This window comes from Mercenaria mercenaria, chromosome 12 (genome assembly GCF_021730395.1).
Source record: "Mercenaria mercenaria strain notata chromosome 12, MADL_Memer_1, whole genome shotgun sequence".
Classification (NCBI taxonomy): Eukaryota; Metazoa; Mollusca; class Bivalvia; order Venerida; family Veneridae; genus Mercenaria; species Mercenaria mercenaria.
The window spans coordinates 26,501,742-26,573,830 of record NC_069372.1 but is presented as its reverse complement, the minus strand read 5'-3'; the positions used below and the strand labels follow the sequence as shown (position 1 = coordinate 26,573,830).

The 72,089-nt window shown below is 34.6% G+C and overlaps 4 protein-coding genes across 5 annotated transcripts in view; all 4 read left to right on the top strand.

The window, feature by feature from the left end:
- LOC123541479 (uncharacterized) overlaps positions 1-988 on the top strand; it is a 1,262-nt gene extending 274 nt beyond the window's left edge. Inside the window, exons 1-2 of the mRNA XM_045327010.2 lie at positions 1-44; positions 631-988. The exon at positions 1-44 is cut by the window's left edge and continues 274 nt beyond it. Of these exons, the coding sequence (XP_045182945.1) occupies positions 1-44; positions 631-988 (402 nt within the window). The remainder of the gene's footprint in view (positions 45-630) is intronic.
- Positions 1-12,337, top strand: part of LOC128547284 (G-protein coupled receptor GRL101-like) — a 20,074-nt gene extending 7,737 nt beyond the window's left edge. Inside the window, exons 3-10 of one of the 2 annotated variants that reach the window (XM_053519509.1) lie at positions 1,694-1,810; positions 2,630-3,193; positions 3,976-5,023; positions 5,367-5,896; positions 7,461-7,588; positions 8,187-8,235; positions 11,048-11,283; positions 11,513-12,337. In XM_053519509.1, coding sequence (XP_053375484.1) covers positions 1,753-1,810; positions 2,630-3,193; positions 3,976-5,023; positions 5,367-5,896; positions 7,461-7,588; positions 8,187-8,235; positions 11,048-11,283; positions 11,513-11,665 — 2,766 coding nt within the window. In that variant the 5' untranslated portion in view covers positions 1,694-1,752 and the 3' untranslated portion in view covers positions 11,666-12,337. Of the gene's footprint in view, positions 1-1,244; positions 1,811-2,629; positions 3,194-3,975; positions 5,024-5,366; positions 5,897-7,460; positions 7,589-8,186; positions 8,236-11,047; positions 11,284-11,512 lie in introns of those variants that run through there. The other variant, XM_053519510.1, reaches the window with a different exon arrangement.
- An 11,890-nt stretch (positions 12,338-24,227) lies between these two features.
- On the top strand, positions 24,228-42,415 carry LOC128547522 (uncharacterized). The gene is made up of 14 exons (XM_053520491.1): positions 24,228-24,329; positions 25,856-26,002; positions 28,588-28,664; positions 28,971-29,077; positions 30,894-30,983; positions 32,407-32,547; positions 34,196-34,311; positions 34,608-34,708; positions 36,696-36,784; positions 37,466-37,581; positions 39,416-39,540; positions 39,982-40,074; positions 40,544-40,693; positions 42,297-42,415. The coding sequence occupies exons 2-14, from the start codon at positions 25,890-25,892 to the stop codon at positions 42,413-42,415; spliced, it is 1,437 nt and encodes a 478-aa protein (XP_053376466.1). The 5' UTR covers positions 24,228-24,329; positions 25,856-25,889.
- Positions 42,416-43,775: 1,360 nt separating this feature from the next.
- LOC128547521 (uncharacterized) lies at positions 43,776-60,309 on the top strand. The gene is made up of 13 exons (XM_053520490.1): positions 43,776-43,884; positions 44,354-44,526; positions 45,147-45,242; positions 48,008-48,136; positions 49,266-49,397; positions 49,929-50,013; positions 50,229-50,347; positions 52,312-52,471; positions 55,141-55,269; positions 57,119-57,307; positions 58,425-58,649; positions 59,254-59,367; positions 60,101-60,309. The coding sequence occupies exons 1-13, from the start codon at positions 43,776-43,778 to the stop codon at positions 60,250-60,252; spliced, it is 1,812 nt and encodes a 603-aa protein (XP_053376465.1). The 3' UTR covers positions 60,253-60,309.
- Positions 60,310-72,089: the final 11,780 nt, after the last annotated feature.

The following is a 72,089-nucleotide window of genomic DNA, read 5'->3' as shown; positions in this document are numbered from 1 at the left end:
AAACTGATGGCTACGAGGGGAGTGATAGAAGATGAAGATATTAGGTATTAACTTTTACTTGAAAAATATTTGTTCTTTTACGATATCTTTTTAAGTTTTCAAATCTAGTTATAGAATATAGCTGTAAATTTAACAGTAAAAAAGATGTAGACATAAAAATTCATATCATTTTTTTTTGTTCACTGGTGCGGAAATAAATGTTGTTTCACTCTCTGAATTATTTTCGATCTTATACTGAATGTAACAAATATCTGTCAGATCTTTTTGCATTTTCGTAGTTGTTTTCTTATCATATTTTGAAAAAAAGTGTCTGAAAAATCCATAATCATTAACCAATAAAGTGTCATATATATTAGGACATGTGAAAAATTCTTTTGAATCAGACTAACATTGACACAGTTCTAGGTCATATGTTGACTTTCTAGCTTTCAATATTAAAGGAACACCTAAACCCCTTACCCCTAGTTTCGAACCAACACATTCAGAGCCAACTGAATGAAACGAGTTTACCACTCTGCCACGGAGCCATCATGAAAATTATAAAGCGCAGAAATAGCCCCTTAAACTCAATAATATGTTTTGTATGAATAAAACGCTCGAATATTTCGAAATTCAATATCAACATTTCAGGCGTGAAGTTAACCTGATTCGAGAGAACGAACGAAGAAACGTTAGAAATGTGCCTGCAGTACCTGCAGGGGAACAGGTAAATGAACAGCCAGATGATGTGTCTGACAATGAGCAACCTGACCAGGTCAACCAGCAAAACAACCACCAACCTGGAGCTGCAGATCGAAGGGACGCTATGGCGGCTGCTGTATCAGACACTGAATCGGATGGCGCACCGGCAGCACCAGAGCCTCGGAGGCGCCGTCGGCGTCTTTCAGATTTGATTAAAGAAAATCATGAACTTTATAATGATTTTATGAAAAAAAAAATGCCACGATTTATGCGCCATTTCGGGCTTGATTCGTCAAGTGATGATTAGGTAGTTAATGTAATTTTATTTTCAAAACGTCTTTTTTTACAATAAAGATTCCATTTCACACTTTTTTCATTAATGACACCATGTAAAAATAAAAGGATCGAGAAAACATTTTGTTTGTATTATGCCTTACACATTATTATGAGACGACCCCCAATATCCATGCTATGTACGGTGTCGACATCGGCATACGGATAGGTAGGAAATGCCTATTAGGAACAATTTATAAAGGTTTTTCATGTGTAATATATATATATATATATAGTTTATTTTGAAAACATTTAGTTTTTTTTTGGCTTTTTCGATTATTCCGTTTTACCCTCCGTTACCCACTTAATTGTTGTTGTATCTCAATTTAGCGTATTTACTAAATAAAATCTGTGAAAAGATCCTTTGGAAGCATAGGGTGCAACCAAGCAATATGAAAACAGAGCCTGTTCATGAGATGTGCAACAACCATACGCCTACATGAATCGGTTTAAGTGGAATTCTAGTACAGTGGATATGAAAGCAATAGTGTACTTCATTAATGTGTCTTCTAAAACATACATGATCATACTAACCAAAAGTTATTAGAAACGACAAATGTACTTGATCAGTTCGCTACATAGTAAATCGTGTTATGTTAACAGTCTTGTGATTTTTAATAATGTCTCTGTACTTAAAATAGCTTGTCATTTGTATAAATATTTTAAGATTACCTTGCAGAAAATTTTACATGTCCAGAAGACTACGCCAAATGTCCTGGTAGTTTCTGCGTACCGTTAATGTATGTGTGTAACGGTAGAATAGACTGTTCTGATGGATATGATGAAAAAGTTTGTGGTTGGTAGAATCTTCATATGATATAAATGTTGTCAATTTTTACCACTGATCCAGAAACACCATAATAACCTATAACATTACCAAGTAGATCAATTATTTGATAATAAACATCGATTTATTCACTCTTTGTATCATTATCTTCCTTTCAGTTGTACGTTTCGTTTTTTTTTGTTTTTGTTTTTAAATTGCTGATCTCCAGTACGATAACAAAGTCGTGGCCTTATTTAACCTCAGAAAATCACAACCTTTGATACAACAGCATTGTTCAGTTAGCCACAATGTACTGATTGTACTGGTTATATTATATCAATTATATGGTGATTACATTATTTGTTTCTAGATATTTATTTAAATGCCAAAATATATTGGCATTTAAATAAATATCTAGAATCTAGAATATATATATGATGGAGATCCTTCAAAGCATAGAGCGTAGCCTGGCATAATAATATCAAACTCGATTTGAGTCTTTCGGCGAGAGGTAATGAAATCTGCATCACCCCTAAAGTATAAAAGTAGATACTTGGAAGCATAGACCGGCGAGGCAAAATAATATCAAACTCCGTCTTTCCACGAGAGGTAATGAAATCTTCATCACCCCTTCGTCATGCTCCCAAGCACTGGTTTAAGCGGAATTTTATGAACCGAAGGGATACGAAAATATGAATAAAAATGAGTCGAAGTTCGACATTCGTTTGTCTTCAAAACATGTTTTATAAATACTTACTTTATCCAGACAGCAACACCATGCAAAACAGTTCAATGCTTTATTTGTATGCCGTTAAGTATCAAATTTATTGAATTTCATTTTTTTTTCAGCCTGCAAAAACCAAAGAAAAATTATTATAATGACCCCGGGAACAAATGACGATACGAGATTTTTAGAGATAGCGGCCAGACTCGGAGGACTACTGTTTACAGAAAAAAGTGAAGTGAAGGTTGTTAAATATGAACCAATAGCAACAAACTTCCAAAGATTAGAAAAGAGTTCCTCTAAACCTATTATAACCTTTCATATTTCGGATATTTTGTCAAATAGTGAGCATTACAGAAAACCATTCAAACGTAAAGACCTTACTGAACAAGGTATCAAATATTTCTTAGAGGACTTTTATGAAGACGTAAACGAACATGTTACTTTCGGAATTATATTGTTAACCGATGAAAATACAGAGACCTATTTAGAAAGTGTTATATTTCAACAGCTTGATCAAATGGAAAAAGGCTCTTTAAAGACAGTTTTCAAATACCATGTAGTTATCGATAGGAATGCCAAAACTGAAATTTCCCATATTAACAAGGGCATTGTAAGAGAAATAAATGTGAGAAATGCTGATATTCTTGGAACAATTGGAAATCAAATTTTCCCGGAGTTATGTGACGGTAAGATCTTTGTAGACAAACTCATAATGATAATTCGATTATGACACATCTTCCTTTAATCAGAAAAAGATTGAGTTATTTTTTTAAAAACGTTTTGCAAATTCCAAATTCCGAACATGTATAGAGTTTATTTGTTTGAGGTAATATGGCAGTTCTGCACGTTCAAACTCTTTCTGCTATGTAGACTTTTATTTAACGTGGAGTTATCAAAAATGAAGATTATTCTGAGAAAAGTTCGCAAATACAGGGTCGTGTGCTTGATTTTTGAATTTTTGGTGGTCTGATTTGAGATATAATGACCTCACATAAGCTTTTATAATTGGAAAATCACTAATTCAGTAAATAGCAGTTCTTCTATAACATGGTGAAATATCATATAGATCATAGAGTTTGAAACTGGGATATATCCATGATTAAAAATGTCTGTACGTTTCAGATTAATTTTGAGACATTATTTGGAATCATTAAACATTTTAATGTCATATTACATCTTGAGATAGTAACGTTGCCGTAATGATTAATTTACTAATGATGTGACATTTATACATTAAATGATTTGTTTTTGTTTCTGTAGGCGAGTCCAGGCTTTATTCTACATTATGCTGTTATATGATATTTCATCATTGCTTCCGGTTCATTAAACGTGCGGAAATTAAGATATTCCCTGTCTCACGATAACATCATAGAGAAAGCATTCTACATAACAACCATATGTTCTTAATTTAAATCTAAGCGATACAAAATATGCTTAATCATATGTCCTTTCTTCATTTCCCATACAGGAACAACGCTGCCATGCCACGGGAGGTATCGATGCCTCCTCAGTAAAGTATGTATACCACTTAATCAAGTATGTAACAATCGGAAAGAGTGTCCATACGGTGACGACGAAGACAACTGTAACTTCCAATGCCCCAAGAGTTGTTCTTGCGGCTCATTAATTATAAACTGTTCAAATATGGAAACTACGAATGTCACATTAAGTGGGTTAATACCGGCACGTGTTTTAGATCTCAGTAACTCAACATATATTTGCACAGATTTTTTAGAGCGAGATAGTATAAGACGATCTTTCACGTTTTTAATTTCCCTAAACATGTCTTATTGTAATATAAAGACTTTATCATCGTACACATTTAGCGGTCTAAACAATTTAAAGACTCTCGACTTATCATTCAATACATTCACGAAACTGCCTACTAATGTATTCGATCAGTTGAAAGTCTTGAAACACCTCATACTTACAGGTAACAACCAGCTTATGGAAATAGAGCCGGGGGCTTTATATGGCATTTCATTAAACAATCTAACTGTAAGTTATACTAAAATACACACGTTATCAGCCGACATGTTTAAAGGACTTTGTTTAGATTATCTAGATTTGTCACATAATGAAATTACTGACGTACAAGATTTTGCATTCAATTCACTTGAATCAAATACCATTGATATACGAGAAAATCCTATCACAACATTCGCTGGTAAAATGTTTTCTGGCATTATTAACGTTCAAAAGCTAAAGACACCTGCATTCAAATTTTGCTGCATCCGGCCGTCAAGTCTTAAAGAAGAAGACTGCCTACCTTACAAGGATGAATTTTCCTCTTGTGAAGATTTAATGAGAAATGGCACCCTTCAAGCACTCATGTGGACCATTGGGATTTTAGCCCTCCTTGGAAATATTTTATCGCTTGTGTATAGACTTTTATACGATAGAAAGAGATTGAAACTTGGTTATGGATTATTTGTAACAAATTTGGCCATCGCTGATCTATTCATGGGAGTATACATGCTGATAATTGCAGTAGCAGACAAAAGTTTTAGAAACAGGTAAATCTGTCTGTCCGTCTGTCTGTCTGGCATCTCTCTCTCTCTCTCTCTCTACCTACTTACCTACCTACATCTATCTATCGTACTACATTCCAGTTTGTTTCAGTGACAGGCGATGATGGAAGCGATAATACTCCTGTGTAGAAAATAAGAATATACATATGTATTCCGATTAATCTGTTTCAAACATTTGGCTACAATTCTTGACATGATTTTGATAATACTTATTTCAGTACTGAGCTCACAACAATTGACATATATAAATATTTCTAAAAATAAGACTTACAAAGTAGTTACAAGTTCTGCAATTAATTAAAGAAAACATAATACTTTCATTTTTTAGATATATTGAAGTTGACGAGTACTGGAGAAACAGTGTTTGGTGTCGGCTAGCTGGAGTTCTATCAACAGTTTCCTCAGAAGCAAGTGTGTTATTTATGTGCCTCATCACTATTGACAGAATTCTCGTTATAAAATATCCTTTTGGACAACTTCGGTTTAACGTAAAGTCTGCCACATGTGCCGCAATAGCAACGTGGATATTTGCCCTAATCATTTCCCTATTACCGGTTATCTACACAGGATACTTTGAAGGACAGTTTTACAGCAAATCGGCAGTTTGTCTAGCTTTACCCCTGACACGTCAGCGTCCACCCGGATGGTTGTATTCTATTTTACTATTCATAGGATTCAACATGTTTACCTTCATACTGATCGCTGTTGGCCAGTTGCTAATCTATGCAGAAATTAAGAAACAAGCTTCTTTAAGGAAATCACTGAACAGTACACGTACGAACGATCTGAAGGTAGCAAGAAATCTTCTACTACTTGTGACCACTGACTTTATGTGTTGGTTTCCAATAGGAATGATGGGTAAGTGTCTATGGCACACTGATTAACTTGATTATCACATTTCGTCAGGATAACTATCATTGTATTGGTATATAAAACACATAGAAAGTAGCAATATATCAACTAAAAGAAGTTTGAATTGTTAATTTTTACAAATGATAGGTCTATGGTCATAAGAGGAAAACTGCATCGCGGGCTTGGCACTTGTTTACAAGCTGAATTGAAGTGTTTTTCAGAGCGGCGCTGAAGCCCAGAAAGGTAAAATATCTCAAAGGAATTATGTGTAAATTGCCGCCAATGCATATTTATTTTCAATACCCGTCGAATGGGACGTGTAATGGGATCACCAGTAGCGTCGTGCGGTACCTGGGCAGACTCTACATAAGTGTTCCATCCTGTGACTTAAGCCATTCTACTCCGGTATTCATCAAACTTGGTCATAATGTTTACTGGCAAAATATATCGGGCTAGATACGATCACTAGCTGGATCATTTATGTCTTTCTGGAGATATTACCTTTGAATTACTGCAAAAATTGACACTGTAAGCTCTCTAACTTTGGCAATTTTCCCCAGTACTCACTACACTTGGTCACAATGTCTATCGGCGTAATAAGCTGGCCAATTTTGATAACCAGCTAGAACCTATAATTCAATCAATTTGGAGTTATTACTATAACAACTGAATCACTAAAATTGTAAAACATTACAGTGTACGCACCTTAACTTAATGTGTCAAAATGTGGATCCGGATTGTCCAGTGGCTCTGAGCCATGTCCTTTGAAGTACTTGTAATTGTGAAATGTTACAGTGTCCGAATAATATCTAATGTCCACCAAACATAGTCTGAATATTTCTATACATGTTATTTCGGCTAAATTTGAACACAAGCCAGGTTAACTTTTTTGTCGCTCAGAATTTGTGGCCGACATTCATCTGTCCGTCCATCAACCTTTCTGTAAATGATATCTCCTCAAAGGCCACTTGGTGATTGTTAATGAAATTTAGTACGGATGTTTCATTGTTCACTATCAGAGTTGTACAAAGAATTCTGTTACAAATGGAACTCATGTTGCCATGGCAATAGAAATAGGAAACTTAGAAAATATTCTTGTTAAAAAGATGATATTATGTATTATGTCCCTTGAATTAGCCAACCTTTGCAAAAAAAAAAAACAAAATCTAGTGTGCTCAGTTAGAAATATATAGAAGTAAATTACTGAAATTGTGACTGCATACTTTTTCGAAAATGTATAATATTTTAAAAAAATTTAATTGTGTTTCACATGATATTAAAAAAAAACAACAATATTATTTTCTATAGTAGCAAGAATACTTGCGTTAGGTTTTCATGATCATGTTGACTTATATATTCAAAGTGAAATTTCAGAATACTACTCATTTAGAATGTTAATTAGTTTGACCACTTATTAATTTGTTTGTCTGAATGATTTGACAATATTTATTTCCTTTACTTCAGATAATTTAGTAGAATTTGTTTTTATTATTGTTTTATTTAACTAACACAGTAAAGTCTAACATATGTATCACTAAAACAATGTAACACTGCTTTGAAATATTTTCAGGTGTTTTAGCTTTGGCAGGGCATACTATTCCAGGAGAGGTGTATGCTTGGACAGCCGTTATTATTTTGCCGATTAATTCTGCCCTTAATCCATTCATGTACACACTGACCGCTATCTATAGTAGACAGGTGAATAGATTGTTTTACCTATTACTTTAATTTGATCACCCCTGTGTTCATAATATTATTTCAAATTTCTTGTAAATTTATATATTATACAGTTTAACTTAAATACGACCGGACGTTTTAATCTTATAATATTTCCATCTAATGACAGCAAACAATATATTAATCATATGTCACCAAGTTTGTGCTATTTTATATAATTAGCGTATTCAAATATATATGTATTTAAAGTTTATAATTGCAAGTTTTATGTAACGTAGGCATCCTTTCATTTCTCAATGTCTTATAACCACTTTTCGGCTAAATGAATTCTAGACTGGTACACTTTAGATATTTAAATACACAAATGACAGGCGTTTCCATGATTATTTATATACTGTATTCTATAAATATATCGGAAAAATCGTTGTCAATGTCTTCTTGTTTTGTATTTTCAATAATCTTTAACATTGAAAAATACCCATCAGTTATGATTATATGGCACATGTATAGTGTTTGGACCATTAATTTCGTGTCTTTGTACGAAACATAACTGCCTTTATACATACATATCTATTTAATACACATTTTATATAATGCTATATGAATTTCAAACTTACAGAAATTTAGCCCAAGTGTTGAAGAACAATCAAGAACAGATATGTTTAAAGGTAAACCGATTTCATTGCTAAAATATGTGATACATATAATAAACTACGAGGGGTGTTCCAAAAGTAATGTCACTTGCATCGGTTGTCCTATACTGCAAATGTTCTGATCATTTTAACTTGCTCTGCACTTCAAAATACTCTCCGTCAGCCTGAATACACCTTTTGAGCCGGTCAATCCTCTTTTGGAAGCATTGTTCATACTCCTCTATGGAAACACCCATCAGATACTGATAATCAGCAGATCCAAGGGCGTTTCTCGATTTGTATCTCTTTCCAGACAGATGATATTTAAGTTTGGGAAACAGAAAATAGTCGCAGGGGGGCAGGTCTGGCGAAAACGGAGGGTGTGGGAGGACGGTAACCTTCTCTGACTCCAAAAACTCGGTCACAATGCGTGCCTTGTGAGCGGTTGCATTATCATGCAAAAGTCGGAGGTACTTAAGTCCTGGCTTAAGGCGGCGACTTTTGTAGTTCTTCAATTTTCTTAGAACAACTTTTTTTTATAGAATTTTCCTATGACCGTACTGCCTTTTGGTACCGGAATTTGAATGATTGGACCCTTATGAGTGAAAAAAAATACATACAAAACCTTCTTCACCGTTCGTATTCGTTTGGCAATACTTGGGCGTCTCGCATTTTTGGTGACCCAAATTCGGTTGGAATACTTCCGCTTTGGTTCAGAATGATAAACCCAGGTTTCATTACCAGTAACTATATTATCAAAAACCTTTTTGCTGTATTTTAGGTACATGTTCAGAAGTTTTTTTGCCATTGTTACACGGGTCCTCTTTTGTTCATCTGTTAACAAATGGGGTATCCATCTTGCATTTATTTTTCTAAGTTTTAGGTGTTTCTTCAAAATTCCATGAACTCGTGCTAACGACAGTTTGTCATTTGGGCCAGTTGCCTTAAGGTGAATCGGGCATCCTTTTATAGCAAATTGAGGATTTTTTCGATGTTACCTTTCGACGTAGTTGTTGTAGGACGATCTGTGCGAGCAGCATCTTTGAGTTGCTGCTGTCCGGTCCTAAGTTTAGCAACCCACCTACAAATAGTCCTACGAGACATTTGACCCTCCCCATAAATGTCGCACACCTCACGGTGAATATCTACAAGCTTCATGCCGAGTAGCGACCTACCTTTTATGTAGGCCCTAGTTTCAAGCACATTTTCAGCTCTTTTCCCAGTCATTTTGTGTAAAGTGTAATGAATACGCTATAAAGCAATGTACACTGTACCAAGGTCAATGAACGTGTCAGCGCGATATTTACTTATGTTACGATTCAGTGATCATTCTATCGACACGAGGTGGTTTTGTGTACACATGACACGATTTCCGCGAAATAAAACACAAATGACATTATTTTTTGAACATCCCTCGTATTTTTGCTGTATGCAAGCATTTTACATCTAAGTATAGTAACGTCAATCGGGATATTATTATTATATTTTATGTAAGGTTTTAGAAAAAGAAATAATTTATGTTATAAACTGGGCGTCCGAAGTGCGTAATTACACTAGATTGATTAAGTGTAACATAGAAATATTATTGCAAAACTACTTTGATCATCATATCAGCGAAATATAGAAAAAGGACGACACAGAAATATAACAGCAAGAACTGAAAGTACAATTTGATGTGAACTATGTGAAACATATGACCTAGAGGATGAATACAATTTTTCAGGATTTTCCTGTATACGTATAGACTACTATTCTTCGATACACCCTTTTAAAATAATTATATATAACGCGATGCTAAAATATTAAATATCAAATGTACATCTGTTAACATGTATATAAATACTTATAAACATATAGTTGTACGCATATTTGTATACTCTAATATCTCCGTTCCCTGTATTCATTCGCGCTGTTTTAACATGCTTGCATTTGCATTTAGGTAATGATATGACGATTGACCACTATATTCAAGTCAACTTTGTTGAATAAAATTCTGTACTGTTTTGTTATAGTGATTTCGAAAAAATCAGGTTAATCATTGATTCAAAAGATTAAATCTAGTCTGAGAGTCAGTTCTTTTGGTAGTCTGCTTCAAGTCACACATAAGACTGCCATTTCTAATAAGTAGATTTATTTGTATAACGTGATAAATGTTTATGTCAGGACAAGGAATTAATGGATACCACAAATACTACCTATGAAATATCACCAGTTTAATTTACACATATTCTGTTACCATTTTTTGTAGCATATATTTTCACATGTTTTTTTTTCTTACCTCTTCGCAGGAAAAATAAATTTTATGTAACAACTTGTCCGATAACAAATGTTAAAAACAAGTTGTTTACAATTTTCTTGTCGTGTAACAACCAAAACAGTAGAATAATTTATACAAATGAACTTGTCAGAAATCTGCTGGATTTAATCTTTTATACCTGTAACCTGACTCATTAAACACTGAATCTCTATATAGTTGTGAGTGTAGGATCTGTAATCACGTGTCTTTTAGAAATGTAAATTAGAAATGAATTAATCAACACTTTTTGTTAAAATGTATTTAACGCCAAAACCAGGATCATATTTAATTGAATGATACTAAACAGCACTACACAGAGACAAGGTAAGACATACATTGGGAAGATATGGTGTAATTACTTCAGTCTAACTCAAATGGCCTTAATCTCGCTCGCATATGCTTTCGAGTCAGTATCAATGCCATGAGAGGCAGCTTGTCACCAATAAATCATCACCCGCCTTGCGAAGCTTCTTCTCCACTAATATATTTACTACTTTATTTCAGTACTTAACATAAAGAAAACGCCTTGATAATAGACTTTTGATATTTTAGAAATGGGAAAGATAGTGTTGAAGATCTACCCATATGTGCCGACGTACAAGCAGAAAAAGAACAGTACAATTCTATCCCTTCGTGATGTTATGAAAAATCGAAGTCTTACGCCTCTCGAAACAGCTCATTTGATTTTCCGCATTCTCAGTTTCATAGGGATTCTGCATGAGCATGGTCTGGGTCTCAAACAGATAACAGAAGACGACATTTTCGTTGCCGTCTTGGACAATGGGCTAGTAAGTTTAAAGGCAAATTTGTTAATTATAGATATGTCCAACTGTCTAATTTTCAGTGCAATATATTCTAACGACAATAGATATAGTATCCGTTATTCAATAAAACTTTAAAAGGTGTTTTGAATGGTGCATTGTATTTCAATAATATCAGCTTTGAGATTTACCTTTAGATTACATTTTAAATCACATAAGTAGAAATATTTCTTAAATGGATCTGTTATAATTGCAGATTAAGCGAAAGATTCAGATAGATGTTCGTGCTTATCCTAATACATCTACCAAGAAAAACGTCAATGATGATATGTATAGTTTTGGATGTCTTTTAGAGAGGATTCTAAGAAAAAGCACAATTCCAAAGGGCGGCCGGTCGGCTGATACGTAAATCAGATTAAAAACATCTGAAGTGAAACGCTTGAGTTACAATTAGAAACTGGGAATATTGTTCGACATGACTTACGCACTCGGCGGGTGTTTAGTGTTTTCCTTTTTATTTCTTCGTGACCGATATGTTATTGTTATAAATGTAAATATGATAACAGATTTCATGATTGTTCCCTGTAATATTGTAGTTCATTAAACTACTACACGTCTTTGTAATTACGGAATACCTGTTTTCAAAAGGGAAATAATTATTGATATAAATCAGTTTCTGTATTGTTTCTCTCAATAAGTAATTCCATAATTGTTCGTTGTTTGTAACAATATGGCTTTAAGTTTAAATTGCACAAAACTGCACTTGATTTAATGTTAGAATATACTTCAGAAAAAAAATATATTGACTGGATAAAAAATAAAATATCTGATTTCGTATTTATGATTTTGAAAACTAATCCAAGTTTAATCGAAATTAATAGGACAAGAGTCAAATTCCGCAAGCAACTGCAGAAAAACATTTGGGTTTGGTCTGTTAAGGCCAATGTCAGCTTTGCTTGTAGGGTGTAATCGGTTTCCTCTCATTAGCAGAGAAGACAAAACATACGACCCTAAACTGTCGCATTATGATTTTATGTGTTGTATCAATGAATCATCTATTGTGTAGTTAATAAAATGGTTACAAAAAGTCGATTTTGTCTAGTCATTTACACCATTGCAAATCTTCCATTTCTCTTGAAACCATTTAAGACTTTTCTTTGTTCAAAAGATAATAGGTAAGGGTAGATTTCTCGGAAGCACAGAGCACCAAAAACACAGTCCCAGAGCCACGCATTTGCCAACAACAAAAAGAAGCTGTAATGAAAAAATATTTCGACGGGTTGCTTCAAACATCCAGCAAGTACATATTAATTCATGCTAAATATTGATGGAAGGGAAGGAAATAGTAAAGGGCGAAATGGGATCGGGGGATGGTGGGGGTGGGGGGGGGGGGGGGGGGGGTAGGAACCCGAAGGGGAAAAGTTGAACAAGGACGAATATACAAGGGAATGCCGTGCCCTTTAGAAACAGTCGCACTACAACGTAAACCACAATAGCGCAAACACTCATGTCACCAAAGATAAACATATAACTACGATCAACTAAATAACATAGAAAAACGAACAAGCAACACATAAGAAAACAGTAGGGCACCGTTGTAGACATCAAAACATCAAAACCGATAAGTATTTCTAACATTTCTCTTTTGGAAGACTTATACACATTGTACAATGGACATTATGTATATAATGACTTCGTAGCAATCCAAACTAATGTCATACACCTCCACTATAGTTAGTGGTCTCATTTTAGCTGATTTTACAGTGTGTTTGTTTGGCTGGAAATGTTTTTATTCCATAAAACACGACCCTCGCTTCATTTGATTTTTTTAAGCACAAACAATATGACAATATTCTTCAAGAAACGCATGCCACAGACACGTTAAATGGGTCCTGGTTTGTGCTGTCGCTATTAGAAATTTCTAATTTTATATAAAATAATGAATACCTTGAAGAGTGAGATTTGGCGCAATTAAACTAGTTGAAACTCCCAAGTTGTGGTCATGCCGCTGACCATTCCAAGACGGTCCCTTGCTATTTTCCTTCATTTAGGTATATCTCTGTTGCGTCTGAGATTTCTTTATTGGGTGAAAATAAAAAAAATGAAGCCTTTTAAAGATTTCCATTTTATTGTTTACTGAAATAAGAAACTGGTTCATTTTTTACTTCTGAAAATGAGTTTTACAGTGGTTGATTGTTATTTCAAGTTTCGTCGCATTACGATGCTCCATTAAAAATAATGCAGGAAAAACCTTCAAAAAATGTCCCAAGTGTACTGGTTTTTAAACGAAGTCATGTTTTCAACTTTAAATTACTTTGTAACCACCCTATATATTAAGAAAAGGTTTTCCTTATGCTGAAGTGCAATGTATTAGTAACTGGGTTAGCAAAAGTTTAGAAAATATTAATGGATAATTATTCTTCATGGCTTCTTAGAAATGAAAAGGTATCGAGTTTTATTTTGCTCCGAAAATGGCCAATTGATACTTTACTACTTGCAGCATTGAAAAGTTTTATTAATTAGATGAAGCATTTTTTCTTCATTTAGTAGTGATATGTTTTTTATTTATTTTTTTTCAATATTTGTTCGACTAATACATTTTGAACGGCACATTATTTGTGATATTGAACAATGTGTACAAAAATGTCCCAAGTGTACAAAATAGCAACATTAATAAATATTTTTCTTGTTCATGTGAATTTGTCTATTTATTTGCACATTCTTACTAAGAGGAGGAACCTACAAATCAGTCCTAACAAAGATTTTACATAGTTATGCCATTTGAGATTTTTCTTGCAAATAATGTGATGTCCCAAGTGTACATGACTTTTGACATGTTTGATTTTACAGGTGTCTGTGCCCAAAAATATAAATGACACGTCACCTAGGTGCATGGCAGCATTTAACAGGGTGCAGTTTTCTTACAGAAATGTCTTTTCAGTTGTTATAATGATAAACTGGCAAAAAATATGGATTATTGCAAATTTTGACAGTAAGAAAATTTTCAAATATGTGTACCTTTTTATTGACTACCTTAATTTCTAAATCATATACTTTAATGTATGCTACTATCATTATAGCTTAAAAGAATGCACATTCTTTTGAAAACTAATGATTGTTTAGGGTAAAATCCTGCAGGTTTAAATTATTGCTATTTTTGTACACTTGGGACATAAAACTAACTTAAATATGATGTTATACAAAATATCAAAATAATTCTAATTATTTTCTCACAGAATTATCTAAAGTGAAAATGACTACTGCCATGATAGTAAAATTGATGTCTTTTACATATATGTACACAAAATTTGCACAACTGAGAAACTGAATAAAGTTTAAAAAAACATCAGCAAGCAATACTTTAGTAAATAGGAGATTAAAATATAAAATATGAAAAAAATGCTATTAATTACCTAGTAAAACTACCAAGAGAATGTTTTTATCCATATGATGTACAATGTCAATGTTTTCACTTGAAGAACAATGAATCTAATAAGGGCTTATAATTGTCCAACGTGTACAGAGTAATGCTTACCTTAAAATATGTTGTAATAAAAGGTTATGGTACATGCTCATGATATATAATGTGATATTTGATGCAAAGAAAAGGTTGTTAACTTAGCTCTTAATTTATGTTTAAGCAGTTGTACATTCCTTGTCAAATATTTCCATCTTAAAACTTATGGAATTATAATTATTATCAGCATATATGTTCATTTTGTAAGTTATTAACAAGAGCACACATCTGCAAGACACTATTTCTTCTCTCTATTCTTCAATGATTTGTTTTGTAAGTATACAAATGAAATATACTGGTATTGTTTTTCAAACACTGTAAATATAATAAGTGAAACTGGGTGTTTTTGTCCCAAGTGTACGGAAAATATACAAATATGTTCTTATGAAAACTTCTATATCTTTGACAAATTTTGATATATTGTTATGAAACTTGGCACGTTCATGCATACATCCCGAAGTTTTGTAAATGTAAAGATTTACAACTAGAAATGACACTGTAACTGAGCTAATCAAACTTCAAGTGGTACAAGTGTAAAAACCTGACCCTTAAAACTATAAAATATTTTATTTTGACACATTCTTTTGTATTACTTTGACTGTTAGACTGTCAAAATGTTTTTTATATATTGTATTTATAAGTATATTGAGCTAAAACCGCTTAAGACCTGTTATGTTTTATTTGTTTTTGTATCAAAATATGGTACCCATTTTACAAAAAGTTCAATATTTTTTTCAGAAATCATTAGTTTGCAATTTTTTCTTGTTTTTCATTGCACTTGCCCTTTTGATATATTTAACTAGAACCTTCTAGCTATCTAATTCAATGTATAACTTACTCCTAGCACATGGTTTAAAATTTACCCCTTATTCACGCTCAGGCTTCTTTTTTGTTCACCATATTGCATTCTTTTGTGTTAATGAAATAATTTATGTGTATACCCAGTGTGAAGTGTTTATATTTTTCCCGTGCCCATATTTTCATGGAAACGCTGTATTGGTGGCTTTCGTTCTTATTTCTTGTGTTTCCTTCCCTCTATATAAGAAAACTTGCTTTGCTGTTCCTGAACCGTAAAGTAAAGAAGGCTCGTGTATGATGTAACAAGAGCCCAATGAGGTTAGGAAAGGGAACTGGCAACATACATAATGCAGGTAGTTGTTCAAAAGAAAGGTTCTCTTTACATTTCTGAGTGTGTAACGATTCTAAGAATACATTGCAGAACATGTTACAATTTATTATATATCATCAAACAACCTGAAAGAAAACACTTCAAAACTATTTTAGGGCATTGAACAGACTGCCATGTAGCTATACTATGAGGTAAAGCTTTTTGTAAGAAAACCTTATGAAGACCAGCCTTAACAGAAAACGTACACTTTGTTTAATAAACCATGTCAAATAATATTACCGAATGAATGACAAATTGTAGAATGATATAGAGGAGGATCAACCCTAAAATTATTTATCACAAGAAATGTGGTATGCGGTGAATGTTCAGTTCCTATCTTTAACAGTGCATGTATAAACAATACAACCATTTCTCAATACAATGTAATGCAACCTGTACAAAATGTAGGAAAGCAAACATCACGTTGAAAATTCAACATTTAAAAGATTACTATACTCACCCTAATAAAGCAAACACGTAACATATTGTTTCAAAGAAATAGAGTTTTACAAATGAAAACAAATTTAATGTATTTATTGCACTTTAACATTTCACCCAGGGACTACATAAGGATCAGACTTGTACTTGAAGTGAATCAACAAATTTCACATTAAATTTAAAATTTCAACCTTTGTCTTATCACACTGATTTACAAATTAATTAACAAATGTACAATGTACATGAATCGTACATATTGAGCGGAAAGTGAGGGAACTCGACGCTTATGCAGCGAGAGAAGGAACCCTCCCGAACAGTCGTTGTTTTCACATTAAAGCACATTTAACCGCTTAAAAATATCTAACAATTATTTCATTGGTCGCAGCTATAGTATCTAGGCAACTCATTACAAAACAAAACTTCGTATCTTTCCGTAAGAGCAATTGACCAACCATGCACAAGATGTCATAAGTAAGAATGATTGGTTATTAGCGGTGGGCCTTCCAAACAAATGTCTCGTATCAGCAGACGACAAACATTAGCCGGTGTAGCACAAAACGTGTATGACATCCACGCAGGTCATTTACACAGTTGAAGTCTAAAAGATAAAGGTTGGTACCGGCCCTGTTACATGAATTATTCCGCAGTGTTCTGCTGCACATTTAGCACGTTTAGCACGTTTTCCCTAGTGACTAGGCACCCATAGGCCGTGGATAGTACATGAAGCATTGCATAGTTTCATTAGATTAATAGTAAAATCATCTTAATAGGTAAAATCTACAGGATATTTGTCACTGTCACCAATTGAAAAGATGCATGGAGCAGTCTCACGACAGCCACCCGTTCCAAATACACAAAATATTCATTACCTTCAGACAAATGTTAATCTTATTTGATTTATTTTTAATTGATTACTAAATGGATTACTAATTTTAAACTTCACAGCTTTGTTAACGGTAACTTTGCTTAACCATTTTTCAAAAAAGCTTCGGTAGATATATGACTTATCTATATAAATATTATGTGAAGAAGTAGAATCTTTTATGTATTTTTTGAATAATCAAAATGCATGACAACTATTACTGTGTCATTTATATTAAAGAATGAACCAGTATGCAAGATGGTCCATTTAATACAGTTACCATCATAATCTGATTTTAACAAAATCTGACGTCAGCAAACTTCATTTTATATTGTTTGTATCTATCTCTGTAGCCAAGGTGCTTTTCAGTTATGAAGAAAAAGGTGATCTACAGTGAATGAGATGTTTTGACCCCATTACTCTCTTGTCAAACATTGTATCTTCGTTATCCCGATCTACTAAATGAATTGCCTTTGGGTTATTCCCCGTTTTCAGTTCATCGTTTCGGCTTTAAGGGCTTCGTTAGACTTCGAAAACCCTGTCACGAGGGGTTATTGAATAATTTTTGGTCTTGAGGTATCTTTCTAGAGAATTTCTATTGAATACAGGGAAGTAGGCTCCTAGTCCTCACCACTGGCTTGTCTGATAGAAATATACATTTCTGAGAGATATTCGTTGAGAACAAAGGGTATGATGTTTTATTTGGGCCTATGTTCACGTTTATGCTGTCTGAGCCAGCGTTGTACATAAAGCACACCTTTCTTGATGGCTTTTTTTGTATTAGCTTTTTTGAACATCAGTGAAAGAAAGGATGTTAATGCCAGCAGTTCTTAACGGAGAGTAAAAACGAGTATGTAATAATATTCTATATAGGTACGGTCATGTCAGTTAATATATTTCATTCATTCTGTCTGTTGTACATTCAAGCTTGCTCATGAGATCACTTACATTAAGATACCACAAGTATTAAGATACAATGTTTGTTCCTTCTGTGCATTTAAGGAGGTAGGTTACCTTAATATTTGTATGTGCGCATGCCCAACCGGAAGCTAACATGACGATTTACGACGACGTTCACAACAAACTAAATGTATATATATATCCATTCTTCTAAAATAAAATCATGAACATGTCTCCGATCTTATGCTTAATGGTTTAATAATGCAATAATAGTGAATACATTGACGCAGAAACGCTTCAAAACATTGTTGCCTTTAAATGACGTCATGACGTTACGTGTCAGTTACCGCGCAAAATTTATAGCTTTTATTTTGGAAGTACGTTATTCTGTGCATTTTCTTTATTTGAACTATTCTAAAACAGCCATTATTTGCCGAAATATTTTTTATGAGTCTTTCGCTCTGAATAATGATCAATATTTTGCTTCTTTTACTCTTTTACTGTAGTTATAATGAAATGTTATGCGGAATGTAAGAAAATGGATGATGGTAACTAATGTTATTGGGAATATAGTTGGGTGAAAGGTTACTTATTACGGCCATTTTCATATAAATATTGCGCAGTTTTATTAGTAATACCTATTTTTCAGTTTCTGTTGATAATTTGTTACTTATATACTAAAATTAAGCTCTACAATTGTTCATATTTCAGTAGAAAATTGTGGTTTCTTGAATTAAATTGATGTCACCATGGAAACGAAGCCCTTGACCTATATATCTAAATGTAAAATTCAAAAGCGTTGACACTGGTCTATTAAATGAATACAGCTTCGGCATTTTATTTTCATTTCAACAATATCCATGAGAATAATAACAGCACGCAAAACGATTTTTCCATAATAAATGTCAGACGAGGGGAACTGCTGTAAGTATTTTAAGCTGTGAAATTTGTTTAAATAATTGCAAATAACACGAAAATATTACTTACGTTAGAAATAAGATGTTTTAAAGCTACATTAACAAGAAATATAATTTTATTTAATATTTTTATAAGAAAATACGATAAAAAGCAACATATTAGCTATTTCAAACATCTCTGTTGCAATGGTTACTTTAAACTTTAAGAAAAATAGGGTACCATGTAAAGTGGTTTGTATTTTGCTAATAATATTACCCAAATATTCCCTGTCGGTCATTAACAGAATGGCACTGAAGCCGTCGAAAAACCCGTTTTCATACATAGTTGTTTAAAAATGAGGGAAAATGCGTTACCATGGAAACACGAGCCCCGCGACATATACATTTTAAGCTTATATTAGAAAGCTAACGCGCATACTAGTAAAATTATCAATTATGCAGACGTCTACGGATAACAATGAAACCAAAATGCATTGAAAAGTGTTAAATATCCGTATTTTCCTTCTTCTTTCAATATAAAATACCTTTGGAGGGTCATGTACTTCAAACCTGGATAAAAATTGTATTTTAAGGTTCAGAGATAAACGAAATTCAGATTGTAGCAGTTAAAACATTAAATTACACGAAATACAAAATAACGCTGCTATTCAACTAATTTGAATTTACCCTGGTAACAAGGTAACCTACCTCCTTAAAGAACAAATCATGTTGTATTTAGAGACCACATTGTACCCTTCCTTTATTTGGTTTCCTGGTAGTGTGCTTTATACATATCCTTTTTAGCGATGCCATCAATTACAACTCGACCTACAACACAAAGTAACTATGAAATAACAACATCACAGAACAACAAGTTTTATCACTCTACTTACATCAGAACCTACAAGCAGTGATCCTCTAGGAGTTATCTGTAGCACTATAGGCAATGTTCGTAATGCCAATGGCATTGAACCTGTATGCGGCTCAGATGACAGAATCTACATTAACAAGTAGGCAATCTTGTCTTAATTTAACCCTTGCTAATAATGATAAGTTTTCTAGTCATTTCACTTTATAATATTGTTATTTCTCTTAAAATTTTACATCTCTACTTCTGGAGTAGCAGTATTGTACTGCTACTCCAGAAGTAGAGATGTAGAATTTACTGCTACTCCAGAAGTAGAGATGTAAAATTTTAAGAGAAATAACAATATTATAAAGTGAAATGACTTACGGAGAGGGTAGTGAACGTATTCATATACGTTGTCCAGTTGTTTATACCGTAATTAGTGCTGGGAAGTTTTTCTCTAGTTTCATTTCAGTTGCGAGTTCCATAAGGTAGTTTGCCAGACACCTGAAAGTGAAAAACATTGGTTTTTGTTAATAACAAAATGTTAAATGTAATTAATGACATGAAATATGGCTTGAACAAATGCTATCCTCGGTATATAGAACGTATATATAAATAAATTTTTTTTGCTTGTTTGTTTTGGGTTTAACGCCGTTTTTCAACAGTATTTCAGTCATGTAACGGCGGGCAGTTAACGTAACCATTGTTCCTGGATTCTGTACCAGTACAAACCTGTTCTTCACAGGTAACTGCCAACTTCCCCACATGAATTATCAGAGGTGGAGGACGAATGATTTTAGACACAATGTCTTTTATCAAATCGTCACGGAGAATATACGCCCCGCCCGGGAATCAAACTCGCGACCCCGCGATCCTTAGACCAACGCTCTCCCTACTGAGCTAAGCTGGCGGGGTATAACTAAAAAGTAAAATAAAATAAATTTTTTTAGCACTTGCCACTTAGCAAAACTAGATTAGACAGTCTAATGACTATGTGTTATGAAAATTCGACAAAGGAACAATATTTATACAATGCTAAGAAAAGTAGTGTTGTAGTTTATAACGAAGTACCTAAGCTTTACCAGAAAACCTTAAGAAATGGAAACTGGGTTCAGACAGTGTATAAGAATCAGACAGTTACTTGCACTTAGGTGTTAAGTGTAATAAAACATGTGCTTAAATGAAAATATCAAGGATGTATGTACGAAACTGCGCAAAACGTACCTTAGTTTCGCAGATTGTGGAGTACACAACGGTGGAATACATCCAATATCGGCCAAACATCTTTATGAGACTATTGCACTGCCAAGAGCTCTTTTCGGATGTGAATTTGGTCTGCTGTTACACAAACACAAATGCACTCTCTAGAAATTATTCACAGACAATATATAAAATCTATGCAATCATTACCACGACACATTACCACGACACACCAGAACAGATGTTGCCTTAAGCCTCATTGGTTTATATTCAATTGAACATGAGATTTTTAAACGGAAACTGCTCTTTTTTGGCCAGTTATGTAATTTAGACAGAAACAATCGAGTATGTTTGATTTCCGTCTTAATTGCTTTATGGATTGCCCGAGTAAAATGCTAGGTTTTGTACCAGATGTCTTCAGAATCTTTGGAAAGTATAATATGATTACTTACTTTCATGACTATTACTACAGGGAAAGTTTTCCATCGAATAATGTCTGGAAAAGAACCGTTAAATCAACTTTAAGTTACCATGCACATTTTGAGTACATTAGCAGTTTGATAAATGATGCTACTTTATCTGATTTCTTAAGCTTTCATACCGAAATAGTACCGTGTAATGCTTGGCGGTTCAGTCAGTTATATCGTGATTATTTACCGTACTGTTGTGTTTGTTATAAGTCAAATTTTTACAAGAGAACGTATTCTAATATGTCCAAAATGTCGATGCTCTACGAGGTCAGTGATACATCATGTTGTGTTATTTTGTCCTTTAAATGACATGTATAGACATAAATTATGGAGAAAAGTACGTGCTATCCTAGGAGGTGAAAAGTTTATAACTTTCTGTGAACTGAATTACAAAGAACAATTTCTAGAAATGCTGTCAGGATTTCCGTTTCAAATTATAGAAGATGAAACGAGGGTGGCGCTTTTTAAAATTGTATCCAAGTTCACTCATTATGTGTCGCATCCATTTTATAATATCCTTTTATAAGATTGTATGCAACTATGTATACCACAGTGACCATATGACATATTTGTATTAGACATAATTTATGTTTAACATACATGTAAGCTTTGTTATTTTGACTCTCTTATAGAATATATACATAGTGATATATATTGTCCCGTGATTATTGTAAATATGTATTTCTAATGTAATTGTCTGTGTGTCTGTGTGTCTGTGTGTGTGTGTGTGTGTCTGTCTGTCACAAAGCTTGTCCGCACTCTAAGTCGAACATTTCTCATCCAATCTTCACCAAACTTGAATAAAATGTGTGTGCCAATAAGTCCTCGGTCAAGTTCGATAACTAGCCAAATCGGCCGAGGCACTTCGGAATTATGGCCCTTGAATTACCGAAAAACGCTCAGATTTTAGGCGCATTCCTGGAGCCAAAAGGACCCCTATACTACTCGTGAGTAGTATAGGGGTCCTTTTGGCTCCATGAATGTGCATGCAATCTGAGTAGTATAGGAGTCCTTTTGGCTTGATGAATGTGCATGCGCTCTAGTAGGGCAAGTTTGATAATGAGCCAAATCAGTCCAGGCACTTCGAAGTAATGGCCCTTGAATAACCGAAAAACGGCTTTTTTACTCTTGTCCGTGCTCTAAGTCGAACATTTCTCATCCAATCATCACCAAACTTGAACAAAATGTGTTTGACCATAAGTCCTCGGCCAAGTTTGGTAACTAGCCAAATCGGCTCAGGCACTTTGGAATTATGGCCATTGAATTACCGAAAATCGGCCTTTTTACTATCGTTCGTGCTCTAAGTTCAACATTTCTCATCCGATCTTCACCTAACTTGAACCAAATGTTTTTGACCATAACTCCATGGCCAGGTTCATCAACTAGCCAAATCGCTGGAGGCGCTCCAGAATTATGGCCCTTGAATTACCCAAAATCGGCCTTTTTACTCTTCAAAGATATTTGTAGTGAGTAAACAGTATATAAAGTCTGACTTGCTATTTAGATGATTAGGCAGTTGTGGGAGACATGCGCTTTTCTCAAAAGCAACTCTAGTTACTATTAACTTTAATTTGGACGAATTATAACGTTAAAATGAATGAGCCGTGCCATGAGAAAACCAACATAGTGGCTTTGCGACCAGCATGGATCCAGACCAGCCTGCGCATCCGCTGGTTGCAAAGCCACTATGTGATTTTCTCATGGCACGGCTCAAATATTAATAAAACCGAAGCTTTTGTGTACAAATAGATCAATGCAACGTAAATTTCAAATTTTAGAATTTCAAAGGATAATTCATATAATACAACTGAAATTCAATAACTCAGACTTGCTTATCTCAAACTTCCGGCTATCTCGAAAACATTTTCAAGTCCAGAAAACCCTGCACAAAATATCATTTTAAGTCGAATTTTTGAATCTCAACATAAAAAAAAGATTGATTTCTTGGAATTCGAGATACCGAGTTACTATCATTTTCTGTCAATTAGGACACACGTACTAAAATTATAAGCTGACATTGTTTTATCGCTTGTCCACATACCTGCTAAAACTTGGGAATTGTTATATAAATGCAAAATGAACAGTATTGTTTCATGTAAAGCTTGAAGCTTTTCTTTGTTTTCTTAACTATACGTGGAAAGTGGAGATATTGAAAATAATTCTGGTGGTTGAGAAATATTAAGAACACAATTACATTACAGGAAAATGTTGATCTGTTAGTTTGTGGTGTTTATTTTTGGAGGAAGGGGTGGGGGCAACAAAACAAAACAGATAACATGGTACCAAAGAGGTCTAAATATTTTGGTTTAACAATTTATTTAATCCAAATAAAAGTGAGACACCGAATCAAAACTATATGAGCATGTAAGAATAAGACAATAGTTCTAGTTCTTTTCTAACAGAAGTTATTCCATAACTGGGTAAATAATGAATGACTCATATAATGGTGTATTATACATGTGTCTTGTAAATGATAATACATGTGTCTTTTAACAAATGTACTCAAGACTCATTATTTGATCTAATATTCGCAATATTTATTTGATTCTACGTACATGGTCTTAAAGTAGTAATTCTTATCACCGGGACATCAATAAGGTAAAGGTACCTTTATATAGATCACGTTTTACAATAAGATAGTCCAAAAAGGTCAAAAATTAGTAATGCAACGGGAAAGTCAGTTTTCAGAGCTCGATCGTCGAATCTAAATGGTAAATAGCCAATTTGTTATATTCAAAATTTTGGAGAAGGACGTTTCTATGGTATTTTTAGGTTTGTTTTATAATCTTTATATGGAATAGAAGTTCATTATCTTGTGAAAGAAGATATTGAGCATGATTGAAACGTGTAACTCAGGCGCTTACATAACAAACTTTTGATAAACTATTTGATGAATTCAGTACTGAACAACAGTCATTTGAGATCGTCTTTAATGGCACGCCATCATATTTTTCTTCTTTTCATTACTAGGATAAATTTATAGCACGTTTTCATCAGTTGTACTCTACGGAACACATTCCAATAAGACAAGCGAATACATAGCTTACATTAATAAAGGATTAAAGGACATTATTATATGGATTGTTTGCTGGCTGTAAAACGAAATTTGTTTAAAAATCTTTTAGATGTAGGCAATGTATTGACATCTCTATGGGAACATTAAACGCAAAGCTTCCGTTTCAATATGTCGTTTTTAAAGCCTTTGACACAATAAATATCACAGATTTTAATAATGCTTTTCTTACTGTTCTATTTCTATTTCTAATTCTATAATGTTCCTTATATAGGCATGGGAATGATCATAGACAATTTTGTTGATATACTGTACTTAGTATATGTATCTCGCAGGAGCTGCTCCTATACAGGACATTTTTAATTAGTAATTTTAACTAAAATGCATGTATATCGGTTTTGGATTTATAGAGTTATAACATCTTTTAGTTTTCTACGAACTGATCAGTCATATCTAGTCACTACACTTCTCTATTTACAGAGAACATTGAAATACCACAGTGACAGTCGCATACAGTTATCTTTACACTTTCCTATTTACAGTGAACATTGTAATACCGCAGTCGCGTAAAGTGATCTAAAGTTACAATTTTCTATTTACAGTAAGATTGGAATACCGCCGTTGCATACAATGATCTTTACATTTTTCTAATTTTTAACATTCGAGTGAGTTTTACACTTTATTATTAACTGTTAACTTGGGAATTTTCGATCGCCTGAAGTAGTCTTAACATTTTATCATTAACAGTGATAAGTAGAATAATGTAGTCGCATGCATTAATCTGTACACTTATTTACTAACAGTGAACTTGGGAATACTGCGGTCACTTAAATTAGTCTTAACTTTTTTAATTTACAGTTAACATTTTAGTAATACAGTTCCCCTGCAATAGACTGCAGTCGCATACAATAAGCTTTACACTTTGATATTTACAATGAACTTAGGTATACAGCAGTTGCCTAAAGTAGGCTTCCATTTCGTAATTTACAGAACTCTGGATTACTACAGTCGCATGCAGCATTCTATAAACTTTGTTACTTATAGTGAGCTTGGGAATACTGTGGTCGCCTACAGCAGTCTTCACAATTTGTTATACTGCAGTATATACAGTAATATATCATATTTTTTCTTTGATCTTGGGAATACTTCGTCCGCCTCAAATAGGCTTCACATTTTGCTATTTACAGTGAACAGTGGAATATTGCAGTTTATACAGTAATATTTATATATTTTCTTTGATCTTGTTCCTTCGTCTGAGGTAGGCTTCACATTTTGCTATTTACAGTGAACAGTGGAATACTGCTGTCCCCTACAAGAACATGTTAATAATCAAAGCGGAATTCTTGGTTTTACTTATATACCTTCATGTTCGTTTATCAACATGCGATGTTCATATCTTTGTAAGCCCACATGGATCGGACCAGAATGACGGGTAAGTACAGCCATTTTATCCGGACCGTTCCTGAAAAAGAAAATAACACTGAACAATCACTCTTATTAGTAAAACGGCGTTTTTCAACTTGCTTCAGTCATTCAACGGCAGTTAGGTACCCAAAGCAGTGTTCAAACATTCTATTTCAGTACTGTCTTGTTCTCTCCAAGTAGTAAACAACTTTTTAAGATGACTCAGACTATGACATTCTGTCAAATTTTAATACAGAGCATACGCCCCGCCTGGGGACCGAACTTGCTGCATCTCGCGATCGAGTAGTAGTATGCTGCTGCAACTGAGCTAATCCGTTTATTTTTATGATATGTGTTATATTTCACAGCAATATAAACTAAAACATTTAGATAAAGGGATATATGTTGATTAACAGAAAAGAGATGTATTTGAATTTCTAGTATTTAAGACTACACATAATTAATTTATACGGGGAGGGCAACATCTGCATGATGGCAGTACTTTTGAGTAATACGAGGAGAGTAAACACCTGATTGCAAGAAATCAATTAAATTGAAGAATCCTGATTGATACGTAGAGGTGTTCATCTATATGATTTTAATCGTTTTACGTAACAAATTCTGACAGATACTGGGAAGGTATACAACTGCATGATTGCAATCGTTTAACATGACGAATCCTGACTGATACGGACAGGGTATACATCTATCTGATTTTGATCGTTTATCGTGAACAATCCTGATTGATACGGAGAGAGTTTACATCTATATGATTTTGATCGTTTATTGTGGCGAATCCTGATTGATACGGAGAGGGTATACATCTATATGATTTTGATCGTTTATCGTGACGAATCCTGTTTGATACGGAGAGGGTATATATCTATATGATTTTGATCATTTAACGTGACGAATCCTGATTGATATGGAGAGGGTATACATCTATATGATTTTGATCGTTTATCGTGAAGAATCCTGACTGATACGGAGAGGGTATTCATCTATATGATTTTTATCGTTTAACGTGACGAATCCTGACTAATACGGAGAGGGTATACGTTTGTATGATTTTGATCGTTTATCGTGACGAATCCTAAATGATACGGGGAAGGTAAGCATCTATATGATTGTAATAACTAAACGTCACGAATTCCGATTTATACGGGGAAAATGAACATCTATACGATTGTTATCGTTTAACGTGACGAATTCCGATTGATGCGGGGAACGTAAACATCTATAAGATTGTAATCGTTTAACGTGACAAATTCTGATTGGTACGAGGAAGGTAAAATTCAATATGACAGCAATCAATTAATGTGACGAATCCTGATTGGTACGGAGAAGGTAAATATCTTTATGATTGAAATCATATAACGTGACGAATCCTGAGTGATAAGGGAAAGGTAAACATCTATATGGCAGCAACCAAATAACTTGTCAAATTTTGATTGATAACAGAGGAGTAAATATCTGTATAATAGTAATCGTTTAACCTGACGAATTCTGATTGATACGGGGAAGTTAAACATTTATATGATCCAACCAATGAACGTGACGAATTCTGTTCGATACGGGGAGGGTTGACATCTATTTTTATTTATAGAATCCAATGGCATCTTTTAACGCAATGATTTTGAATGAAAGAAGGATAAACATCTGTATGATGGCAACCATGTAGCGTGATGAATTTGGAATAATATAAGGAGTTTTCATACAAATACGAGTATGATGGCAACCATTTTACTTGATGGAGAGGATAAGCACCTAGTACGCTATGTCAACCATTTAACTTTGTGAATTCTGATTAATATGAGATATGTAAATATGTGTTAGATAGCAACCTTTAGGGTGATAATGATATAGAAATGTGGAACAAGTGGTAATTAAAGATAGAAGAAGCGTATTGACCTCCGGAGGTAATAGGTTTAAAATTGTCATCTTAGAAACACTCACCCTGAGTATCAAAAAGAAAAAGAACACATCTCATAACCCTTTCTTATTACAGCCAGAACAAAAACGACTGATTGTTGTGCAACGCTTCAATTCTACCACGAGTTTTAATAATATTTCTTCACCTGGATTTTTTTGATACAGCAAATCAATTATTACTACAGTTATTTTCTAAAATTTTCAATTGTAAGAGAAATTGCCTTTACGACCTTCATTATTTCCATTCTGCATATCAAGTGAGTAAGATGTCTGATCATTCTTGTCATTATTTCGTTGGCTCTTGGCGTCTTCAATAAGTATTTTGTCACATGATTGACGTCGTCAGAGTGAAACAAAGCCATTATAAAAAAATTGTATAACATTAATGTTAAAAAGCTTTGTCGTTGACGTCGTTTTAACTATAGGGGACCTTGATCATATTGATGTGAGAATAAAATAATGACAGTTAAAGAGTTGTGTCTTTCCATATTGAATTCATTAAACTCATTGAATAAAATTGATAAAATGCTCTGCAGAGCTCGCATTTTATCACTGTATTCAATTCGTTTGATAAATTCAGTATAAAAAGACACGCAAGTATCTTCCACTATATATATGGAAACAGACATTTATAACTGTTAATGATATTTACCAATGAATAAATCATGTTTTGGTATTCAGACATTCGGATAAAGTACCAGTAAATTCTGTGCAACAAGCTTTGTCACTTGCCGGACAAACAAAATATGAAAATGCAAGTAAGTTTGATGTAATTTTATGTGTTTAATCAAACACCACTTCGCTTAGATATCATTTGATTTATTATGGTTCGCATATTTTGTAAAATAATACATTTTTACTAACTAGGATTGGCAGATGTGTTGAAGCTTTACGCGAACCTTACTTTAATAGTGTGTGTACGTTCAGTTGCCTTTTCACCTTTAAATGCATTCATCTTTTTGTGTTATTTTAATTTAATGAAATTGTGTTAATAACTTATGACAGATGCATAGTCAAAATAAACGTGATATATCCATACCAAACATTTTTCACTTGCTTCACAGCGGTTTACTTAGAGTTGATGCCAGGGTACCATGACCAAGATAGAACTTTGGTAATTACACGTAACAACACAGTCATTCGTTCGTACCGACGACAACAAGTACATTTGGTACGTCAAATTTATAAGTATCAGTACGTGAATCCACAATATGTACAGTAAAAATGTTGCAACAGGTTTTGGCATTACATTACATTTTTCAATCATTTTATACCAACCTTCATACGTGAATCAATTGTGACAGTGCAGAATATTGTTTTCTTAATTACATGTCTGTGAAAGACCTTGGTGTATTTTTCGGCGACGCCGTCTAAATTCGTTTTCGTTTACCTATGCCACGTGACTTCAGTTTGCCAATCAAACTACTTGATAACGCATTATAGATAATTTATCAAAATGGAAGATTTATGCAACACTCTGCCTGATTGGACGAGAGTGTCAATTTCTTTCACTCTGTTGATTGTGCTACGCTGAGTGAAATGTAGACAAAGCGTTTATCCTAAACGACGCTGCTCACAGTTTTAAAGCTAACGTTGGCTCAGTATATTTAGCAAGAATATTGATATATCTCAAAATAATAAGTAAGTTTAATAAATATGATAAAAACCTGTTCAAATACCAACATATATCAAATTAAAGAAAGAGCTGAATACGGTCTGCGTATCACATGAATAAGGGTGTGATAAGTGTCTTTTATGTAGAGAAGTGCTTTTTAAAAGATTTTCCTTGTTACAATTGTCGTCTGTATATGAAAAGATTTCTTGCTTTTGTAACTTATTCAGTTTGCATATTAAAATGAGTACTTGTTTGCTTTGATATATTTGTTACAAATTATTTAACTGATTTGTTATATATGAATATTTTTTTTAGTATGGTATGCAAATATTGAACTCAGTTGAAATCTGTTTCATTATATATATGCTTTATAATGACTGAATCTCAGTACACTGAAATGAAGGTACGTTGCATACAGTTTATCTATGTGATATAACTACGGTCAAACTTTGCTTATGAAACAGAAATATTGAAATAATTACAATTGTATGTTTTGCTTGACCTTCACTTTTTATAGGTGTGACGTCATTGTCCAAAGATTCACGAATAGCGAATATGCATTTGTTAAAGCGGGATCAGTTGGCCTATTTTAGAAATAAATAAAAATAATAAATAAAAAAATCCATTAGTTGATTTTTTCTCATGTATTCTAATCAAACTTGATTTGTAGCATCTTTATTAGGCCTACAGCCAACTTTGTTCAGCTGGGACATAAAACCCCTTTTAGGGGCTGCTAGAGCTAAAACTAGAAATGCCTTTATACAGCGTCTCATGAACAGCTTGGTGGATCTTTGTCATACTTGGTCTGGAGCATCATTATAAGGTCCTCTTCCAAATGTATTTATATAGGAACTTGGGCCCTATTAGGGACCACTATAGCTAAAAGTAGATATGCCTTTCTTCGCATTAACCACTAAAATGTAATGGATTTTTATCAAACTCGATGTGTAACAATATCGTAAGGTCTCTTGTTATTTTGTTACAAATTGGGGATAGGGACCAATTTAGCTAAAAATATAAACACATTGAATGACCTCTTCTCATGAACCGCTTCATGAATCTTCATCAAACTACTGCTGTAATTATTCGTCTAATGATAAACGAAACAAAATTGCAACCCTACGAAACCTTTGCGAAAAATTAAAAGAGAACCATTTAAATTGTTAAAGTGCGGTGTTTAGTTTTGCAATTTGAAAAATGTTAGATGAAAGATGAATGTTAGATGAAAAATTCATAAACTTCTTTCCTTATTACAATTCGCCGACCATCATTTTTAAAGATATTTCTTGTTTCAACGTGTTGTTAGACACAGCCAAATCGGTGATTCTTTTAACTACAAATTGTAATTACTTTACGATTTTCTTGAGTGCAGACAGGAGGTCTACGAATTCCAAGTAGCAACATTAAACCTGTCACAGACCATGCCATACTTTCGAGGTTACCTGTCAACGCAAGGTCTCATGTAAGTTTTGTTGTTTACTTTTTATTTATAAAAAAACAATGTCAACATTGTTTGACAAATGCCACTCCCATCCCCTACAAAATGCTCGACAGATTTATTTCTTAATATCAAATTAAAATGATTTTTTTTCGCGTAAATTGAATAGAAAATTTAGGAGGATTTGTGTACATAAGGTATAGCTGTAGTTGCAATAACTTTACAAAAAAAATAAAACATATAATTCCCGAAGAAACAAACATGTCAGGGATATGGCGTGTATTGTGTTGCAATATTATATCTTCTTCAATTATTGTCTGTCTTTATATATTTATTCAATGTCTTAAGATATTTATTGTAAAACCCTTATCATACTGGACACGATTGATTCTGCCATTGCGACCAGTGTAGATCTTGATTAGCCTGCACATCTGTGAAGTCTGATCATGATTTGCACTGTTCTCCATACAGTCAGTATCTTTTTGGTAAGCACCCCTTTTAACAGTTAATGGTACTGTCCAAATTAAAATATGGACAAGTTCATTTTAGAAATTTTGCAGGGTAAGGGTTAAAATATTTATTGTAAAACTAAAAGAAAATCTGCAATGCGACAAAATATTAATTCAATGTTTTCAAATTATTTATTCAATCCTACAAAGTATTTATTGAAACATAAAAATTTGTTCAATAAAACAAAAATATTTATTTTACATCACAAAATATTTATTAAATAATTTAATATTTTATTCAATCCTACAATTTTTTATTCGATGCAACATTAATAATTTTGTGTAAAACGTAAATATTTATTATATCTGCTTAAAAGTATTTGTTCAAAAGAATTCTGGGTAAATCGCTTTTTTTGCGGACAACCCTATTCTGCGACAATGCGACCAAATTTGAGGCCATATTTGCGGCCAGTCTGCGGCGCATTTTATTATGAATAGACAATATTTTTTAAAAGATATAATAACGCAACACATTACACGCCATACAGGGATGTAAGTCAAATTTCATTTGATATGTAAGGAAACTGAGGAGCTGAGTACATAAAGCACAGATCCAGTTGTAGTATTGTTAAGTCCGAAACAGGGGAAAACCTCAAGGACATAAAAATCCCAATAACTTGCGCATGTGCGCTTTATGTTAGTGTGTTGGATGTAGTTGTACTATTATACTGTCCAAAAAGGGGCATTATTAAAAAATGAACATTAAACTTCCGACAAAATACTGGTGTACCAAAACTTCCTATACATAAACTTCGTATATAATTCATGCAGCAATTTTACAAGTTCTAAAATATTTTCTGTCCTTTCTGCAAGAAACTGTAAAATGATATTCTAATTCTGTTTGACCGACCATTTACAACATTTTCAGTATTTTGATGGATGTTCGCCCAATAATTTTTATTAATTCTTGTTATAAAACTGGAATCATACATTTTTAGGTACAAGTTGTAAATCTGCACGATCTAAACATCACAAATTTTGGCATTATGGACGAGTATGGCAGCTATAGACATCGAAACTCACCGCTGGAAGTTTTCTATAATGGTCAACCTCTTCAACTGGCCAGATGGCCGGATGATGTAAGTAAAAATATAAATTATACTTAACGGTGTGTATATAAAATTTTACTTTGTTTAGAGTTGTTTTTCCTTTTCTCTTTTGTTTGGGTAGATATCATTTACACACTTTCTAGCTTTATTGTGTCGAATTCATAGAGCATGTAAATGCACCAACCATCAGCTAGCCAGCACGAAAGACTATTACCATGAAAGATACTCGGATCAATTAGGTTTGTTTATGTGTACATTTTTGCCCGCTTGGTAAACTATCTTAGGTAAGTTAGTATGTAAGTTTTTATGCTATGACCCTACCATTGACCAGATAACCTCAAGACATCTTAAGTATTCTACGGACTGCAGGCAAACATTGTTAGACGCTTGATATCAAAAGCGCTTTTGATTATCTGGTTGAAACCATTATCAGTCTATAGGTCACTGTGACTTGACCTTTGACCTACTGACAGTAGGGGTCATCTACTAACCACAGCAATCATCTTATGAAGTTGGTTGATCGGAGACAATTTAGTCCTTTAGTTATATTGAGCGGAAACTTTTGTTTTCAGTCTATAGGTCAATGTGGACTTGCCCTTTAAAGGGACTAACCCACATATTTTAGGCGACAAATAATTTCTCTCTAAAATCTATAAAAGCGAGTCCTCTGAAAGTGACTAGTGGTACAAACTTTTGACGTAAGATCTTTACAATATATTCTTATAAATAACCAAAAATATTGTGAAGAAGGTAGTAAACCATTGCAACACTTTTGAAATAATGCAGAAAATTTACACTCTTTTTGCATTTTTACAAGTATCTTACTTTTGTTACCCACTTTACATGTAACAGCTTTCAGTGTCATATACACATTATATGCCAAACCTGGTGGAAAATGAATATATTGAAAAAAAAAAACACCATAATTGTGGTAGAGTAGCTTTGACCTACTGATCCAAAACCATAAAGGTAATCTAATGACTTTAAGTAAATATTCTCTGAAGTCTGTCGACAAATGGCCAATGTGGTATTTAGTTATTGAGTGGACACCTGGATCAAACTCAAGGACGCCTTCAACATTGATCTTTTGATCCCCGAAACGTCATCTTCTGTCCACAGGTAATTATTTTATGAAGTTTTACTAATATATGATCAAACATTCTCTAGCTATTCCCCGGAAACCAAATTGTCTACCGACGAACGGATGGACGGACGTTCCTACAAATGGGTAGTAAAATGGCTACTCTTTTGTTCTCTCTGTTGTTCTTTTAGTCACGTAAAAGTAAAAAAACACATAATAGCTTATGGAAAAAACATGACATCAAAGAAAAAATACAGTAACCTATTTTCACTATAGCCACCTTAGTAGGCAAATGTAAGCACAGACGGACGGACAAATCGACGGACGGACACAAAGTAAATCAATCAACTCCTTTAAAGGGTGGCTTGAGGGTAGCGTTGCATAGCAAGGATGAGGGATCAACAATCTATAACCACTGAGTACTAATTCTATACTAAATTGATATATGTTCACAAAATGTCATCTGTATGCTATTTGCCGGTAACTTTACTACGCAAGCTTTGTATGTGAAGTTTTTTTTATACTAATATAAATTGCCCCCAAAAATGTGAAAAGCATCATAGCTAGCTCTCAATATTTGTATGTCTATATTTGAAGGGATATCTTGATATCGTGGCTGTACCTGATGGGAAGGAAGGTCTGCGGTTTCGCTACAATTCTACAGTTCCGCAATCCTGGCACAATGAAAATGATCCTTGGGCGTATGGATACTGGTAAGTTTTCTATATAAATACCAAAGCAGGTGATTTCATTTCCGGAACTTTAATATGCTCTTGGAGATTCAATATTTTCTTTTGTCCCCGATCAACACTGCCTATCGTACATTTACAATTTATGAAAGTTTATGACAATTGGCCAAGGTCATTTTAGTATAAATTTTCTTTTGTGAAGAAATCTTTGGAAAAAAAAGTCTTGAAGACATTTATTTCCAGTCTTTATTTATACACAAATTAACACAATAAAAACATTTTGTCTATATCAGAAATGTATGAGAACGATTTTTGCACAGGTACTACGCTTGGGATGACCATGCCCTGAAACTAAAGTCAATAGATCCAGCCACAAAGACAGTAACTCTAGTTAAAAAGTCACCACATGGACTTAGGACAGGTATGTGAACTTCCATTCTACCAGTCGCCTGTTATTTCTTATCCCGAATTCTCTCGAAAATATACCACCTTGGTAGATGCGCTGCTACTAGTAAAACGGAGTTGATAAAAATTGCTTTCCATATAAAATACCAAGCTGGCTACACTGTCTGTGAACGATTTACGCAAACTTACCGTCGGTAACCCATTTTCCTCTACAATCTTCTTTTTTTAAATAGGTTGGTTGGATTTAACGTCGCACCGACACATGATAGGTCATATGGCGACTTTCCAGCTTTAATGGTGGAGGAAGACCCCAGGTTCCCCTCCGTGCTTTTTAAATAGGACATCACAAATCGGACTTCTTAGTCCGACCTGTATATAAACAAAGACTAATAGTGAAAGAACAAGTGAGATACGATGAAAATTCTGAAGATCTTTTTATAAAACTTTCGTTCAAGGATATCTGAATGTTGTACATTATATGTTTTGTTCTTGCTATTGTTTCCATTTCAAAGGGAAATGAAGCGGATGAATCACCATTTTTTCACGTAATCTTACTTAAACTCTTGTTTTCCATACATAAAGGGAAAAGACATGACTGAAAAATTTTAAATGTACCCGGTTCTTGAATTGCAGTGACGGGAATAGAATTGCGCACATAAATATATTTGCGAGATAAGCTTTGTTTGCAGTTTTTTATGCTTATTGCTTTCGTGTAATAAAACGTTTGATTTTGGAAAGCGGCCATCTTGATATGTTTTACAATATAACATTCCTGAATTTGCGGCCATATATTCAAAGATATTCAGTGGCTATCTTTCACTGAATTATTTTATACTTAGATATTTTCTCACGAGTAGATAATATTTAACTTTACTATACATATAAATTCATCGCATGAAATATCATGCAGTTATAGTCAATTGTGTAAAAATCTTACAATTTTTTAGTTGTAGTACACATTTATACTTTGTTCAGCTAAATATGTAAACAACTCGTACTATTTTGAAACTAACGCATAGCACTGTTAATAAGCATTTTATATCAACATAAACTATATGCAGTAATTGTTCATGTTTTCAAATCTAGTATACCTTTGGTTGAATCTCTGTAAGTAGAGAAAATATATCCTTTACAACAATAATCAATATTTAATTCGTTTGTTTTCAAATTTTCAGGCAGGACGTCCTTAGAATTTAGACAAAAAATTCAACGTGTCTGAAAAGAGAATCATTTTTTCATATATAAACTTAAGACAATGAAACAAGCAAACTCAAAAACAAATTCCAGTTATAAATTGTCAGTCCGGTATCACAATTCTAGCCATTTTACTTGATTAAATTTAACTGCCAAAAAGTTCGTGACATCTCAATAAGAATATTTGTCTCATAGTCATACACTTCTAACATTTGTATAAGTAGCAAACCAAAACCGCAGAAAGCAAGAATCCGACATTTCTCTACTCTACTGACAGACGAACAGACATGACCAATTTTGTCCGGTTGATTTTTTTACCTTTACTCCACACAAAGTAACTCGTAGATTTGCACATATCATGAGCATGTCTGTCCATAATCTTCAAAAGGTCGTCATCGGGGGGATCTTAAAATCTTGTAGGTATCAAATTGTGAACTAGAAAGACATCGCTGTTTAGTACTTGTCTCAATAAACTTGGCTATTAGCTCTTCGGTAACTTCTTTATACAGGGCAACCCTCCAGTATTTCTCTTTCCTAGACCACGTGAACTTTTCACCTGTTCTGACGAGGTAGTGGAGGTAGGCACTACCTAAAAGAATTATATGTAATTGTTACATTTATACTTGAAATAAACTACAATATGCACAGTAGAATATTGTTTAGTACATGTAATACACTGTATGCGCAATGCGATCTCTAGAACCAGGTATTTTTGGCCCATTTTAGCAATGTCTTCGCTCTTCAAGTAAACTAAACATTACGTGATGATGAAGAGCTACGATAATGTAATATGTAATATTTCCTAATAGGTCACCTACAAGAATACTTGAACGGCGTTTCGAACATAGAAGGAGGTTATTTCCGATTCATTAATATTTTATCAGCCCTCGACAAGCCGGTAAGTGTTTCGTTGCTAAGACGAATTTTTACCCTGCAAAATTATGTTTCCTTGAAAACTGTCGTCTAAAATTATCAATTTTACTGACGTCATTCTATTGTTGTAACAGTAGATTCTTTTTCAGAAATCCAGACTTGATTTGCAACGCTTTTTGTTATCCTATTTTACCGAAAAACTTAAGTCATGTACATAGACTCAGTGGTGTCTATCCAATGTATCTCTATTATAATTTTCCAATTAAGCAAGCGCTGGTGGGTGTTGAACAGTTCATTACCCCTCATAAACAGACTCAGTCAAACCATGTCTGCTACCATTTGGATCGAGTTCGATCTCTACTTTCGAAAATCTTGTAATATATTTCATTAGGACCGTACAAACTGAAAATTTAGAAACAAATGTAACGGCATCGCCCATTTATCACTATAACTCATCAATGTAGTCATAAAAATATCATTATTGCAAATACATATGTGAGATTTTTGCAAGATCTTTAGAGCAAAATACCATTCCTATCCCCATGTCCTCACGAAATAGATATAGGTATTACATTTGTGTGAACACTTAAACCTACTTGGACTAAAATTCTAGCTACTAGTAAGCTGCCTAGTTATTGTTAAGCTTTACATAAAAAATAGCCGATGTTAAAGCTTCTAGAAATAACGAATAATCAACACATTTCAGGGAGAGTATTATGTGGACAGAGACAGTGGTAAGCTGTATATGTGGGTTCCAAATCATGATGGAAGTGTCAAATCATCGGATAAAATTTATATCTCCATGATAAATGACTGTATAATGTGAGTTACTTTGTTAGTTTGAAAAGAATTGTTATGGAAAGCCTTAGCTGTCTTATAAGCAGAAATGTCATTATCTTATATTGATACTTAATTATAGCCTATTAAGTGGATATATTTTTATACGGTGTGGCTTTATATATAGTGTGGTAATGTCCTTATTGAAGTGGATATGCCTTTATATCGTGTGGTTATATCATTATATAGAATGAATACTTCTTTACATCAAGTCGTTATATTATTTATAAAGTGCATGCTTCTTTATACAGAGTGATTATGTCATTTAATGTGCACACTTTAGGCATAGGAAATAGAGATAAATATAATTGCACCTTTACTAATCCTACCAGGTGTTCTGTATAACAAAAGTGCTTCTATTGTGACATTTTAATACCAGCAAATCTGTATTATCTGCACTATTAGTTACTTACTGGTACTTCATTTTATTATTGGCTTGTTAAAAGTTAACTTTTTAACATATGTAAGTTGACAGAATCATAGGAACCATGTTCTGAGGGGTAAATCAAACACAAATAAATAAATCCTAAATGTTTCTGTTGAGCAAAAATGTATGATATTGTGTCTAAAACAGTTTTCATTTTCCGCTCAATTGTGTAATTGCAAAGGGAAGTAAACTAATAGATATCTCTGCTTATAAGTTTTATCTCAAGGCAAGAGTTGTCATTCTTTGTGGATCACAACTTTAAATTAAAAATTAAAACTTCTGTTATTGATATTAACCAAACTATCATAAACTTCAATTTGTGAAATCATTTTTGGTTATTTCAAGGACTTGGAAATCAATTTCTAGACTTTATTTATGTATTACTATCATTGAATCTCTACACACTTCTTTAAATATAGTTATTGTTGCCATTGAATAAAGTACAAACTTTTTTATATAAAGTGGTTATGTCTAGAAGCCTAGTTCTTTATATGGGGTTCAAATGCCATAATATAAAGTATGTACTTCTTTATATAAAGTGGATTCTTTTTTATGAAAAGTGGTTATATCATCATATGAAGTTCATACTGCTGTATATAAAGTCGTTATTAGATTATATAACGAGGATATTTGATTCTTTATATCAATAAATCCAGTTATGCGGGTGGGCATTCACCGAATCATCCCCATATAATCCGCGCTCGAAATTCTATTGGCATAAACACACTTTATAGCTGGCCTTCTTTATTTTATATAAAACTGACAAATTTCCAATGACTGCAGCACCTATCAGGGACCCATTTAAATTTTGGTAACTTATATTTTCTTAAAGAATATTGTCAGTGCTGAATATAAATCAAAAGAAAAGTGAGGGTGCCCGAAACGCTGGCCAGTCGCCATATGACATAATTTTTCGATCGAAAAAAATAGACAAACGTTCTTTCCAACAGTAAAAACATACTCTTTTGTTAAAAAATAATCTTTAAAAGAAAACAACATTACTTAAAACTAAAAAGCGTCTACATTAAACGTTCCGTGACAATTACATGATTTTGCATTATTTGAGTTGGATATATATTAAGACACAAAAGCAAACATTTTTTTTTTTATTTTCTTAGATACGGCGCAACTGCCATAAATTCATTTACGACCACGAGGCTAAAAAAGAATATCCTTTGATATAGGTCATAATACAATTATTGTTGATAATTTTATTCAAGAAGCGCTTCAACAATGTCACAGTAATTTCCTCGGCCTTGAAATGTGGAAAGGTATGGCAGACCTCAGCGATTGTGTCTTTTTATAAAATCATCCTCTATTACTGCAAAATGTAGGATTTTGTAAAGTATATAGCAAATTTCCTAGAAAATGGTATGGTTGTCTTTTCTAAAGGATAAGGTCAAAGACAGAAAACGTTCGCCTAGAAGACTTCACTCTCGAATATTGCCGAAGAAGCGGTCTATATGCACCAAGTGTTAGGAAGGTAAAACTGACCCAACTGGAAATTCGTAATACAGGTTCTTATCCATTTAGAAACGTATAAGGTGAGCTAAAGTCTTCTGGATAAGGCGTCGGCTACTAAACCTGAAATATAACATGTTTTAATGGGGGTCGATAGGTTTATGATTGCAAATCCTCATATGCCACCTGTATTATTTCTTTATCCAGAAAATCGATTGCTCAACTTTTATTTTTTAAGATCTTCCTAAAATAAATTTATACTGTTATTGATGACATTTGCTTTAAAAAAATCACAGGATCGAATGTGTTTTTTTTTTTAACTTTGCTGTTGGCAGTTTATTCATAAATTTTCCATATAAGTTCTATTAATAACTTGAAAGAACAAACCATTTCACTTTCCTTATGAACAATAGACTGCACATGGTAATGAACGTCTTAAAATGAGGAAAACAACATACATATCTATATGCAATTAATAAAATAACTGTCATTTCCAGGTGGATCAGCAGCAAATTTTGCTGGCGATTCGAGAGAATGTGAGGTTTCAAGATGTTACATACATGATACCTGTGGTGGTGTATGGATGTATGGTATATTGAGAATTTTCAGTAACGCTGCATAATGGTATAAAAGACAGATTGTTTGTGGGTGCGAGTCGCTGATACAGTTCAGTTCACATGGCAACTTTACAGCTTTAATGGTGAAAAAAGACCATCCAGGCATAATTTCAGGCACTGGTGGGCACCTCGGTAGTAACTCCGTTCTACTAAAGCCAACTGGACAGCTTGCTTTTGCTGTGTTGATGTCAGTGAGACAAGAACCGTGTGCAACGATCTGCTTTAATACACTAAGGTTGCAAAAGCTGTATAAATGCATACGAAAAGAAAAGGAAAACTTTTGTAACATTATGTAGACGAAAACTTGTTTTATTGTAAATTTGGAAGATAATTCTTCATCTTGGTTTTGTATCTTTTGTACATAATATTATGTTCCAAAATGCAATATAAAAGCAAACACACTTTAATGTCTGTGGTCTCACACATTAATTTTATATCTTAGGTGGTGATAGAAAAACTTTACAGTCTTCAGGAAATGTCATCGCAAACAATGAAATAACACGCTATGCCCGTGTTGGAGCTGTAGGGAACGAAGCGATAACACTGATTGGTGTTGGAGTTACTGTGTTGTTTTTTGCATTCATTCTGATCTGTATCATATCAGCCTGTGATGTGCATCAATATGGGTGCCTATATAATGGTGGGGCTTTGCATAGCACGGGTCAGGGGGGGGGGGGGGGGATGGAGGTCGAGCTCCCAGATGATAGGTGTGCCGCTAACAGTTTCATGCTGAAGACCATCAGAAGGCGGTGCCCCAACGTATACACGATCCTTTACACTGTGCATCTGGTGATAAGGTGGCAGGGATGCGCGGCGCCGAGTTTTTGCAGTTAGGGTACTCGAGCCTGGGAACGGAGGGGGGAGGGGGTAGCAATGGTGATGATGTTCCGTACGGTCTGGCAGTTTTTATCCCAGAATATATAACACAGACAATACGTCTATTTTCCGAATCTTTCATGACGTCATCATGTTTCAACGTCATATTATAAGGGTTGAGAGTTACTGATCAGCCGTGAAATTATTTTAGTTAAACGTAGATATAATTTCACAGAGTTTATAGACAAATTCTTTTTATTTTTTGAGGGGTGAGGGGGAGTTTATTTAAGAAATAACCATATCTAGTCCAGGAACAAGAGTACAAGTAATGCCGCACACTGGTTAAAATCTGACAGTTTATAATGCTGCAGTGTAAGACGGTACCATGCTTTCCTTTTGGCATTTAAATAACTGTTTTTAATATGTTTGAGGTATTACATAACTTACGCACACACTGGCTTACAGTTATATTTGGAAGTCATATAATTCTAGGGCGGTGCCCAGCTGTGTTTAAATGTAGTTGTCTTTCGGCTGACATTTCGGCATCATGGACCGCAGGTTTGCACTCCCGTATTTGATAATACCATGTATTTTCACTCTAAATACATTAACTGAAAATAATTGATTAGAAGCTAACTTCGGACGCCTGTCTGTTGACGGTAACTTGATTATCGTCGGAGTTTTTTTTTTCTTTTTTCTGACGTTCAGGAGTTACTCAGGTGTTTGTAAATTGCTTAAATATTTCCACGAGATGTCTTTGTGTGATTTTAGTGCATTTCGATGCATCTCTGCTTGGTTTCATTCGTTTAAAGGCAAAATCATGGGCACTTACATCCAGTGGTGACGCACACTGTGTATAACTGAGAATGGGACCTTGCGAACATGTTGGCATCTTCAGGGTGTATGGTAATTTAATACAACGTGCGGTTGTTTCCGGCAGCTGTTCACTGTTTGATTCTAATTGGATAGGACGGTATGCTTTAATTCTTAATATATCAACTAAAAATTTTGATTAGATACTAACATTTGACGCTTGCCCGAGTTTTTCTGGGAGCCTACTACGTTGTGTGTAGTTATGGCGGGTGATTGCATGACTTGCGAGCACACTGAATTACGGATGTGTTTGGGGGTCGTATAATTCTAAGACGGTGCCCAGCTGTTTTTCAATGCAGTTGTCTCTAACTGGCATTTCGGCTTCATGGACTGCTGGTTTACACTCCCGTATTTGATAATACCATATATTTTCACTCTAAATACATTAACTGAAAATATTTGATTAGATACTAACCTCGGACGCATGTCAGATTGTAGTGGCTTGGTAATCGACGGGTTTTTATCTAACGTTCCGGAGTTAATCAGGTGTTTATAAATTGTTTCAGTATTCCAAGAGGTGTCTGTATATAATTTATTGCATTTCGATGCATCTCTGCTTGGTTTCGTTCGTTTGGAGGCAAGGTCGTGGGCGCTTACATCTAGTAATGACGAACACTGTGTATAACTGGGAATGAGATCTTGCGGGCATGTTTACATTTTTAGGTATATGGAAGTTTGATGCAACGTACGGTTGTTTCCAGCACCTGTTCACTCTATGATTCAAATTAGATTTTACTGTATGCTTTATTTCTTAATATATTAACTAAAATTTTTGATTAGATACTGACATTTGATGCTTGTCTGAGTTTTTTGGGGGTCAGCTACGTCCGTTGGACGATATTTTTGCCGGGATAGTTTTCAAGATCCGGAACATGCTTTGGTAATTGGTTCTGCTTGATTTTATGTTGCGGTGTATCTCTGCATGTTGGAGGGGCGGTTCGGCGCATTTCTGCTTGGTCCATTTTAGTTCGGGCAGGTGAGGTTCGTACGGTATGACCGGGGGTCTGGACGAATGGGTGATCTAGAAGCTTTTGGTCGTTGAAATTGTTTAAATATTAGAGATTCTGTCCAAAATTCGGACGAAAATTTGATACATACTCGGAATTCGGAATTTTAGTTTACATGGTTCTATGGCGGTGCCCTAATGGTTTCACTCATTGTGTTAAGGTAAGTATCTCGCATTGTCACAATTTGGAGAGGATTGTTGTTGTTGTCTTAGGGTTGAGATATAGGTTAGTGTGGTTTCGGATTTCGGGTGTGGTCTCGCCGCCTGAATTGTTTTATGATCACATGGATATTAGGATGGATAGATTGCTTGTTGACTCAGTAGATGTTTTTTGGGTGACAAACAGCAGCCGTTTTGATCTGAATCAAATGCAAGTAACCAATGACACATATAATATAAAATATTTTTGGGAACAGAAGGCAGATTAGATGGTCATCACAATTACTACATAACACTTTTGTCTTATCATCTACGATATTCATAGTGATTACACGGTTGAACTGGTGCCCACCTTCAATAAGGATCCAGCCAGGTCCTTACACAAACTGAATAATGAATAATGATTTAAAACAAATGGTTTACAAAAATCTCCATAATCACTTTTTCATGGAAGATATTAACTTTGAAGAAGACATGTGAACAGTTTTGCTTGGGGGTTGCTTCGGATTCGGGCCGGATAGGCAAGGAGCGTTGCGCGCGCGTAAAGGCCTTAACTTGCCATTAATTCTTCGCAAGGGAATTTATCTGGTATTGTTTCCGGGGAGTTCATCGGGCTACTGTTGGTGCATGTCGGGATGTGTTGATGCGTGTCTTTCGGAATTAACCAAACTGGTTTTATACAGTTGGACACGGCTGGTTGTGTTTGCAATGTCATGTGGAATATTTGAATGGCACTTTTCTGCGTGCCAGTTCATTCATTTCATTTTTACAACTTGATGTTGCACGACTCATAGGTACAGTGGTGAAGAGCACATACTTTATGTGTCAAGCCGCCCTATACACAAACACAAATTTTGCTGGCGATTCGAGAGAATGTGAGGTTTCAAGATGTTACATACATGATACCTGTGGTGGTGTATGGATGTATGGTATATTGAGAATTTTCAGTAACGCTGCATAATGGTATAAAAGACAGATTGTTTGTGGGTGCGAGTCGCTGATACAGTTCAGTTCACATGGCAACTTTACAGCTTTAATGGTGAAAAAAGACCATCCAGGCATAATTTCAGGCACTGGTGGGCACCTCGGTAGTAACTCCGTTCTACTAAAGCCAACTGGACAGCTTGCTTTTGCTGTGTTGATGTCAGTGAGACAAGAACCGTGTGCAACGATCTGCTTTAATACACTAAGGTTGCAAAAGCTGTATAAATGCATACGAAAAGAAAAGGAAAACTTTTGTAACATTATGTAGACGAAAACTTGTTTTATTGTAAATTTGGAAGATAATTCTTCATCTTGGTTTTGTATCTTTTGTACATAATATTATGTTCCAAAATGCAATATAAAAGCAAACACACTTTAATGTCTGTGGTCTCACACATTAATTTTATATCTTAGGTGGTGATAGAAAAACTTTACAGTCTTCAGGAAATGTCATCGCAAACAATGAAATAACACGCTATGCCCGTGTTGGAGCTGTAGGGAACGAAGCGATAACACTGATTGGTGTTGGAGTTACTGCCAAGAACAACCACATTTATGACGGGCAATATGCGGCAATAAATTTTGGAGTAAATATTCCAAGTTTTAATACATTTGGACAACTCGAGCCAAAGTCATATTTTAGCAAATCGAAAACCAGAAGTGGAGTTAAAGTATATGAACACTTAAAGTTTTCTAATCAGTCCCACAATAGGTGAAGTTAAGATTTTCTGTTTATCATTTTTTCTGCTGTCCTTGACTTAATTTAAAACGTGTTATCAGAAGTATAACTTGCACAAAACAAGAGTCAAAGTTTTGTAGTTTTAGAAAGATTGCCTACAATTTACTCAAATTAATGATTTACTTTCCAAATTCTGTTAATATTTTAGTGAAAAGCCATGAGATAATATTTGACAAAGCAATTCAGTTAACAAAATGCAATTAGGTCTTAAATTGGTTTTATCTACAATGTATATATTTGGACAATGAAACACAATCGTTTGACTGTATGAGGAATATCCCTAACTGGAATCAAATATACCAGACATTGAATTGAGCTGGCTTGAAATGTTAGTAATACTGCGTTAGAATTTTCAGAAATGCAACATTAGCATAATACCTATGGAATTAAAAGAAATGAAGCATATAAAACATATTTGGTTTTGATCGGATATTTAAATAATCGTTAAAAGCTTTTTGTAAATTTCAGGGTAATGATATTATCATTGAGAACAATTTGGTACATCATGTGTGTAAGAATGTGTCTACATGCGGTGCAATACATACGGGCAGTGACTGGACGTATGTAAGTAATTACATACTTAGTACAAATTGACAGACAGACAGACAGACAGACAGACAATTACATACACACAATACCCAACCACTTATCAAATGTCATACTTGTCATATAGGTGACCGTGTCAGAAACTTGCAACCAGTCCAGACCTTTGAACTCTGTAGACACAACATAAGCACACGATCATGGACAAATCTAATTACTTTAAATTGGTTTGTTTGAAAGCTTTTTTTAAAATTCTACCATTACGCATAGTACTAGATGAACTCTTGTAGTCATGATGTTATTAGGCCCCTACTGGTTGAAAACCAGTTTCGGGGACTATAGGAATGCGCTTTTCCGTCATTCCGTCCGTCCGTCCGTCTGTCCGTCCGTCCACAATTTCGTGCCCGGTCCATAGCTCTGTCATCCATGAAGGGATTTTAATACTACTTGGCACAAATGTTTCCCATGATGAGATGACGTGTCATGCACAAAACCCGGAACCCTAGCTCAAAGGTCAAGGTCACAATTGGGTGTCAAAGGTCAACAGGGCTTTTTACCTGTCCGGTCCATAACTCTCCAATCCTTGAAGGGATTTTAGTATTACTTGGCACAGTTGTTCCCCATGATGAGATGACGTGTCATGCGCAAATCCCGGACCCCTAGCTCAAAGGTCAAGGTCACAATTGGAGGCCAAGGTCCACAGGGCTTTTTTCCTGTCCGGTTCATAACTCTCCCATCCATGAAGGGATTTTAATATTACTTGGCACAAATGTTCCCCATGATGAGGCGACGTGTCATGCGCAAAACCTGGACCCCTAGCTTAAAGGTCAAGGTCACAATTGGAGGTCAAAGTTCAACAGGGCTTTTTTTCCTGTCCGGTCCATAACTCTCCCATCCATGAAGGGATTTTATTATTTTTTGGCACAAATGTACCTCATAATAAGATGTGTCATGCACAACTTTCAGACCCCTAGCTCAAAGGTCAAGGTCACACTTAGCAGTCAAATGTTAACATAGCATGAACAGGGTCTGTTTCGTGTCCGGTCCATAACTCTGACATTCATTAAGGGATTTTAATATCACTTGGCACAAGTGTTCCCCATGATGAGACGACGTGTCATGCGTAAATCCCGGACCCCTAGCTTAAAGGTCAAGGTCACAATTTGGGGTCAAAGGTCAACAGAGTTTTTTTCCAAATGTTGGCACAAATGTTCCCCATGATGAGACAACATGTCATGCGCAAAGCCCAGACCCTTAGCTCAAAGATCAAGGTCACAATTGGAGGTCAAAGGTCAATAAGGTTTTCTCCTGTCCGATCCAGAACTCTGTCATCCATCAAGGGATTACAATATTACTTGGCATAAATGTTCCCCATGATGAGACGACGTGTCATGCGCAACACCCAGTACCCTAGCTTAAAGGTCAAGGTTACACTTTGAGATCAAAGGTCAAGAGGATTTTTTTCCTGTCCGGTCTATAACTTTGTCATGCAAAACAGGATTTATATATCAGTTGGCACAAATATTTCCCTTGATGAGACAACATGTCATGCGCAAAACTCAGGCCCAAGGTCAAATGTCAAAATGTCAAGGTCACACTTAGAGATCAAAGGTCAGACACAAGAATGACTTTGTCTGGATCATTTCTTCTTCATGCATGGAGGGATTGTGATGTAACTTGGCACAAATGTTCACCAACATAAGACGGATTGTCATGCGCAAGAACCAGGTCCCTAGGTCTAAGGTAAAGGTCATATTTAGAGGTCAAAGGTCAAATTCAAGAATGACTTTGAACGGAGCATTTCTTCTTCATGCATGGAGGGATTTTGATGTAACTTGGACCAAATGTTCACCACCATGAGGCACCCTTGTTTTTAGAATTACGTCCCTTTGTTTTACTATAGATAGATTTTATTGTAACTTTTTTATTACTGGCAGTAGAGAAAAATCGAGACCACTTTTCTGTGGTACAACATGCATGTTACATCCAATTTTTAGGTGTATTTTGACCTATCTCTACCTGGTAAAGAGTTTCTTGTGGACTTATATTATATAGATTTTTTTTTAGGATTAATTTCCCTTTGTTGTTACTATAAATAACTTATATGATAACTTTTTTATAATCAGCCAAAACAATTCAATATGAAAACAACTGTGGGTTTTTATATATGCACATTTTAATCCAAGTGTGTTGTTATAACATATTGTATATAGTACAATATTGTTTATACATCATTGACAGATATCAGTTCATTATATTATACTGCAGTAGAGAAAATTAGGTGCCTTCCAGTAGGGGACTTTGTATTGCATGGCAATACTTCATTCACTTGTTGTATTAGAAGTATGATCAGAAAATGCTTTGTTTAAACCAGTTTAGAATTTAATTCTTCTGTGCAAAAAAAGAAAACTTAAGTTTAAACATAACATTTTGAACAAAACTTGTCTTCACTTTCACCTCACAGGAATATTAACACAGTTGTCATGTTTGAAAAAGAATACTGTTAGCACTTCAAATGAAAGGAGTTGTTTTTACCTACACGAGAAAAATATTCTCCTTTATAAAATATCTCTTCTGAAAAAACAATAATGTCAATTGAGCAGTTCATCTTATAACCGTATATCTGTATAACTATCTACATCGCCATGTATCACTTTTAGGATTTCTTAAATAGCTTACACTCTAAATACTGTGAAAAAAACTAAAGTAGGACTTTGTTTGATATGTAATATAAGTCTTATACATTATTTTAAGGAAAATGTTATAGCACAAATTGTATATTACAGCGTGGCAATGCGATACAATACAATATAGTCCATCACATCTTGAATCCGTTCCCAGGATATACTTCCAAAGCGGTACTACTGGACAGCCAAGCGTCGGGGACAAATGTTATGTATAATGCTTTATATGACGTTAGTGTAATTTTTTTTTTACTTTTTATTTCATTTAGATGTGTAAGTACACAAAATGTAAGTGTAATTTATAAAATCCTGAACACGTGAAAGAAAATATAATTTACCATGTTCTTAAAATGTGTAAGCAGATATAAGCAATGATTTCTTGAAAATGTGAAAACATGGGTGAATCAAGTATATGCATGTAAGTTTTAGTAAAAATGCTACTTCATAATTGCACCAATGATGAAACATTAATAACGGTTTTCATCCTGACCTTAACTGGCAATATTTAAGATAAACCAAAATATCACTACAAAAGTTGGAATATTTGTTCTGAATTTCTACTGTGCTATATAATTCACGATTTTCATTCATAAACTCCTACAAACTGCAAATTCAGAACGTGAAAATGATTTCCAATCATTGATTAATAAGTAAAATTATATTTGCAACGATATAAGCAAATTAAATCTAGAAAAGCCGTATTGATGCTAAACACATGGATATTCTGTTTATTACATACTCACCGAGCTGCGGTGGCCTAATGGATAAGGCACCTGCCTCGCAATCGGGAGTCGAAGGTTCGAGTCTTGTCAGAAGCGGGTCTTGTTACTGAAGAAAGACCGGTTGGTGAGCCGCCAGCTAGTCAAATAATGGTTACCGATTGCCTACCTGCCTGTTGCCAGGCATTAAAAATTGGAATCGGGAAGTAATGCTGTTCAATGTATATAGGTGTCTCATAAGCCAAACTGGCTGGCCCTTTCAGTAGGGGTGACACCATAATAAATAAACATTTTACTTTACTTTACTTTACTTTACTTTTCTCATAAGTTCAAAACGCCAATGTTTACTTTCATAAAACGAAAACACCAACCTTTCTTTTGCCGTATAAAAATATAACTTCGGTAGATTGCGGTCATTGTAAGATTTGCGTTTCGACTTTTATAACATAAGAAAATTGTTTTATTCTCTATTCGGAGTCAATAATATGTGAGTCATCGCCCTTGGATACTAGATTAGTTCATGGCGCAGTATACAACAATGGGAAATCATAGTACGTGTATGTGTATTCTTTTTCAACAAAACAAAGTGTTACTCGCCTTTTCTCGAAGTGAAAAATGTATGTAGCGCATTCAAATTTCAGAATACAGTACATGTTATGATCGGTGGTGGTCGTTACAACAACATCGCCAATAATGTAATGTACAATGCAGGTCTCCGTAGCATAGAGGTTGATAGACGAGGAATTAGTGATCAAATGGTCCAGCGATTACACGTACGAATATTGATTCATTTAGATAAGTAACAAAGACCATGATGAAATGTCTTACCATTTTCACTATCCGTTTACTTACAAGATGACATATTATCTCGCGTGCTAGGCATCTTATATCCAGCGACTTACTACCTTGAGCAACAATATTATTATAAAGAGCACCCGAAATCTTATCAAGAGCCCTTGACCTATTATCTTGATTGCTTGAGATACCTTGTTATGCGCGGGATATAATACGTCGAGTGCTCAATATAGTTTAACCATAGAATATTATCATGTACCCTAAACACACGGCCGAATGTTTAACATGTAGGATCAATATACATTTCTCACGTGACCGTCAGATTTTACATTTTCGTGAAAATATTGCATCCGATATTCACTCAGTGAAATACATTCTATCTTTAACCAAAACTATTGATATTGTTTATGCCTAGTCCGCAAGTGTGAAACGTTAAGTTAAACAGCTATGTGGTGCCAGTATAGATAGTACAGATCTTTAAATCGAACATATAATTTTTTTGATATTAGGCTATGCCGTACAAGAGCTCTGTTTGGAGTTTAAGGTATCCACATCTAGCCGACATTGATAACCATAATGCTTCCCTTCCAGAGGGTATGTACACTGTCTATATATTCTTATTTTCTTACTCCTAATGCTTCAGTAAAGTTGCTACAAATTTATAGACATAGTTACGTTAGGCCCCATATAAATATTGAACATTTTTGTAATTATATGACTTAAAGAAATGATTAAAATATAGCATAATTCTCAGAATCAGTATCATAAGTCGCAATATTAGAAGATCAAATGCGGTTGTGTGCTTTCAGGTAATCAAATTGTTAAGAATGTAATGTACGCAGCCCAGAATACAGAATATATCCACGGGATTCCAAATTTTCTAAGGTCGAATTTGTCACGATACTATAACATATCGCAAACTGGATTTGTAAGTACTTGATAATCTGTTCAGATTATATTATATCAGCTATTACGAGAATACTGAAAAGGCTGTTACTATTACATGAAAAGTTTGTTTTCGGCTTTGCGCCGTTGTTCAATAGTATTTTTATACTAAAACCTAACCAGTTTCCGTGGATTCTGTACCAGAACTTCCCTGTTCTCCGCAAGTAATTGGCGACTTCCCAATATAAATCTCGGCCGGAGGACAAATGATTTCAGATACAATATGTCTTTTCAGTCGTCACGGAGAATACGCATCGCTTTGCCTGGGGAACGAACTTATGACCCCGATTTGTGTTGACCTGCGCTCTCCCTACTGAGCTAAGCGGGCAGACAAAGCTGCTACGGAACATGCCGGTGAAGATCCATCAAGAATTTCATGAAAACAAGCCATTTAAAGGGTTTTCCGTTTATAGTTCTTGTGACTCCTACAAGGGGTCAAGCGGAACAGCTTGAACAAATATGATCAGAAATGATTATCCAGCGTTGCTACCGACCGAATTTGGTACATACTCCAGTTCGAATGGTACATAGGAGAAAGTTCAATTTTATTTGTATTTTTTGCTCTAGTGATTTGAATCAGTTGAGAAAGTTGTAAACAAGTGTTTGTCTGACGATTTTGGTGAAGATTCATCATGTGGTTCGTGAACAAAAATGTTTAAACGTTTTCCGAACCTATGACCACCTGAACACGATTGAGAGACAAAAATACAATAATGCTACCGACAAGGTTCAGTAAAGATCCATCAAGTATTTAGCTCTGGCGTCTGACATGTTATCTCGCATGCCAAGCAAAACCCTCTGAATGAATTTGAGAAAGATTATTCAAGGATAATAAACACCAGTATTGATTAAGATCCATGGTTTATGAAAGGAAATCGTTAATTGTATTTTAAATTTTTAGTTCTAATGGTGCTTAAAAGGAAGGGGTCATGCGGAAACATTTGAACAAAATAGAGAGAGGATTAAAAAGGATGTCACAGACTAAATTTGATTAATATCCATGAAGGTTATCAGAAAAAGTCGTTTAAAGACTTTTCTTGATATGGCTCCGGGGTCGTTTTAAATGGGTCATGCGAAATTATTTGAAAATATTTCAGAAAGTACCCTACAAGGATACTACAAACGAAGTTTAGTGAGACCCAATAGGTGGTTGATGAAAGGGTTATCATTTTAGCTCTGGAGGATGCTCAAAAACAATTTGGGTTAATTTTGACCGATTGTTTCAGAGGGAAAGATGTTAAAGTACAGGTCGATGAACCACTGACACTGGAGCATCCACCAATACTAAGAAATCGCACTGAAGGTGATATAAAAGGAAAGCATTAACCTCTAGCCTACTGGCGGCAAGTGATTCTGCCTTTGCGGCAAGTGCAGACCAGTATCAGCTTGATCATGGTCTGAACTGTTCGTTATTCAGTCAGTACATTTTCAGTAAACACCCCTTCAAATAATAAATGGTATTGCCCAAATCAAATGATGGACCAATCTATTATAGAAGCTTAGCAGGGTAAGGGTTAAGGAATCGAACTTTCGGATAAGAAACGCTTTTGAAAAATGTGACAGATATTTCCTATAATGGCATCTGGTTAAGATTAAAAGTTTCAGTCACAGTCATTTTAAATCGTTATTTGATAGACATGGCCTTCATAGCTTCACGCTTCTTAGCTCATTACATTTTTGAAGATACTGCGCATGATAAGGAGTATCGCCCCATTAATACAAAAACCGCTGAAAATTAAAGAAGGTTATGTAAACTTTTTTGTGATAAAAGGATGATATGATCCAGTCTATATTATATTTTTTTCATGTATATGTATGTATATATCAGTGTTTGATGGATGCTGCTGAATTTTTATGTGGTGGAGCTTAGAATTATTACACTGTTTATACATGTCCAAAGGAATATGACGTCAATTTTGATGTAAGTGATTTTGGTATTTATTATAGTCATCGGGAAGTGGCGACCATTATAATGTAAGCAACCGTGACCTGAGGGTGAAGTGTTATGTGAACGGCTGGGCCAACCTAGTGAATTTTAAGCAGCCGCCATCGCCAAACGCTGTAGGGCCTTTATATTCACCAACTGGACCGACATACCTTAAGAGAGGTATCTGTAACAAAAGATTAATAAATATTCTTTGTTTTATAATGCTACTAGTCTCTTAAAATCGTGTAATCTGAGAAAAATATACTAAAAGGCATGGAACTTGGCCGTAGCAAAATGAATTTTAGCTTCGTCAACACAGTAGGGAGGTCGATAACTTTTGTAGTATGGTTGAAAGAAAAGTAATTAGACGCCGTCTGAAAAATTGTTGAGAAACTGTTAAAATTCTCACATGTTAGGTTTTGAAGACATTCTAACGAAAATATTACAAATATTTGAAATATGTATGGGAAAAATATTGAATAGTGCAATGTGTAAAGGAAGTTGTTCTTAAAAATGGTCAGTTGAAAATAACGAAGGAATAACATTATGCAAATAAATACGTGCTAGCCACCAAAATATATCGAATATCATTTGAAGGCAGAAAATATCAGAAACGTATGACATATGTGATGGGAATACATGACGAAATTATGCGTATAAAACAGTGTATTCTGAAATATAACTAGGAAATCAATTTTCTTAAATGCACATTAAAACATTAACAATACATTATCAAAAATAACAGAATAGCTGTAAAATGCTACAACGAATGACCTAGAGGAACATTTTTCTATACACAACCTTTGATGGAATTAAACTGCGACTCCATATGTAAAATTCTGTAGTATGCTCACCGATGTAGATTCAAGCCTCACTCGGGGCATTGAATTCTTCATGTCCGGCTGGCTTTTTATACTCGCTCTTTGTCACGAGAATCCCGGGTATTTTCACACAAGGATTTACCTGATATTTTAGCTGTATTTTGCGCAATGATTTACCTAATATTATTACCTGAATTTTGCCCAATGATTTACCAGATGCTATGACTTTGTATAAGCTATATTTTACACAATAATTTACCTGGTATTATGAGTTGTATTTTGTCTTTTGCAACATCGTAAGTTTATTCGGACGTTGATAAATATTTATCACATTGCTTTTAAAATGACATCTGGCTAAATGAGTTAGTTTAGGCTAGTTAGGTATTGCATTTCGAACCAATGCATTGTAAATTCATGAGGAAAATTAAGTATTTTGTTCGAACAATATCTATTAAACATATAACAAACATTATCCAAAAGAATTCATTATTTGCTTATCATTAGCTTTTTTGATGCCTTGCATATTTGTTATCTTAATCTATTGGATACTGTCCTGCAATTTGTAACCGCAATAGCGGATGCGACACTTATATGGCAGTGATTATAGATAGTAATATTTAGACAAATGGTCGAAGGAAATTTATTTGATTTTCCAAATCAGCCATGTAACTGCAATAGCGGATGAAGCACTTATATTGCAGTAAATATATGAAGTTAACTATGAAGTTAAACAAATGGCCGAAGGAAAATGCATATCAAATAGAAACAACACAGTTACAAACTATTCAAATAGTTCTCAGTTTTGTTTCTCAGTTGCAATCATTTGGCCCGACTTTTAATTTCATTTTCAGATGCTCTTCAGAATCCATAATTGTAGCGTAGGTCTCGCACTACCATTACAATTAAGGATATTTTTAGTTAATAATTTTACTGGAAATATTTGTTTTGTATCTAACATGATCCACACCTTCGTTTTAATGTTTAAATTTGCACTGACACGTTAAATTTTACGAATATAGGTACAAAGCTGAAATTTATTTCATGCCAGCTGTAAGTCTTCCAATTTTTATGTATCAACTGTGTAGTTTGCTTCAGTAGAGTTAACAATCGCACTAAAAGAAATATTTTACCAAGCATATAAATGTTTATGACAATATAGTAAAGTAATTAAAAAAAGTAAAGGAATTATGGAATTATGGAAATGAAATAAAATGAATTATTGCTCGCCTTTGTGTGAACTTCGAACTGCAAACTTGGCCCTATTTGAGCAAACAGCAATATCAGGCACAGTGGAATGCGCATTTTTTCATTGTCGCAAAACTTCACTTATGGCCACTTATCTGAGAATCAGAAAATTCCACTGAAAACGTTCAGACATACCAACATTTCGAAACGCATTTGAATACGTGTCATTACATGGCAACATTGGCTGAAAAACAAGCAAACATGTATTAGAGCCAGATATTGTTATGTAAATTGGTAACCTTCGAATTAAAAGTGCTTTAATTATAAATAGACAAAATGTGTAATAAACGGCTTTTTGTAAACAAAGATAGATATTCAACAGCAGAAGCCACAATTACAAGAACTCTTATTCTATGCATTATGATAACAGGTTTATAAAAAGAACTCCCTGAAAAATACTTTAAGGGTATCTAATAAAGTAAACGTCTTGGCGTTTCGAGGACTTTTCCCTTATCAAAAAAGTAGAGTTAAAAGAAAACAAACTTTGTAAGTCTCATTTATATTGGTAAAGTTATAAAAAATGTTCGTGAAATTGGCCAAACATCGAAAAGCGAACAGCATATCAGTGACGTATATAACAATAAATAATGATGCTTGTTAATTCATTGGATTGTCGAGTTTGAATTATTTACATATCATTCAAATATGCTTCAATTGACAGACTTCTGTCATAACTTGAAATTTATGCGCTACACATCTTTCTACATAGTTTATTAGTGTTTATTTGCATACATGTTGCCAAAAAGATAAGTACGAGTATAATTGTTATTTTGTCTTATAAAGGTCGGCTACATTTGGTTAGCACAAAGTATCCATCGGTCCACTGTGCACAACATCCTGCACAAAAAGTACATCCAGTTCCTGCATATTTACCAGACGGCTCTCGTGACATGTATCATGTTGAAAAGAAAGGTATGTATTCCTTCACACGTATGCCACATATATTATGTCAATATATATTATACATGCAGTGAATTATTTTTCATTCAAAAAGCAGTTATGCACCATTCGGCCCGCATATATATATTTTTAATGAGAAAACATAAATTTGTCAAGCGACTATGACAAGAGTATGTTCACTGGATGTGATAGCATGTTACTTTGAGGAAATAGGACGGCCGTTTGACATAATAGTATGTCACTCTGAAAAGATGGTATTCTACTTTGAAAAAATAGGATGATCTTTTAACATCATAGTACGTCACTCTGACAAGACAGTATGTATACTGGCCATGGTAGCATGTTAAATTGAGAAAATAGGATGATTATTTAACAAAATAGTACGTCAACCTGACAAGATAGTATATACAATGGACATGATAGCATGTTACTTTAAGAAAATAGGATGGTCGTTTAACAAAATAGTACGTCAGTCTGACAAGGGAGTATATTCACTGGCCATGAAAGCATAGGATGGTCGTTAAACAAAATAGTACGCCACTCTAACAAGATTTTATGTACAATGGACATGATAGCATGTTCCTCTGAGAAAATAGGATGGTCGTTTAACAAAATAGTGCGCCACTTTGAGAAGATAGTATGTTCACTGGACATGGTACCATGTAGTTTAAGAAAATTGGACGTTCGTTTAACAAAATAATACGTCACTCTGACAAAATAGTACATACATTAGACATGATTGCATTACAAATCAACATGATAACACAGTAATTAACAAGACATAACAGGAACTGGAGAAAAAACTTCTATAAATAAAGAAGATACCTCGAATTCATCTACCATAAGAAAGCTCAAGCGCTCCATACTGTAGACACTCGGAGACTTGAACGTCCCTTTAAAACTATAAATTTGTCTTTATACAAAATGAGTAGTATGCCCCAGAGGTGATTTAAAGTTGGCAATTGACAGCTGGCAAAACTTCAAATTATATACAGGGAAAGCATATATGATTACTACAGTAATATTTTATCAGACCTATACCGGGAAAGCATATATGATTACTACAGTAATATTTTATCAGACCTTTGCAAACCGGGAGATTGACAGCTGGCAAAACTTCAAATTATATACCGTGAAAGCATATATGATTACTACAGTAATATTTTATCAGACCTTTGCAAATCGGGAGATTTTTTCGAGATGACGGTCATTTTAGAGTTTAAGATTACAGTGTGAACAAATGTTCACAAACTGGTAATTATGCGTTAATAAACAGACAGGAATTTTTATAGAGAATAAAAATACAAGGATTTGTTGATGCAGCAGGTTTTATAAGCTTACTAGTTATGTTAATTATTTAATTACTCATAGAGTACCACCAACAGTATATTTATCTTGCAGAATTTAATTCACAACATGAACTTGTTTTATTACATTATATATCTACGAATTGTCTGTCTCAAATATAGCATTATTTGTACTGTCGAATACAAAATCCTACATTCAACTCCTGCTTAATACGGAAAAATACTCAATCGGAAATAATAATATAATGGAGGCGTCTCGACGATCCGTGCATCGAAATGTTCACCATTTCAAACGAGCTTTCAGTCTTATTATTTTCCATAATTTTAGTCAATTTTAACTGATATAACGTTGGAAATATATATAAATGTATTTAACAAAATCGTCAGTTAAAGCAATACCTTAATTTGCAATGATACATTCGGCACTCATTGATGTTTCAAGGCCGGAGTCAGCGCAAGCGCCGCGTGGGATCCAGCCCTGGCAATGCCCAATCCGAGTCGAATAAAGCAATGCAGATCAAGGAACTGTTATAATTCATCTATTATGTTTTAAGGTTGTTGGGTGAATGTCACAAAATGCAAAAATCATACAGCTTCTATCGGGACATACAGAGACATGTACGGTGAGAGGTATCATAATGCCACAGAAAATGTAACCATGTGTTTCCATCGGGCACTAGAGCAGTGGAAGCTTTGTGGCTCACACAAAGATGAATTTGTTGTAGCAATATATGGACGGACGGGTAAACTAAAACTTTGTCAAGATCGATCGGGTTAAAGTTTTCATTAGTATGTTCAACGTAGTTGATAAACATTTAAAATTAAATCTATACTTTTTACATTTACATCACCGCTCAGCGGGTACCTCGGTTGCCGAATGGTTAAGGTTTCTGACTTTGAATCTCTTGCCCCCCCACCACCACCCCGCAATAGGGTGTTAAAGTCTTCATGTAAAGAACCCATCCAGCTATTTTATGGAAGGTAGGTGGTTCTACATAGTTGGCGTCCATGCCTTAAATAACGGAGTGATATGTGGGATCTTCTACCACTGTCAAACCTCGAAAAGTCGCAGTGTGATCTGAATTGTGACGGTGTGAATTAAATAAATGACAAAATCAACGCTCAGCGTTTGGATTAAAATTTCACTTGAAATAAATTTAGCGAGTAGGGAGTTAATAACAAAACAGATTTGATAGTTAGCTTTCATTGTGTTTAAATTTCTATCTAACAGCAAAAACTGTTAACAGCTGTCTTTTATTTCACCATTATCCTTCCATTTAATTTTAAATTCAATATAAAAGGTACACTGCTACACGTAGAAATGTTCGTAACAACGAGTTATTTACCCTTTCCGCGACTGCGCAATGAAGCTATAAACAACATTCTTTTTACTACATTATATATATATCTACACGGAAGCTGCAATTTAATAGCCTAAATGCCTTTGAAGTGAAGTCAGGTGTATAACCACACGTTTCGCTTGATTTACTTCGCTGCATTTGTGCGCCAAAATGCTACAAGTATCAGAAATGAAATTATTTTTCTTTGTTTTCATACTTTATTATGATTTATTTACAATGTACACTGATCAGTAAATATGTAATATATGAATCAGACCTCTGAACATTTTTCTTCAATCAGATGTACCATATATGCATTGATACATGCAAGAAAGTACTGTCGGGTAAGACGGATCGACACGCGAAAGAAAGTAGCTATTTGATATGTAAAGGTTCTAGATATAAAAGCTATTGTGACAATTAAGTAATTCTTAGTATCTTTCAAAACGTGTTCAGGTTTTAATAATTGCCATTTTCCAAAACGATATCACGGCATCAATCATTTAATATATGTATGTAGGGGCGGCTACTCTGGGTGGAACAGGGTGCATGACAGCATTGTATGGCTGTCCAAATCATGGTGGACCTGCTGACGGACACGCCAATACAACATATGGAAAATATCAACATGATTATGGAAAGTACTCGCAAGACGAAAAAGGCTGTTTAGCAAATGCTCGAAATATCTGGCACTGGTGTGGATCAAGTCCTAATTATCCAGTTACAAATATATATCTGCCAACAGGTATATTATTATTATTAAACCAGATTTATATGACAATGACTATGACTATAACAATTGTATTATGTCTTTTCTCCCATACTCATCAGGTTCAGGAAGGTGTTTTAGTTTAAACACGTATGTAATATATACCCATTCGTCAAATTGGAATTAAGCAGACGGTATATGACAATGAAATTTACTATGTACGGCACACATTACAGGTAACTGATCTCGTTTTCGGATCAATCGAAAGACGCCACTTAAGATGAATAATCATACGGCAAAATAGCTATATTGTAACTGCATATATCGTTGTACATCTTACTATAGAAAATGTCCTTTGTGTCCATGAAATATTTCATCATATCCAGTTAAAACGCCATCATTTGTAACTGTCTAAGGGTATCATAGGATGTATGAAACTGAGCACAATAGATAAAAACAAGACAAATACTCGTCTTGATTTATTGAATATTTTATCAAGATTTAAGTAAACACTCGCCTCGATTCATATTTGTCAGCTGTTTACGTGCGTGACTTTATCAACTTTAAGAGTATTCTTATTCTTATATTGTCATGATGTATAACATAAGGAAATATTGACTTTCAATATATATGTACGTAGGTGCCAAGCGTACGGCAGGAGCCGGTTGTTGGATCACTCTAGACCACTGTCCTGCACATACCAGAATAAAAACAACATTTTATGATGCGATCGGATCGACTAACTACCAAACAGGTATTCTTTTTTGAATGTTAAGTAAACATAAACTCTTCCTAGGATTTGGATTATACATTACTAATTTTAACCAAACATTAAAATATTTTCCGTTATAATAAATCAGGACAGTCTCAAACACTGGCATAGGCGCGATCTCAATGTTTGGTGGGGGCCAGTGAGGGACCGGCCGGTTAAACCTATATATATATATATATATATATATATATATATATATATTTTTTTTTTGACAACCAAAAAACATTTTCTCCTTATTGACAATACATATGACACCAAATCCTTATCATTTCATGTAAATGCAAACCCAAATTAGCATGTTTTTTGAAGGGATGGGGGGGGGTCAGAGGGAGAGTGGGATCAAAACATATGCTGCCCCCTTTCAACATTAGGGGGACGCCCCAGCCCGCCCCCTTTCTCCTACGTCTATATCACATGTGAATATGGCTAATCTTTTAGAAAAATAATATAAGGTCTGTAAGAACATAGCGTTTGTTACGAAAGAGAGATATTGAAAATTTATTTATTGGAAGACGTTAGCTTGGAAACATTTTCAGTTTCCTTTACATCAGTGGATGACCAGACTTAGTTTGAGATCACTCGACCATTAATATATTTACTACAGTTCTTGATCTCAGACATCTGCTTAGTTCTTATGTTAAAAATTTCAGTTGCCTCGTTGTTGTTATTTTGTATCTAGTTTATTCAACGTATTCTTCTATATATTCTTCCACAGATGACAGTGAGTTTGCCTGCATCAATCGGGCCGAGTATTATTGGCATTACTGTGGTTCAACCCCCAAATATCCAGTGACCGCCACATTTCGTCCAACAACCGTCAGCAGGACCTATCCATGTGATGATGTACCCTCGTGTTTATCATATTGATGGAAACTATCCTTATTTCATTTTTGTTTCTTATTTCGGCAAAAGTAAACGAGCTGAAATCGCTTAGTTATAGTTATTTCATCCTTTTGTGTGTAGCTAATAGTTGTGAAGTCTCCTGCTAATGTAATATGCAGGTCTGGTGCCATAAAGTCAACTTTTCGTGTCATATTGTCGTGATCTCGGATCATACCGTTGAACAGCCGACCTACATGTAGGGTTTGAAAATATCCCGAACAAAACCATGTACCTGCTATATATGTATTATAAATAATATGATTTTAGTTTAATCGGATGATGTACAAACGTAATATTTGAGGAGCGATAGCTAAATTAAGAAAAAAATAACATTAATTTTGTTTACAAATTGACAAATAACTTTCATACAGATAGCGCAATCTAAGTAATGAAATTCCAGAATTGTTACATTAACTATAATCTTTGGCATTGTCATGTGAGTCTCGCCATGAGAAAACCAACATCTAGTGCGTTTACGACCAGCTCCAGTCTAGTCAGGATCCATGCTGTTCGCTAACGGTTTCTCTATTTGAGAGCAAACAGCATGGATCCTTACCAGACTGTGCGGATGCGCAGGCTGGGTTGGATCAACGCTGGTCGCAAATGCACTATGTTGGTTTTCTCATGGTGCTGCTTAATTATGTGTTCTTTTAACGAATGTCCTAATTCACCTTTTTAAGTCTTTCCAAACAGAATATCACTTTGATATAGATAAATGAATACTCTAAAATTGGTTAGTATGATACTCAATAAAATCTACAAGAAGAGCCTTTTGAAGCATAAAACGCAACCAAGCAAAATGATAGCAGACTCGGGTTGACTGAGTCTGTTCATCAGAGGTAATGAAATGTGCATCACAGAGAACTTCTTTTATAGTGAATTAAAAAAGTTTCATGATCCCAAAAGACCAGAAAAAAAATAAGAAAGAAATAAGACAGTCTACGAGCGGGGAGATTTTACAGCCGCCACACTGTACCTAAAGACTGCTATTGTGATAATTTATAAATTCCTTTGAAAAACATACAATGCAACCAAAGACATTAATATCAGACTCGGTTTGACACCATTGTCACATATAGACACTGAATCAAAACTCAGGTTAATTAATCCTTATTGCAAACTGATTTGCCAATACTCACATAAACTTCTCGATAGAAACATCTGCAATGATCAGTATCTTGCATCTGACGTCAGTTATCATGCATAAAATATTAAAATGGACTACGCTAATTGTAATGACTGCAATGAGAAATTCATTCAGCATTTCAACCAACCCATTTGTTTCACTGGCCAATGACACATTTCCAACATTATTTAGGAAGAACAGACGATTGACATAGAAAGCAACTTGTTATATATTTTTTCCGACGAAACAATTAGAATCGTTGTTGAAATATACTGCGTACTTCTGCAATATTTAGTTTTCAGTGCAGTGGAAATTTTCACTGGTTTCCCGGAACTATTTTGACAATCTTAGGAGTAAACATTGGTAGCATTTGAAGAGAAATAATGCACAAACTATTTCTCTGTTTTGTAAAATCCAAATATAATAGTTACCATATAATTTTGTTACACAGATAAGACATTTCTGTCTATGTTTTATAACGTGCATCGATTACTTAATTTCACGCACGAGCAAAATAATGATTTTTATGTTATTCATCTCCTACTTAACAACTGGACAACAATGCAGCATGACAGAATTTGAAGAACGACAATGTAAAATTGCAAATATGATAATTACCATATAATTCTGTTACACAGTTAAGTCTGTCCTGCCTATGTATCATAACGTGCCTCGATTAATTAATTTCATGCACGAGCAAAATAAGACATAGTTTCTAACTGTAATTGACACAGGCGACAAATTAGTTTTTTTGAGGCCCGCATAGAGTCAACTATTGCTCGCCATAAATCTTTGTAAGTTAGAAGAATTTGTTTCATTATCAATTTCAGATATTCAACCGAAGTGATAGGTCTATGTAACAATTTTAAAAGAAGCCTTATATGGCCTGTTTGTTACAGTGATCACCAGTGTTTATTTTTACATTGCTGTTGTAATACTTTTGCTGTTTTATTTCTCTTACCAACTGACAAAATGATTGGTTAGGCTTTCGTTGACTTTTTTTCGTTATTTATCCCCTGCTAAACAGGTGAACAAAAATGCAGCATGACCGAAATGAAGAACGATAATGTTATGTCGGACGGTTGTCGTAGCAGAAGCTGACGATACAGTGATAAAAATACATAATATTTGTATGTTGCCAATCTCCCATCCCTTTCCCGTCATAAGGACACTTCCTAATTTAACGTTGTGTCGTTTTTTATTCGCTCCCACTATAACGACAAAACCACCGTTCTGATTTGTCGTTCTGTATTTATGATAGGTACGACAGTTGCACAGGACGAAACTGGCAGAAATAAACCCCCATATTTAGGTTATACACTTGAAAAAGTAGAGGACTTACCACGTCAAATTGATATTCATTATCACTACATAGATATGTTCTCAATATAGAAATAGTCCAAATTTAAACTCAGCCTCACTGACTTTTAGTACACTCAGTATAGTCGTATTATTGTTAAACGCTTATTTTTCAAGTGTCGTTCGAGATGTGGATAAGCAGGCTTTCTGTTATACTTATATTGTTACCTATAGCGGCGTCTTTAGATGCACATATATACGTTAGTCCACATGGATCTGATCAAAATGATGGGTAAGTAATAGAGATAATATGTCATATTTTGTTTATTTTCATTTTTATTGATCAAAATGTCTTTTTATCTTTTGTGTGATATTAACCGCCAGTTAGCCAACTTAGTTTCATGTATACCAAATATTTGTTCTTTGGCTTTCCCACATGCTGAGCGGACCGGATTTGAACCTACAAGGGTTGTTGGCAAATGGCTTCAGCAGCTTACGGCCCTGATTATTCGGCCACGGAGTCCAAGTATCAAATTCGAGTAGATTATATTGTGGGAACATTAATTCTCCCATGCCGCATTACATGTATACTATAAACCTATGTTAAATCTAACGCTAACCTTAAATCATTATATATCCAATATCATACATCCAAAAGATGCGAATTAATATTTGCGTTATATTGTGCCAACTGTAAGTACTTTTCACCGGAAGCTGTATAGTTGGATCTATACGACAGAAAAAGTACGTAAATATTAGTTTCTTAACTATTTAAAGGTCAGAGAAAGATATGCAATAGTCTGTAATATTTTCACTTTTCGTAGATCTATATTGTGTGGTAAAAGTTATTGAACAAAATGACCTATTGTTTACAGTTATATCCCTATTGAAATGTATGTTTTAGTGTCTTTTAATGTGATTGCATCCCATCTCTTATATAAAAGTACGGGTATTTAAAATTTTGATATCAAAATGATATATAGTTATACATTTCCATTCGAAAGATATTGGGTTTTTACAGCGATATGAGCCAAACGTTCTTAGAATGATGTATAGTGTGAATGGTATTGTCTTACATCTATAGAGAAAATTAAGGAAAAATAATGTGCCTTTGGAAATATAGAGTGCAAACAAACTTCATGATAGCAGGTTCGGTTTGACTGAATAAGAGTAATGAACTGTGTAATACCCGTCTCGCGTCCATGAAACGGTTTAAGCTGAATTCTTTAATAGTAAAAATGAATGTACTCCATGATCCCAAAGGACCTGAAAATCTTCACTGAGACCAAGTATGGGGGAGACATGGTGGATCAAACAGCAAACTTTTCAGCCAAAATACAATATCAAATAATTTTCTTGTTGTAAAATCTGTCAAAAATCAGTAATTCTAGCTAAGACCACTATAATTGTGGACAGATAAGTTAAATTTTTACAATAATTCTAATAATGTAGAGACTTACCCTAAGCCTTCTGTACACAAGGGAAACAATCCGTTTATATAGTATAATTGTTGAGTGAACACCGTTTCTTAATCCTAATCCTGCCCATGTTATATCAGTGCAAAGGAAAAGTAATCTATCTATGACAAATGCCATGTATGATTACACAGTTATGCATTTAACAGTCTTGAAATTGATTTCTTCGATTTTCTCATATTTCTAGTTATTTTTCCCATACTTTGACGCATATGTATGGGTAGTTGAGATTGTTCTCTTTCCAGCAGTAGCATTTTCAACATATTTCACCTTGTGAAATTCTGTGGGTTTTGACTTTTTAAAAAAAATCGTCTGTTTGTTGACAAATTTCACCACAAAAATGTCCTACTTTCCCCGGGGCAATCAATTATTTGATCTTTACATAGTTTTGTATTCAGGTTGCTAATCCATGTGGCAAGTATGCATGCTTTTTTCATGATTAAAGGTAAAAAGTGCATAGTTTGCATGAGGTTCTAGGTCAATAGTCACTTAAGCCTGTCATAAAGTCTTTTCGGAGTTGTCTCAATTTTTTTCCAAATATTTCATCCGGGATCATTTTTTTCAGCTCAAATAACTCTTTTTCAGGAAATGATATTTTAATAATTTTTTCAGTCCTTGTATTTTGATGCAGTTAACTACACATATATTTAATATCGATAGCTCCTACTTGAAGTTTGTATTTTCAGTTACAATGCCTAAATAACGAAAAACTAGAACAACATAACTACGATATAGATTGTTTTATTTGCATACCTGTATATCAGTTTTACTAATAACATAGTTAAGGTAAAAAATGAGTCAAAATGAATTATCCTGTGACATTTAGTGATGACTTTGACATGAGACAAGCGTAAATAAACATAATATGGGTTAAACACTTGCCTTGATTAGATGAAAGCTCAATTTGAGTTCCATGAATATTCGTGTTAAGATATGGACTTGACACGAAATTTTGAGACTCAATGGTTTCTCTCTGAGCTGTGATGATGACCTTAAGTTGTTGTAACTTGGATATTGATTTTGCTTGTCGTCTTAAAGTACCCATGAGGCCTAAAAGAATGGGACTGGGGAACGACTTTAGGGTCAAAGTTTTATCTCTCGTTGAATCTTAAGAAACAGCTGTACACGTCGTCTTTAGAAGTGGAACATTCCATTCAAGTTTCTTAAATATCCATCAAGAGGTTTAAGAAGAGACGTGTCGGACACAAAAACTTACGTTAAAACTGTAAGTTTCATCTTAAGCTTGTGCCGGGGCAATTGTTACACGGGCTCTGAACCTGGTCTTTATTCATGTAACATTCCAGTTCAAAGGGTTAAGAGTCCGCCTTGGTAGCCTAGTTGTAAAGCATCCACTTCGATTGCGAGAGGTCGTGGTTTCGATCTCTGGCCGCGTCATACCAAAGACATAAATAAATGGTACTAGAAGCTTCCTCATTTGGCGCTCATCATTAAGAGGATAGTGCTAGAACTGGTCAGCCCGGTGTCAGTATAATGTGACTGGGTGGGGTATCATGTCACGTGTCTATGGCGTGATATTCCAGTGAGGTAGCACTATAAAGTTTGACATTGTGATCTCTGCTACCAGTAGAAACCGTCGTCTCTATGACTGAAAAACGTTAAAGAGGACGTTAAACCCGAACCCACACACTCAAAGGGTTTAGAAGATATGGACCGGACAAATATCAACACTAGTATTACATTATTTCAAAAATACACGTTTGCAGCGTCACGTCAGTCTGAAAAATACTCCTTTGAAATTTGAACTTCCATGCTATTTTGTTGTTTGTCATTAAGTTTGCTCAGCAGTTTATCATCTGAATACGTGCGTATCTCTGATAATTCTTTTTCTTGCAGGAATTCCAACAGGTCAGCAGTGAAGACATTACAGAAAGCAATGTCTTTAGCTGACTTAAAAACTGATACGAATTCAGGTTAATATAATTTTCACTATAAGACTACTTAACTAAACTCTTCAGTTTTTGATTCTCGATGGGCTGGAGATTCTGCATACAAATAACGGCCAAAGACATATTAATAAAACAGCTATGAAAGTTGCAATTGCATTGGTACGGCACTGTTAATAGATGCGTAACCCTTTGATAGAAATATTACTTTGAAATAATAGCGGGCATGATATAATCAAAATATCTTTTATTAACTGCCTGATAGTAAATTGTATAAGTCGCTATATATATTATGTAATACTGCGTGTTGTTTTTTCTTGCAAGCCGTGTACATCGAAATGCTGGCTGGTTACTACAACCTTGACAAGACATTAAATATCACACGAAACAATGTCACACTCAGATCGTACAAGGACCAAGAAGTGCATGTGGTAAGTAATATTATTTGGGATATTTTCCCAATTTCATATACTTGAATTCATATGATTATATTACAAATAAAAGAAGTATACAAAACAAAACTTTTAACACCCATTCAGTAGAAATATCGTTCATAATTCGGACATCTACTTTTATTAGATGTTTTACATATTAATATTTCAGCAAAATCAATTTGTGTGAAGACGTCATTCATTTATTTTACGTCCTTTACTCATTTTTAAAAGTCACAAAAGCACATACGAGTTTTTGTTTGATAAAACTAGTAAATATCATAAAACTAATACGTTGAATGGTCAAATGTTAAACCAAGTTTTAAACTTACTCCTAACTAAATATTACATGATAAAGAAGTTTTATTGATATTTTGTGAATTTGTTTTTATCTTATTACGCTAATTTGTAAATTGCAAATATGTATGTATAGTTTTGCAACTTTTTTCTAAATTCGGTTGTTACTGATTCATAATGATAAGTAAACATGCAAATACGTCATCTCGGAGGAAACGTATAATGAAATACATTTTTTCAGACGGGAGGTCAACGTATTCCAAGCAACTCTTTCCGGAAAGTTACTGATCAAGCTATTTTGTCAAGACTTCCAACAAATGCCAAAAAGCATGTTAGTGAAATTCTTACAACTAAACTGACTTCCTTTTGTGTGTGAGTTGTGCCTTTGTTGTCGAAATATCTTTAACCTATCTTTCGTGTGTATGTCGTGTGTATGTCATTCATTTTGGGGTAGTTGCATTCTTAAATGTTTGTCTTTGTTTTTTTTAATTCAGTAGAATTAAACATTAAAGCCGGACACGGGACAACCATTTTACTTCTATTAAATCCATTGTAGCTACATCTAGGCTTCTACGGGCCTATACAGAAAGTAAATTGATGCCCTAAACTATCATTGGTATGCATAAGATCTTCCGCATCACTGCCTGTTTTATAGTCCTGCCTTGTTATATAGTTCTGCCTTGTTTGAAAGTCTTACCTTCATTTATAGCCCTACATAGGTTTTAGTTCTATCTTGTTTTATTTTTCTATCTTGTTTCATAATCATACCTTGTTTTATAGACCTACATTTTATAATCCAAACTTATTTTACAGCCCTTCCTTGTTTTATAGTCCTACATAGTTTTGCAGTCCTACGAGCACGATATCCTCGAGTTACGTTGAATTATTCTACACGAGAGTAACTAAAATAAGGTCATTTTTGAAAATAACTCAATTACAAATTCGACTTTATAACTAAATTTAAGCTGAGACGAGATACTTCTTGAGAATTTCGTTTTGAAGAAAGCAAAAACAAACTCATCATACTTTTCAACGTAAACTCAGAAAATTAAAGACTCGTATCTATTTTGGGGGTATTTGTTAAAACATATTTTTAGTGATGTGCAAATGACGCTATTAACCTCAATTGTCAGCCATTTTCATAAGTTTCAAACTGACAAATTTTTGTCAGCACAAGTCCTTTTTCAATAATGCTTTCAACGTTATTATAAGCTGGACAATGCATTTAATATACGATCAACTTATGTTATATTTCTTCCCTAAGCATATCAAAAGACAGCCGTACAGTAACACTGTCTGCCTCTAGGTCAATGAAATTCAGTTTTAGAAATTGTATGTTTATACAAAATAATTTTCTGAAACAAAAAATGACACGTTATCATTCCGGATACAATTTGATTTTTTTTTAAATGATCCACTAACATAGACATTCATTTTTCATTGATTGCATTTTATTTCTGGGCGAGTACGTTGTCGATAAACTTTGGTCATGTGTTTCAAGGTTGTGCAAAAGTGGGTTATGTATTCAAAGGGGGTATTATTGCCAATATGGATCATGATGTATAACGGGGTTGATATGCCAATAATGACTTTGTATGCCAAAGTGGTTATTAAGCCAACATAGATGATGTGTCCAAAGATGGTTGTAAAGCAACATCGATCACGTTTCCTAATCAACATCTGTTATGTTTCCAAAGGTAGTTGTTATGCTAACATTGAACGTGCCCTACTGTCGTTGTAAGACTAACTTGGGACATATGTTCTGATGTAGTTGTGTGAGGGCAACATCAGTCTTAATTCTGAACAAAGCAAATACAACGCCAACATGGGTTATACTTTATAAAATGGTTGATATACCAGTAAAGACAGTGTATCCGCAGGTGGTTGTGTATGTAGCTAGTTTAGTTAGCATCTATTTCCTGCAACTCCAGGACTTATCCTCATGTACATATCAACTATGAGTGAAAGTCCAAATCTGTGCAACTGTTTGTTTGATGACAGGTTTAAGAATACCTTTGTTTACTGATTTAAGGTTTAAGAATACCGTCTTTATTTCAGGTGCGTGTAGTACATCTACCAGACATTGGAATATCGGACTATGGATTCCTTGGGAAACGTAATCATGAATATTAAAGAATAGCACCATTAGAGATATTCTATAATGGACAACCTCTACATATCGCCAGGTGGCCAAATGAGGTATTTTGACATTAAAACAACACTGATTATTATATATAAATATTTATGTGAGTCAACAGGAAAAGAATAGCCTAACAAAAACATAAAGGATAAAGTCAGAGGACGTTACACTTATATCTCTCCTGCAACAGGAACTTAGCATGTTCACACATCATACATGCGAATAATAAACTGCCTTAAAAAAAGAATGTCTATCCAATTTCATTTGCGCATACAAGAGGTCTGCCAGGGTTCTCAGGTTGATATTTGTAGTTTGGTTAGATTACTGGTAAAAAGGTTTCAGCCAATTAGCGAACCAATCAAAATCGGCCGTGAATGGCGAAACCGCGTCCTTTTCGGTATCGACGCCGAATTACGAGGAATATTATTATTTCTTGAGGTAAATTTCTAAACATCGGATAAGAAAAATGAATATTAATTTTATTAATCGTAGACATACAATGTCGTCTTTATTAATTTTTAGCAAGTACATTGCGGCAAACAATGATTGGCTGAAACAAACCCCTGTAATGATTACAAGTGCGTATGCTCATCAGTTTAACAAAAAAAAATTCAGAGGTCTCCCTCGTGATTTTTGCCGAACCTGTGATGGATGAGAATGATCCAATTCAAGATAATCACTATCTTAGCGTCAACGTCATACAATATGAGATATCATATATATTGGCAGATGACTTTCATCTAAGCATGAACTATTTAATGTATCATTGAAGAACAATAATGTACCCGTCATACACTAATATATATTAGCCTGTAACACTCATGCAAACACAACATACACTTAGAGCCATTTCTAACGCCACACCTATATAATGCCATGTAACTCAATTATTTGTAAACGGATTTCGTTCAAATTTTAAATATATAAAAAATTTAACATATTACCTTACTTTCCCATTATTTAATCCGAACTGACAAACATAGGTATAACACTTTATAAAAAAATATATTACTGTAAAATCCGAATGCACAAAATGGCATACGGCTAAATTTTAACAATGTAAACAATAACTGAATAACAGAACAGTTTGTAAGTCCGAGTAATTAATACTTCGCGAGTCTTCCCATGGCTCTCACAACATGCACACATCTGCCTCATCGACAGCACGTATTTCCGCATTACCCATTGGGGAATATTTCTCCATCCTTGCACAAGGGCTTGTTCAAGTTCACGGAGACTATGAGATGCTGTGGGTCGACTCCATACTCGCCTGTTAAGCTCGTCCCACTGGTGCTCAGTAACGTTGAGATCCGGTGACTTAGTCTGGAAAGGCAGCTGCGGCAGGTTCTGTTGTTGCAGCAATATCTGTGTCATACGAGCGGTATGGGCCGGTGCTTGCATGCCACGTCCACCGTCTCGTAGGTACGAAACTGCGACAGGGACCAAGATGTCCTGCTGGTACCTAGCTGCATTAAGGTTCCCGCGAACAATTATCAAGCCTGGCTATGTGTGCAACGACATTCCGGCCCATACAACCATGGAACCACCGTCAGACTGGTCTCATTGAAACACACAAGCATCGTTCAATCTTTCACCTTGACGTCTGTACACTCGCATCTTTCCGTCGTTTTGGTATAAGTTTAACCGACTGTCGTCCGTGAACAGGACATTTGACCACTCAACCCGTGTCATACACTGGTGCCGGCGGTCCCATTGCAGTCGCTGTTGTTGGTGACATGGTGTAAGAATGTCCTCTAAATGGCCTAGCTCTTATTCCCTGTTCGCGGAGCCGCCTGGAGACTGATTGTCAACCTACGGGTCTAGCATGCGTTCCACTTGTCGCCCTCGCATTGCATGTCTCTGTCTTGAAACGATCTCGAAGATGATCTGTAACGATCCACACATCCTGTGCAGGCGTTGTCATCATTCTGTGAGGCTCATAATCAACTCGACCTGTGGGCTAAAACGTCTGCCGAAGGCTAGCCATAGTGGACACATGTCTGCTAAAGACTCGGGCAACCTGTTAAAAAATAACTCAATATTAAAATATAACTGATTAATGTACATTTGCATTATAATTTATTGTGAATAGATACAGTTCGTTATATATAAATAAAATTCGATTTACTTACATGTCTGAGTGAATGTCAGGTTTGCAACATGCCGATTTCGCGACTGCGCTTTTGGATATTCACCCTTACCATTACAATTTTGATAGCAAAGTTATTTTTTTTTCAGGGTGATTAGAAGTCTTGAATAATTGAATGAAAATAAAAATCGATATTTTTGCTCACCAACATTTCTTTGTGCAAAATGTTGAAATCGTGCACGTGCCAGGCGCAAAACTGCTGGATCGTCACGGTTGAAAGATTTTATAATTCCTGTACAGCTAATGCAATCTGATTAAAGTACATCTCCAATTATCGCTACGCATTGGATTTGAAGACGTGCTATTGATAGACTCGTTCTGGCGACCCTTCCGCTAGCCAATCAGAGCCTGCTTGTTACATTTTGTAAGCGAAAGTAGAAGTTTAAAACATTTATATTTAGACTGTGTTTTCATGTTTACAATAATGACGACCATCACGGTACGAACTTGGTCACGTATTGGGAGCATATGTGTCAGGCAGCCAGTTAGCTCAGTCGGTAGCGCACTCGCTCTGTAAGCGAGGGGTCCCGGGTTCGAACCCCGAACGTACTGCACATTTTTCTCACCCTATGACATACGACGCTATTTTAATGGTCAGCTAAATGCTTGTTCAAACGTGTCGTCTGATTGGTTCAAATAAAAATTGATTTGCGTAAAATAAAAATAGCAATTATACCGGAAATCGAAATATACAGAAAATTGAATGTGAATAGGTCATTCACAGATCATCGTTTAGAAGATCAAGTACTTTTAGTCAGATTGCAGCTAATGTAGCCAAATAACTCTATATAGTTCCAAACTAATACATTGAACCAATTTCGAGAAAACGGAATTTAAAAGTTGTCGCTATAAAAATAGCCCTAAGTGTATTTACTTGTCACCGTCAAAACACAATTTTTTAAAAAAACTTTTTGAGTAAAAGCACTACTTCTCTAATTAGCGCTAATAGTCAAATAGTTGGAAGTCAACGGCTACTGAATTCAATTAACATACCGAGGTAT

Excerpts from the sequence above, each read along its gene's own strand:
- LOC128547521 (XM_053520490.1), top strand. The coding sequence starts at position 43,776 with ATGTGTCAAGCCGCCCTATACACAAACACAAATTTTGCTGGCGATTCG. Across the intron at positions 55,270-57,118 it reads GTATCATGTTGAAAAGAAAG|GTTGTTGGGTGAATGTCACA; the intron begins GTATGTATTCCT and ends TTATGTTTTAAG. Across the intron at positions 57,308-58,424 it reads AGCAATATATGGACGGACGG|GGGCGGCTACTCTGGGTGGA; the intron begins GTAAACTAAAAC and ends ATATGTATGTAG.
- LOC128547522 (XM_053520491.1), top strand. The coding sequence starts at position 25,890 with ATGTTAATAATCAAAGCGGAATTCTTGGTTTTACTTATATACCTTCAT. Across the intron at positions 30,984-32,406 it reads CTGTCAACGCAAGGTCTCAT|GTACAAGTTGTAAATCTGCA; the intron begins GTAAGTTTTGTT and ends ATACATTTTTAG. Across the intron at positions 36,785-37,465 it reads TATCAGCCCTCGACAAGCCG|GGAGAGTATTATGTGGACAG; the intron begins GTAAGTGTTTCG and ends AACACATTTCAG.